This window comes from Electrophorus electricus, chromosome 13 (genome assembly GCF_041902795.1).
Source record: "Electrophorus electricus isolate QZ-2024a chromosome 13, ASM4190279v1, whole genome shotgun sequence".
NCBI lineage: Eukaryota > Metazoa > Chordata > Actinopteri > Gymnotiformes > Gymnotidae > Electrophorus > Electrophorus electricus.
The window spans coordinates 10,456,835-10,525,309 of NC_137509.1; the positions used below are offsets into that span (position 1 = coordinate 10,456,835).

Here is a 68,475-nt window from a genome sequence, read left to right on the forward strand (position 1 = left end):
CTTGTACTCTTATGGAAAGCCATTGGAGACAGTGGTTGTAAGTGTATATGGTGGAGGAGGGTGTATATGCATAAGAGCATCCACAGCAAATTACAATTAATGCAAAAATGCACAACCCATACTATGTTTTATTATATGATGCATTATAAGGACAGTTCCTTAAGTGATGAAAATGCTGCATGGCATTAATTGTTTGGTTTTTTTCATATTTTATTTGTGGAAAGATCAGTTACCCAATGAAAATAGGGATTTTGTGTTCTGTGCCTCAGTAAATGACCAGTGAAAATATGGTGGTGCCAAAGCACACCGTTTCCATTGGATATGATCTCTGAAGCCCCCACAGCATTTCATAGTCAAAAAGCTTTTTCCTGTCTACCATTCACTGTTTTAATTTGTTTCATAAATCCTTGATTAACTCCAGTGCTTACTCTTACAGAGGTATTTGGCTCATGGAAGTGGCCATCATAACCACTGAACACCCCCTTCTCCGTCAAGTTTCTCACAAGATCGCACAGAGGCCTCGATGTTTATTGTTATTTTGCTCTTGAGGTTGAAGCTACAAGTCTCTGCCAGGAAATATGAATAAAACTCAGTGGAACTCATAAAATAACAAGGTTAAAGAGGTTTCCATGGAATTTAATGTGGAAGATTGCTTTGATATGAAGTGGAACTATTTTCATGGCTAATACTGTCGGCGTTTAATGGGAGTGGTAAATCAGACACCTTTTGCCCACTTTTCTCAGTGCAGCTGGATGGCTGTGGTGCAGCCACCTCTGTCTAGTCAGACAGGATTTGCAGCCCAATGCAACAGCACCCTGCTGATTATTTATGTGATTCATATAAGTAATACAAGAGCCCATATAAGACACAAACCCAGCCTAAAAGCTAGGCCAAGGGATTGTCAGACAAGCCAGTCAATCCTTTGCTTTCTTAGAGTACCACTTTTATTTAAAGGTCCAGTGAGAGATGTTCTGTTACATCACAACTGCTAAATAGCAGATTAAAGTCATTATTATTGGAATAGTAAAGCATAAACCCTATAACAGGTTGTAATTCATAATTTAATATTTTCTGACTTGATCCTTTTAAATAGATGCTGTAACATCCTTTACAATACTGGAAGACTATAACATTATACATCATGTACCTACCGAGTACGGCAGATATACTGCTGTACTACAACATAACCAAGTTTTACATAAACGAGAACACTGTAAAACACGATTCATCTTGAATTTCCCAATCAGCATACTGTATTAAATAGATGTCTCAAAACATACAAAACACAGACACGCGCACACACACACACACACACACACACACACACACACACACACACACACACAAAGATGCATAAACAATGAGAGATACCCAGGCACAGCTTTTGCCTGTTGTAATGAACCAAGTGCAAGACCGTAAAAGACGTTTTGTACTCGCGTACACAGAAAAAGATGAGCCTTCCAGTAAGCAGTGGTACTCACGCTTGCGCCTCCACGCATGATTTGAAAGATGCTCTCTCTTTTTCTTTGGCTCATGGCCACACCATCAGGGACAGAAAGGCCTACCTCCTGGAGCTCATCTTTCCAGACATTGCTAAATACTTGCACTATCTGCTCTCTCAGCCTGGTAAGCCAAGAACGTAGCTATCTCTGCACTTACATTGTTCTAAGTGCAAGGAATATTCACTTTGGGGAGAATTTGAGGCCTGAATAATTGACTGTGTGAGTGTGTGAGAAGCATGAACCACCAAGTGTGTATGTGGGTCTACATAGCTACATATGACAATGCATAGAGCAATGGGCGACGAGAACATGAAGACACGCGGTTTTACTTTGCAAAAATGAAGAAACGGAACCAATACATTCTCCGTAGATGAAGCTATTCATGCTTTATCCACGGCCTAACTTCATCAGAAAAAATGGCAACAACTTAAATCCAATTCTCAGTATTTTAGCGAAAACTAGTTCTTTGGAAGCACAGCATTCACCATCACTACTTGTTATAGTTCTCCCTCAAACATCCCAGTGCCCACATCTACTGTGTTTTGCTCTTCCTGTTCTCATCTAATTTGACAACTCTGGTCATGTCTGGAGGCTGCTTGCGCATTTATTCTTCTTTTCCTCCGTGGAAATCTTTTGTCATTTCTCAGTTGCTTTGGCATGTTCGCCCATCTCTAGTCCCTTAGCTGACTCAACCTCTGACAATAAGAAGAGCTAAAAACACAAAACCATCGTCTATCTGTCAGCAGTAACAAGATGTTCACGGAAAATTGACATAGCTTGTGAAGTAGCCCAGACAGACCTCAGCAGATCGCTTCTATTTTTTGTACTACCAAGTTTCACCACTCAGGGCGTACTTGTAATTGAAAGCCTTTGAGGTGCTTATTACAAGCTAACTGTGGAAGAACTTTGGGCTGCACCCTCATTCTTCTCCTTGATGTGCCTCTTTTATACTATCCCCTTGACAGTTCCAGGCCAAGTCCCCAAGTGTCGTCGTTTCAGTCCAGAAAACACCCTGCAAGGAATGACAGGAATTCTGCAGTCTTTTTCCCCGCTCTACGCTCTGAAAGGCCTTCGCACGGCCGGCCGGTCCATGGAATTTTTCTTTTGTTTTTGAACAGTGACCAACAATAACAACGTCTCATAAACAATGGGGTTTGTTGATTGGCGAGGGAGAAAGAGAGAGAGGAGAGAGTTGGGGGTGGGGGGGTGTTGAGTGTTATTGCGTTTGGCAGCTGCCGCGCTGGCAGGCTCTCCGCTGAGGGTTAGCGATGTGTTCTTTGTGGTAGTGCGGAGATATTATGTCAGTTCTTGGCTATGCAGCGGCTCTCGCGGGAGACAGGACCCTGCTTCCCCTCATAAGCCCTCTCATTTTTCCCCCTCTCTCTGTCATTCGGATACTTTTAGCAGACACAATACTGCGCAAAAGCCCCAAAGTACTTCAAATGGAACGCAGGAAAAAATATCCCAAAACTTTAGAGCGGTGTTTAAAACACACGCTTCTTTAGCAAACCACACTTTAAAGACATATAACGGCCTTCTGCGAGACTTTAGACAGCTATAGAAAATTGGACCCCACTTAATAGTAGCTCTGCCTAACAACAGTGCATCTCCACTCATGTAAATGGAGCAATTGTTCCGTTATTTTTAGTTCCATGACAGGAAGTTTGTAGTTAACATTAGGCACACACTACTTTAACTACTACAACTTTGTAAGTTAATAAAGAGAAGGCTTACGTTTAAAAATGAAAGAGATCTAGACGCAGTCATAAAATTGATCACAGTCACTCAATACGCATTTAACTTCTCTCACGCATATGCGCGTATATAAGCACATGCAGTGCGCATGCGCAGACACACCACACTTCTCCTAACATGAGCAGGGCCTTGGGCTGTACAGCACACAGGTGTGGGCGCAGTCCAGTTCCTATGACAACGGGACTTGCCTGGGGCAGCACTTCAACCCTCGTGTGCTTCTCTCAGGTTACAGATTTTGTTTCGCAACTTCTCTGTGCCAAAGGACCCTTCCAAGTCTTCCTGCCAATATAATACAAGAGATGTAATCAAGGTGAAGCAGAAGGAAAGCTAAAACTATTTCAAAATAAGCCTGAAGTTTACCTTTTACTGAGAAAAGCAAATATATATAATATTTATTTATTAATTGAAATTTCATTTAACCAGGTTTCACTTAAGATCTTATTGTTTACACGTGTGAGAAAGTTTAAAAGATAGCAAACCAGAATCAAAAGCACCTTTTCAGGCAGGCAAATATGTAACCTGTTATTTAAGAAGGACATTAATGAAAGAGAGCAATACCGAACCTGTGGTTCCCTCTGAGGCTCTTCAGTGGTATTAGTGATTGACGAAGGGGATGTATTAGGACTGATTCTGCATGCGTCCACCTGGCTCAGTAGTCCCAGAAATAATTCAAGGGCTGATTCTTAACTGCAAAATATCAATGTTTCAAATCTGTTAAAGCAAGTTCCTAAATGTGCACTAAAGTTGAGCACTGAAAGAAGAGGATGGAGTCGTTTCCACCAGAAAAGGTGGTGCCTGAACTTTAAATGGCAGAAACAAAAGTACAAGTGAAAGATGTTTATTTTCATTTTTTTTTTAAACAAAACACAAATCGCTTCACAAATCTCTGGCTGTACTTTACAGGGCATGCTGTTGAAAAGGCTTTTTGCTCCCCCTAGAGTCTATCTTGTACAATAACAAAGAACAGTGTGGTGATTTTACACACTAACTCGAGACTGGAATACATCACTTCACACCTTAAAATGCATCATAATAAATGGCATAATAATACGTATTTTAATTTGAAAGATGCAAACAATTAAATACTGGATGTAATTTTCATGTAAATCTTGTGCTTTGGTTTTTCTCGTTGGATTAACCTCTAGTTTGTTATGGTAGGCTCTGAGTTTACTTACTTTTGCCTTAGATTCTGTGAAATTCAAGGCTTGTTGTCTGAACATATATGTCTGTAGTGGTAATCAACATCTGGAGAAGGCTTTGTTTGCTCTCAGTCAGTTCATCTACAGCTCATCTACCGGACTTCACAAACTCATCTCAGTGTCTTCTCATATTATTTCAATCTTTCATCTCATACATCCACAAATCAAGCATCTGAAATGTGTTTCACAATTCCTGTCCACATATCCCATAGATCTCCTCGACACTATCATCATAGACGTCGCAATCTCAGCAATATCACTTACACCCAACGTTCGGCACCATCACAGATCATGGTGGCAGGAGGGCTCTGGAATTGCCAATCAGCTGTCCAGAAGGCTGACTTCCTCTCAGCACTGGCATCCCTCCACTCCCTACACTTCCTGGCTCTAACAGAAACATGGATCACCCCTGAGAACTCGGCGACTCCGGATGCCCTGTCCTCTGCCTTTTCATTTACCCATTCTCCGAGGTGTCTCAGCAGGGGTGGTGGCACAGGCTTACTATTGTCTCTAGAGTGGCATTTCACTCCACTTTCCTTCTCTACTTTATTCTTTCCATCTCTTTTGAATTTCATGCCATTACAGTGTCTTTCCCCACCAAACTTCTTATCATTGTCATCTACCGCCCTCCAGGTTCCCTAGATCACTTCATCCTCCTGAGTCAATTCCCCACTGAAGGAAATCCACTCATTCTCCTTGGAGACTTCAACCTTCTATCAGACAAGCTGCATTCCTCCTGCATCCTTCTGCTGTTGACAGCATTTGACCTCACCCTCAACCACTTTCCTTTGACTCACAAAGTGGACAATGTTCTAGACCTGATCTTCACCCATACCACCACAACATCGGACATTGCAGTCTCCCCCCTCCACCTCTCGGACCATCACTTTCTATCCTTCTCTCTCTCCCTTCCTTCTCTTTCCATCCAGTCCTCCCCAACGTGTTCTTCCTCCTTCCGTCACAATTTGCACTCCATAACTCCCTCTTCCCATACTTGTACTATTTTGTCCACCCTTCCTCACCCTGACTCTCTGTCTTCTCTCTCGTGGATACAGTTACTAATTCTTTCATTTCTACACTCTCCTCATCAATTAATCTTCTGTGCCCTCTCTTCTCTAAACCTGCAAATACTCACCACCTCACGCTTCGCTGCCACAGGAGAGAACTAAGGACTGCAGAGAGGTGGTGGAGGAAATCTCACCTAGATTCAGACCTCAGTTCATACCAGTCTCTCCTTTCCAAGTTCTCACTGGAAGTAACATCCGCAAAGTTATCCTACTGCAGAGAAAAATTCGAATCATCAGCATCCAAACCAGGCAAGCTCTTCATTATTTTTTCTTCTCTCCTTTAAGGACAGACAGTCTAATCAGGTGACATGGAGAGGATCCACATCCAAACCATGTAGACTCTCCACTGGTGTTCCACAAGGCTCAGTATTAGGCCCCCTTCTCTTCTCTTTGTATACTCATTCTCTTGGTGATGTAATATCTTCTCATGGTTTCTCCTACCACTGCTATGCTGATGACACTCAGCATGCTTGACTGACATCACATCATGGATGACAGCCCACCACTTGAAGCTCAACCCGAGTAAAAACAGTTTCCTTTGAGAACTCCCTGGTATCACCATCTGAAGCTGCTTGTAGTCTGGGCATAACTTTGGCCAACCAGTTGTCATTCTCAGCTCATTTCTAATCTAACCCGGTCTTGCAGATTCCTCCTTTGTAACATACGAAGGATTCGACCCTTTCTCTCGCAGGAAGCTACCCAAGTGCTCGTGCAGTCTCTTGTGACCTCAAAGCTAGACTACTGCAACTCGCTACTTGCTGGTCTTTGTCTAAGAGCCATCAAACCTCTACAACTTGTCCAGAATGCAGCAGCATGACTGGTCTTCAATCTTCTGATGTTCACACGTTACTCCACTGCTGCGCTCCCTTCATTGGCTCCCTGTAGCTGCACGCATCAGATTTAAAACCTTGATGCTTGCCTACAAATCCAAAAATGGACCAGCCTCTTCATACATGAGGTCAATGGTCAAAGTCCGATCTTTACCTCGAGTACTTCGAACCTCAAGTACGGCTTGGCTTGAAATACCTTGCTTCAGGTCTCATGGATGACAAGCATCGAGACTATTTTCTGTCCTGGCTCCAAGATGGTGGAATGAACTCCCGCTTCCTGTCCGGACAGCAGAGTCCCTTGCAGTCTTCAAACGCAGACTGAAGACCCATCTATTTGCAGAATATTTAAAGGACAACTGACCCTGCTCCCATATTGACTGACTAAATTAGTACTTATTGTAGGGTATTGTTTGTTTAACAAACTCTAGCACTTATTATTTATTACACTTATCATTGTTTAAGATATACCTTGTGTATTTGGCACTTCTAGGTATCAGCATTCATCCCTGTATTCTACAGCATTCTAGTTCATTGGTATGTTGGACTCTAACCTACTGTACTGTACTAGGATATATTCTATGAGTAAATGACAAAGCACTTTTTTAAGTCGCTCTGGATAAGAGCGTCTGCTAAATGCCATAAACGTAAATGTAAATCTTAGGTTACTAAATTTCACAATCCTGCTTTGTGTCCACTCTAACCCAACTAGGTACACTGCTATTTAGTCTTCATTGTAGGGCACATTTACTACATTTCACTCATAGGATAAAAGTAGCTGTCGAAGAATTACAACAGCACCATTTTCCCTGCTGTACCACACCTGCATCTCCTCCTTATACTCAAGTCCTGAAGGAGACAAACTAGGTGCCTTACACTACAGAAACAAGCAATGCACCAGGTCCCACAGCAAAAGGTTTATTTCACATGCACATGCATTTCATCACTCACTCAAGCAAGGAAAAAAGTGGCTGTAGAGCATTTTTGTTTGAGAGTCCAGCATGTACCTATACCACACATTTACAATAGCATATTCATTCTCATGAATCTCTTCTCTGGTCTGCTTTAATCACTGGAGTTGCATCATGACTTTGGTTTGAATGGATCTGACCATATCTTCATACCTAATTTAAAAAAAAAGAGACATTGTAAACAAAGAAACACTTGACCAAATGAATTATACGTGAATTTAACATTTACAGATATATTTAAACGCCACTGTTGGGCCCCTGAGCAAGGCCCTTAACCCTCAATTGCTCAAGGTGTACTCAGTCATAATTGTAAGTCGCTTCGGATAAAAGCGTCAGCTAAATGCCGTAAATGTAAATATTAGGTTCAAGCCCCACTACTGCCAAGTTAGCACTGTTGGAACCCTGAGGAAGATCCTTAACGCTCAAAATGTGTTTCAGAATTGTAACTCGTTTTGGATGAAAGCGTCAGCTAAATGCCGTATATGTACTTCTTTCTTATAAATGTTGCTTTGTCAGCTACTAGTTATTGATCCAGTTTTTGGATACAGGAACTCGGCAACCACAAGCAAGCAACTTAACATACCAACAGGCTGAACATCTGCTTGATTGATTCCAGCTCGATTAACTTTCTGGATTTGCTCTGCAAAGGTTTTAAGATTAGAAATGTGGGTTATCATTTACCATCTTAAGTGATACCCATTGTGGCGTAGACGCTAGGTTAAGCATAATAATTAGTTAACAAACCTAACCTAGCGATCTTGATGAAAACAACCAGGTTGGTGTTCCAATAGTAGCACAGTAGCTAGCCAATAAACAACTTTTTAATCGATTTTGTCTTCTACTGTAATATACTATTCTAGCTAGTGTTCTAGGTTAGCTAGCTAGGTTATGTGTAACGTAACTACATTAGCAGGCTAACTAGCTAGACAGCTAATGTATTAGCTATCGTTAGCGCTAAGATAAAGCAAAAACAACATGGAGTGTTAATCTATAAATGACTTACTGTATTCATCCGTATGAGTAAGAGGATGGAAATATATAGGATAAAAAGCTGCTACTACGGCAGCAAAGAAGCCTCCAAATATTAGCGTTATTCTCCCGTTACTAGACATATTTCCAGTTCTGTTGACACTTTCTACAGAAGGAAGCGAAGCTATTTGTTTCCGGGGTTATAGTTCATCTCATAAAACAAGTATCTAAATAAAGAAAAAACACATACAATATAACTCCGCAAAATTTTATAACACCCCAAACAAACGTGGAATAAACGCAAACATTACACTTTACATTATGTATTTTTTTCTTCAGATCTTCGGATATATTAACAAATGTCAAAGCTGACACTTGTGGAGCGTTTTACCCACAAAGCTTCGCCGGCGGCCGTTGCTGTGCCAGTTCCTGGGTCGACTGCTTCCTGTTAGCTAGCTTAGCTCCGCGCTTCTGTCACTCCTCACAATGGCATCCCCTAACACATACAGGCTTAGCTGCTCAATTGCGGGCCATGACTTGGACATCAGAGGCCTAGCAACTGCATTTTTCCCCGAAGGAGCATTTGTTTCTGTATCGCGGGACAGAACTGCCAAAGTCTGGGTCCCAGATTCAAGGTAACCGGCTAAGTAGCTAACAGCTAACCCAAGTGACTGTAACCAGCGGACTGGCCAAAATATACAGCCAGCAAGCTAAACTATCTAGCCAGCTAAGTAGCCAATTGTTAGTATTAAGTTAGTATTAAGTTAGCTGATGCGCTATAACATTAGCTGTTTCGAGTATCCCGCAGTGGCTAATCAATCTGTTGGTAACTGAAGCTGCATTTTAGACTAGGTTATATGTAGAGCAAAACATGTCTTTTGAGTCTTTCTTTGCGATTTCTCTTTTACTAGTGAAAATAGAGGCTACAAGGAGATGCAATGTATGACCGGCCATACGAACTTTGTTTCTTGTGTCTGCATCATCGCCCCCAATGAAACATACCCCCGTGGACTCATAGCGACCGGTGGCAACGACAACAACATCTGCGTTTTCTCAATGGACCGACCGGACCCTCTGTTCACTCTAAAAGGACACAAAAACACCGGTACTGTCATTCTGACTTACTGTCCTCTTACACGATGTGATTGTCATGTGAGACTGTCATGGCGAGAGTTTGGTTTGACATTTGGGGTGATTCCCCTGATACCGCAAGATAAAACTAAATATTAGGCATACCTAACCTAAAACTATTTGACAAATTATTCCAACTTTCACAGTGTGTGCACTCTCAGCTGGGAAGTTTGGGACATTATTGAGTGGATCATGGGACACCACAGCCAAAGTCTGGCTCAGTGACAAGTGTATGATGACTTTACAGGTAATTTTGCATTGGGATCAGAATGACAACTGATGTTACATGGGACTTGCTTTGTTCTGTTCCTTCAAATGATGGAAATGTCAATTACATCTAATGTCTACAGTGTATGTACATTTGTATAAAACACACATATATGTTTTTTGTTCATTTTTTATTTCACTGTAAGGGACACACAGCAGCTGTCTGGGCTGTAGTAATTTTGCCAGAGCAGGGTCTCATGCTCACAGGATCTGCTGACAAGACGATTAAGCTCTGGAAAGCTGGCCGCTGTGAAAAAACATATTCAGGTCAGTCTTGCATTTCTATTTTTATAAGAAGGCGTTTAATTGTGGCATGCTCACCGCTTATCTGGTACAGATACACAAAGTAGATTTAAAGTGTGGATCATTTTGACAGGTTACCACTAGAGCTCAATGTTGACACATCTCTGTTTGTGTTGCAGGTCATGAGGACTGTGTCAGAGGACTAGCAGTGGTGAACGATGTCGAGTTTTTCTCCTGCAGCAATGATGCCAGCATCAGACGATGGATGGTGACGGGCGAATGTGTTCAAGTGTACTACAGCCATACTAACTATATCTATAGTCTGGCTGTCTGCCCCAATGGACAAGGTTCAGATGGCAGTCTTCTCTTTTTTTGGTCAATGTAGGATTTGTAAAGTAAATTAAACAAACAAAGAAGAATGGAGTTTGATGATCATGGCTGTGTATGCTTTATAAGTAATTTTTACGCAATGGCAATGCAGCCTTGATGTCAAGACAATAGTATCACCTGGACTAGACACACTACAATGTTGCTATCAGACTTTGAGTAATTAATGAAAAAAGTCATATAACGAAGTATGGCTAGTTCCTTTTTATGTGGAGGTACTAATCTACTAATATCATAGGATGTATATAAAAGAGTGACAATTTTTTTCTCTCTCTCTCTCTCTCTCTCTCTCTTTCTCTCTCAGACTTCATAAGCACAGGAGAGGACAGGACAGTAAGGATCTGGAAGAAAGGGGAATGCACTCAGACCATTCGTCTGCCAGCCCAATCGGTTTGGTGCTGCTGTGTGCTGCCCAATGGAGATATCGCCATAGGGGCTAGGTACATGCCTCATCTGCTCTGTCAAAGTTAAATTAGTTCTTGTCTTTAAAAGAATGTTCAGGCATTCTTCAAACTAATCTCTATTGTATCCTTATCCATAGTGTATAGACATTATTTTAAATGCCTATGGAAGACTAAGCGCATTTTCTTAAATACAAGTGTACACAGAACCCATACCTGTACATCAGAAATACATTTTTAATGGAATGTAATCAATTACTATCTATTACTATATAGATAATATAGACTTGCAAAATATTGGTGACACGTAAATGCCAAGGCTTTGTGTATTGTCCACAGCGATGGCATTATCCGTGTTTTTACTGAGAGCGAGGAGCGTGTAGCAAGTGCTCAGGACCTGAAGGCATTTGAAGATGAGCTCTCCAAGGCCACCATTGACCCAAAGACTGGAGACCTTGGAGACATCAAGATTGAGGATTTACCTGGCAGGGAACACTTAAATGAGCCAGGTAAACAGGACTTGTTATAAAGCTGTTATTGTAATCCTTATTTGATTGGTCTCATTTGTAACTGTCATGAGCCAAGAAATGACTCAAAAGTATTTCAACAGTACAGTAACTTAGAATGTGTGTAGGGAATCGAGATGGACAAACCCGACTCATAAAAGAAAACACTAACGTGGAGGCCTACCAGTGGAGCATGAGTGAAAGCCGCTGGATGAAGATTGGAGATGTGGTGGGAGGGTCTTCCCAGCAGAACTCAAAGAGAGTAATGTTTGAGGGCAAGGTAAGAAGTCAAACATCAGTAGGACTCCTCATAGGTTATTAGATGGTCTATGCATTCTTGAAAGAATTCAGAATATAGCTAATCATTACCTGTTTGATCGATTCTGAAGCAAGATTCTGGGGGTAAATCTGTTTTCTTGTTCACATTAAAGGCTAATATGTCAGAAAATTTCAAAATAAAGTGTGAAACTGAGCAAGAATCTTTTCCAAGGCTAGATTTCTTTTACCTTTCAGGAGTACGATTTTGTGTTTACCATTGATGTGAATGAGGGCGGGCCCTCCTTGAAGCTGCCCTATAACTTGAATGATGACCCTTGGCTGGCGGCGCACAACTTTCTGCAAAGGAACGACCTAAATCCCATGTTCCTTGACCAGGTTGCTAACTTCATCATCGAAAACACCAAGGGCCACACCCTGGGGCCAGCACCAGCTACTGCAGTAGACCCCTTCACAGGCAAGCCCTCTGGCGTTTTTTCCGCACTCACAATGTTACTGCTCAGAGTGGCCAATGCGACTTCAGTGTTAAAGTTCACACGGGCTGTTAGGTCTTCAAATGGTACCTGTTAGCATGTGTATGTATAAGCTTAGGTTGTATCTGAGCATACTACAACTTTCCCCTGTGGTTCAGGTTCAGGTCGTTATATCCCTGGGATGGGGGGAGGAACAGAAGGCTTTGGTGCAGACCCCTTCACCGGTAAGCCTGTTTGCAGCCATCATAGTCTCTGTTCCATTTAGATGCAGAAGAGTGTAGTTAAGTGTTTATATGTTTTTGCAGGTGCTGGGCGATACATACCTGGAGCAGGCTCTCCTGGCTCTGCCACCTCAGGTGCAGCCGACCCCTTCACAGGTAGAATAACATTCCACGCCGCATATGCAAACCTCCTCATACATGGGATGCTCATACCTCTTGTGCCTCCTCAGGTGGTAGTGCCTACTCTCTTGCTGTTCTCCAGAAAGCTGCCACAAATATTTACTTCCCCAAAACGGACGGAGTTATGTTTGAACAGGCCAATGCAACTCAGATCCTTGGTAAGTCCGACACCCAAAAGTAAGGCATAATTAGCTAAATAGCTTGTAAAGTATCTGAGTTATCCATATCATTTATATACTAAATAAACTTTGTGAAATTTGTTCCAAAGTCAGCACATTTTATTAGGTTTACCAGTTATAGCCATAAAATTTAAATCATTATGCTTGGCTTACTAAAGCATTTGTTTAAACCTAATTTTCTAAACGAACTAACCACTCTTTGTTTCCAATCAACATGTGCATTAGCAAAGCTACGGGAGCTAAATGGCAATGCTCCTCAGGATCACAGGCTGAGTGAGGTGGCATTGGACAGTCTGGAGAAGCTTCTGCTCAATGTCTCAGACCCTAAGAGCCCAGATCAGCCCACAGCAGAGCAGATCAGCATCCTCTGGAGGACCAGCCACTGGCCTGAGGGTATGGCTCACATTTGCATTTGTTCAGTTCATGATGGTTCATAACAATAACATGCATCACAGCTACAGCAGTGATTGCCATGCAACACTGGTGGGATACTGAGTTATGATGTAACCACTCCACAGACATTGTCTTCCCTGTACTGGACATCCTGCGCCTGGCCGTGCGCCACCCGGAGATTAACGCCCAGCTCTGTGGAGGCACGGAGGGCTCCAGTCTCTGCAACCACCTGCTGGGCCTCATGTCGCCACAGGGCCGGCCGGCCAACCAAATGCTGGCTCTGCGCACCTTCTGCAACTGCTTCGCTGGCTCCCGAGGCCGCACCCTCCTCCTGGGCCAGCGTGAGGCCGTGCTCTCACGGGCTGCCGACCTCCGTGCTGTCTGCAACAAGAACATCCACGTCGCATTGGCCACTCTGGTGCTCAACTATGCAGGCATGCTGCATGGGCAGCCGTCCGAGCTGGAAGCCAAGGCCCAGTGCCTGTCGGTCGCCAGCAGTGCGCTGGAGGTAGTGCAGGACAAAGAGGCTGTTTTCAGGCTGCTGGTAGCCCTGGGGACTACAGTGGCTGGAGATAGCACGGCCAAAGACCTTGCACGCTCGTTGGGCGTCGCTTCACAGATCACAAAGTATGCCAGCGTGTCAGATCCAGCTAAAGTGGGGGAATGCTGTCGGCTGGTGCTGGATGAACTGCAGTGATGTCACAGAGGGCTTGTGTGATGTCACAGACGGCCCTCATGCTCCTCTGACTACTTATATTGTTCTGTCCTGGTGGCACCACCCAACACTTCCCAATCCATAGTTTCTATTTAACTTGGCCTGTTTACTGAATGACTGCATGAATAAAATTATTGATGTAAAAAAAATGTTTCCTAAAGCAGGGTCATGTGTATTATCATGTTTGTTATATCTACCTGGATTAATAAAGAAAAAAACAAAATGAGGTCAGTATCAACAAAAGCTGACTAAAAGATCAAGTTACTACATTGATCAGGTCCTGTCACATTTTTGGACTGGTCAAAGATATGTCTTCAAAAATAACACTATGATCAATGGTTTTTCTCCTTTATTTCTCAAACACTTTGCATATGCAGTTAACCCTAGGGTTAGTCATAGTTGTCATACTTCATTTTCATGTGCATACATGATCTAAATGTAATATTTAGCTAAAGAAAACTCAGCCATTCTACTAAACCAATGTTAAGGAATTAGCGCTAAGTATATTATGTTACTGCTGTCACATTTTTGCTAAACCCCACAGATTACAAGCAGCCTGTTTAAATAATAAAAAAAAAATAGTGGCAAAATCCAAGTTCTCCAATTTAACATATGGAACCTTCATACATTTATGGAAGAACGGGAATGCTTCACTAGTTTTGTAAACAACTTGTCTATTTAACTCCCTTGAGCCTGGTCATGTAAACTTTGTTCCCAGTGAAAAGATTCATGGCCTTGTCAGAGGTCAAAAATAATTGTTTGTTTATGACTTAAGTTAACCATACAGAATGGTAAAGCAGAAGCATTTATTGATTGGCAAACTTAAATTACTGGTCAGCTAGCATCAAACTAGTCAGCTAGCATCAAACATCCCTGTCATTAAATTTAAATAGTCTGTTTAAATACATTTTTCAAATTGTAACATAAATGTAATAAGCATATCACATGACAGCCAAGCTTGGCAAAGGTGCTTTGTCCTTTGTTGTCCTTAGATCACTTCCCAGACTTGTTGGACAAAGCTTGCTTTGATTAGATAGACCCTCACATTGTTTATTACATGCTTAGAGCAAATCTCAAAGTTGGGGTCTCTGTCAAGAAGATAGAAAATCTAAAGATAGCCTGCAAATATAATAGGAGCACTGGTTCAGCTGGAGTAGTTTACATAAAGTTACTCTTTATGATGACATGTAGTAGTGAAACTGAGTCTCTTCTTCCCCATGTCCAAGTCAAAAGAAAACGGTGTGTCCAGATAGAGCACACACAAAAAACATCCCAGAACAAATAACCTGTAACTAAGGTTGCTATGCTGCTTTGGTGAGATCATCTGCAAACTCAGCCATGAGGTCATGGACCCAGATGTCTCTGTCCTCCTGGGAAGTGTCCACCAAGTACACAGTGACCCTGCGGTACCAGGGCTGTTCTGCCTCCTGCACTGAGTCCAGTTGGGCCACCAGAGGCTTTTTCTCAATGTGGTTCCTGAACACAATGGAAGCCTCTTCAGACCACTTCCTGGGTTTCACACCTATAAGAGGATTATAAGTGGTTAGGGATGATTGTTAGATGTGAGACTCAGAATAATATTGTAGGTGTCCAACCTGGTATAGAACAAACCAAAATTTTAAAATGGAGTTCTTTTGGGGGTTCTTTTAGCTGGTCCTTGACAGAAAGTTAAAAATCATAACGATTATACCTGGAACAAAAAATGTGGAACATGTCTAAACTCTAAGCAAAAGGTGAGACCTTTAATGTTATATGATCTTTCAGTTTACCTCACAAACGTTTGTTGCCGTGAAAGATCCTGTAGCTCTCATTCAATCTTGTGTTCCATGCTATTCCATAAAAGGTTTGTATCCTAGGCAGCCAAACCACCACTACACCACAACCTGTGACTCACTAGTATGTATGAATGTATTTTAATTTCCCAAAGAATTCAAGAAAGCATTCAGGAAGCAATAAGTGGTCTTATGTTCAAATAGTTATGTTAAGGGCCCTATCACCATCACTTGTAACCACCTAGTGGTGATGTAGAGTACAGTGCTAGTGTGAGTATTTATTATGAAACTAATATTTGAGACAAAATTAGCCTTGGTACAGAGACTTTCAAGTTTGTCAAGGTGGAAATAATGTTCATACCGTACACCAAAAAGCATTTTCCTTCAAATTCTTTCTCCTATCTGATTACAACTTCCAAATGCTTTCCAGAACAGTAAAATCCATTTCACTTTCCACTGACCACTGACCTATTTTAGAATGATGGACAGAGCAGAACCTTCTGGAAAGTGAGTTCAGTAAGTGAGTTTACCTGCGAGCTGAGCAGTGATGCCCTGGAATGGGAGCTGGCGAAACTCCTGAATGAGGGGCCTCAGCAGAGTGCAGCTCACCAGCTCATGCTTGCCGTAGTCCAGCTCATAAACTGACACCAGGCCACTGGACAGTACTCCTTTCACAAGCACTCGATGCCAACTAAGGACAAACATACATCATGTCTTGGTTGTTATGAGATAATGTGTAACATGCTTTTATTGAACTGAATTGTAATTTCTTTTTTAGCTGAAGAGCTGCTGAGGACCAACTAAGATGATGAAAGTCATGATGAATGATGAAAAGCATAAAAACCTTTAATTAAGCAATAAATGGCAAGACAGCAGCCATCAAGCATAAAGCCTTAGTGAGAATAAAGCATTTATTCATATAGAAATCTACAGCACTTCTTTCAGCTGTATTCACACTTACTTATTTTCTACTTTGGCAGCATACACCTGGTTCTTCTCCACTGTGATCAGATTATCATCTCTCCTGTTATAGTACAGAATCATCTCTTCCATCAGGACCATCAGCTTGTACATATCTTGCCATGGCTGTAGCACAAAATGCCCTGGGTGGCATGCTACTGACACATAAATGTCCATATTCTGCCCCAGTGGGGGCAGCTCCAGAACAGGTGGCAGAGGCAGACTCCCAGATGGGCTACCTGGAAGCCTTCTACCAGAATCCAACTGGGGAGATGCCCTCTTGGGCATGTAATGAGGCTTGTCTGCTCCATTGTCACTGGGGCTGGAAAGGCCAGTGGAGGCAGACGTGGGGATGGAGGTTATAGGGCCACTGGGAGCTTTTAGATGCTCCTGGCTGCTGAGGAAGATGTCTGCATGTTGCTTCCAGAGATCCAAGTCAGCAAGGTGGCAGCTAAGGCTGCTGCTAGGGTCATTTATGTTCTTGCTGGTAAACAAGTAGACATGGTACAGGTGTTTGCTCTCCTCTACTTTAACAATCTGAAGGAGAATGATAAAGGTTTATGAGAGTTTACATAGGGTTTTTTTGCATTTCTCTAGTGACAATAATCAGAACAACATTGAATTTGAATGTAGAACTAAATTCTTTCATAGCATCATTTAATAGGAGCAGAAAGTACAAACAGATTCCAAAAAAATTGCTGCATGTAATGTTGATAATGGGATCTAGAATAAAGCACTGGCCTTCAAGCTGCAGTCACTGCAGTGGAGAATTGTATCTTTGAGCCTCTGTACGGCATCTGGAGTCCAAGAGCCCACACTCACAGACAAATCAGCTAAACAGCACCGGACTGCCTGTGAGGCACAGAGGATTACAAACACATGTATATAGAATGACAGTCTTTACAGTGAGCCTGCAAAATGGCCAGTGTTAACTTACCACTACATTGTTCTTGGGAGTCCAGCTGGACACAAATTAAAATGAAAGAGTGACCCCTCAGGGTCTTGCTTTGCTCAGTATTTGACATTTTGTGTCTTTTGCAATCTTATGTTCAAATAAACATACATATAAACACTAATACACACAAACACTACACTTTTCCATATAGCTCTCTGACCTGGGGTGGGATTGAGACAAAGTCACATAGGAAAGGTGGTGGGATTTCCCTTAGCTCGATGACTTCAACAGATGCCTTGACCGCCAGATCCACAAATAGGATGTCCAGCACACGACTGCCATGCAGGTTAGTTATCTGAATACAGCATGTATTTTCCAATTAGATGTAATTATTTACCTGACCAAATACAACTTTAAGTGCCATTTTCCCAGAGCCAGATTAAGTTTAATTGAAAAAGAAAATCAAGTGATTACCACAATTTAATCCAAACCTTAATAATAGCACATTGACAATAGACAATTATTTTCTAGGTGTCATTTTTTATATGCTACCCATTGGAGGTAATGAATCAATGCAAATTGTGGGGAACCACCCTGTCGTCGCCCCCCCCCCCCCCAAATAAATCAGTGTTTATGATTTATAGCAAGAGAAGGTGTTTATATTAAACTTGATCTTATCTTCCTATAAGTTGACAATGACTGAATTAAACTTTAAACACACAGGGTATCTTAATGTATACAGTAGTACCAACTTTTATTTAAAATGTAGTAGATTTTATAATGTAAAAATGTAACTATACTGACCTATTTTGCCTTTGAAAGAAAATTTGTTCTGCTTTATTCCCATCTGATTCTGCCTTACCTCAACCCGAGACCATCTGCCTTTGTAGCGAGCCAGACAGCTTTTTCCACAGAAAGGTCTAGAAACCAATGACTCTGATGTGACCTTTCACACAAGAAAACATATGGAACTATTTCCACTTTCTGACATGGAGATTATAAAGTTTGTAAAATCTGTAGATTTATATTATTATATGCATAACTGTCGAAATAATTTTTTTCAGTATTTCACTTATGTTCTACAACATCCATATGTAGTATTCTGCACTATAAGTATTAGGTCAATTTTACAGTGTAAAATTAATTTCAGTTTTTAAAATAATGAAGGCTATTTGAAGTGCAACATAGAGAACTTATGACAGCAGGTCACTGTTTACTAGCGATTATGTGTCTCAGATCTTCTAATCTGATTATATCCTTTAATCACAGTCTGTATCTGTTTCCATACTTCTGCAAAGAAACATTCTAGTAACACCACATACACACACTATGGCCTTTGTACCTGGGAGTGGAAATAGGTCTCTGTTTTCTCCAGGATCTCGTTGAGTTTGGTCAGGCCTTGAGAAGGAATCTGGCAGCAAAATGTCCCATCTGAACACACAGTGGTCACACTCACATTTATGCAGATATTGTTCACCTATAGGAGAAAATACATTACCAATTGTCAATCAACACAGAACCTGTTACTGACCATGAAATGTGATATGAGTGAAAAAAATGGATTAGTTCAGATGAGCAAAGGTGAAAGGTTTAAGATTTGCCTAGGTGATATGATGACTTTTGAGTAGAATTCTGATCGGTCAGGTACCTGCAAAGGGATATCTAAAGACTTCTCTTGTAGGGTTCTCAGGCAAGCAGCATTTATATTAACGTCATCATCCTGGGACATGTCATATAACACCATCAAAGGAATCTCATCTTGCTCTAGGAGCTCAGCCAGTAAGATTTTACCTCTTGCCATGGAGTCAAACTTTTTCAGCACAGCTGGCTCCTGAGAAAAGGACTCAAGGCCTAACATACACAAACACATAAATCCACTGGCATGAAAACCACATAAGCATAGACACTACAGAGTTCCACATTTGTGAAGGATAATCTTAAGAATAGAGTTGCGAATCTGTAAATATGAATCCCTAAGATCAATACTAAATTTCAACTCACCAGCCAATTTGCATTTGGTGGCTTGGAAAGGCAGTCTTAAAAACTTCTCATGCATCTCCAGCAACCTGCTTTTACTGATGACCTCAGAAAAGCCATGATCCACATAATTAACCTGTAACATCACAAATGAGCAATGGCTCATTTATTTGCTTAACCAATTACATGATGAGATTAAATAGTTCATAAATAGACAGAAACAGACACAATTTATTTTACTCTGTACCACAATGACCCATCATTAACTATTCCTGCTCACTGTGAACTTTGAGCTTTATGTACTGGCCTTCAGTGAACATACCTTAACCTTGTCAGACATGACCTCACACACGTGTGCTCGGAGGATCTCCTCCTCTTCTTCAGCATAAACTGCAGTTAGTTGGCCTGATGAAAGTGAGGCCAGGGGCTTCTTGGTGTTGTCTTGTTTGTAGTATTCCTTCATATCATCTTCCAGCTTCTCCAGGGCTTTGGAGTACCCCTCACCTATGTATCTGTTAACCCATATGCAAACAAACACATAGACCCCCAAATATCAAATTTTACAGTATTTTATCAAGGAGGTTTTTTTTTTGTTTTGTTTTTTAAAACAGGGTTCAAATAAGAAATGGGACCATGATCTTCCTTTCACCTCAGAACAACACTATTGGTGCTCCTTGCTTCCACGACCAGCACTGAGGGGTATTCTTCGGTGGGAATAAGGAGTGGGGGTGTGGTCTGAGAACTGAAACATCTGCCCACCTCCTCTCTCACCTTCAGGTCTGCCAATTCTGCCTGGTTGCAGTTTTCATCCTCTGCTACTTTCCCATACAGAATCGCCCTTTTGGGGTTGTCCGGCATGGGGTAGTCAATGGTACATATTTCTGACAGCAGAAGCAGGTTGTCAAGAACATACTCGGGCAGCTTAGTCTTGTAAGTGTCCTGGTAGAGTTTAGGGAGGGCATGAGCCCACAGACCACTGCTATATTTGAGGAGCAGCACTCCTAGCTTTTGCTTGAGGTCTTCGGATAGAGCCTTGGGGGACTCCAGAAGGCTAGATGTAGAAGAGGACGGTGTTGTGGACAACTGCTGCGCCTGGAAGGGGGAGGAAGGCTGTCTGTCTGCTGTAGGCCTCATGGCAGAGCTAGGTGGGGTACTGGTTTGTCTAATATCTTTAGCAGGGTACAATAGCAGCTCATTAGGTTTGCTACTGCATGGTTTCTCAACCTGCACATTAAAGAAAAACAAATTCAGATTCAAACTCATGTTCCTTGTAGCTGAAGATGTCGTTTTGAAAGACAAATCTATAGTTGAGCACATTGTTGCACAACACTAACCTCTGAACCTTCTTTGATCACAATCAAAATATGATTACAAGGCCAGCAGTTTATCTGGCATTGCACAATTTTTCAGGTGTAAACTGTATTCTCGCAAACTGCCAATGCTTAATGAGCACAAATCGTACATTGATAATTTTGTTCATGAATGATAAGCACAATGTAACAGTATGACTACTTTATACCAATCAGAAGTTCATGAAAACAGATACACTTTATTTTCAGATACAGTCAGATTAGGACAGCACTCACTATGCATATATGCGTCCATTGTTCCAGATCTTTCATTGCTTCGCTTGGCAGGTCTTGTTTATACAGCTCTCTATACAACTGTGGAAGCTTAGATACCCAGAAACCATTACTGTGCTTGATCAGAATTTCCTTGAGGCGAGACTGTATCAGTTTGGGGATGTAGGAGCTTGAATGGGATGTCCTGGGTTTTGGTTGGGGGATGTTTTCATTCAAGTTGGCAGGAGCTGTAAATGCATCATATTTAGTCAGAGAAAAAAAAAATAGATGAAGTAAATTAGTAGCCAGGTCTTGTCATTACTGCAGGCATGCACAAACTCATACTTATTTCAGATGAAGCTATTGATAATAGCTAGTGCAAACATATGGACAAAGCCTCGCTCAGCAACAAGACGGTATGCTTGTCAGAGCCTGCAGTGTTTTGGCAAGAGAAGAGCCTGGCTTGGGCTCAGTACCACTGAGGATCCTCTGTATGGTATGGTATTTTTTTGGACAGTACATTAAAGGAGGAAAGCCATGGAGAAGAAGTTCTGTTTCACACCAACTGCATAGTTCAAAGGTTCTGCTTCAGTGGTTCAGGGTCTTAGTTTCCTGCCTAGTCACAATTAACTTAAACGAAAAAAGGATATTTTCCAAAAAATATTTCTGCTTGAGACTGAAGAGCAATGACTAACTCACCAGTGCTCTGTTGAGGATTACTAGAGAGGGCTTCTTTTTGGAACCTGGATGGCAAGGTCATCTTCTTGTCCAATCTTTAAAAAAAAAAGTAAAGTAAAGGAATGATTCTGAGCTTCAGCGTCAATATTTAGAGTGTTTTGTGTGATTTTGTGAGGAAATCAATTTATTGAGCAGCAGGCAGAATCTTGTTTACCATGAAAAGGATCATCGAAAAGTGAAGGGCCAAAAGCAGAATCATTACTTCCCAGCTGGAGGCACCCAACATTTTCAGAGGTTACAAAAATACCAGCAACAAAAGCAGTAATATGGTCTCAAGTGGCTTCATTTTCTTCAGATCCATGTCTTTCAGACTGATTACAGTCAGGCACAAGTTCACGCCATGTAGTGCATTAAAGCCATGTTTGTATTTCATCCCTGTTTTGCTTGCCCTCTTCAGCCCAACATGAATTTGAACAATGAGTCACAGAACACGTGCTGCTTTGTATCTGGGTTGCTAGACATAAAAACTGACACAAGACATTTTACTGACACAAAAGTGGAGGAGGACGTGTTTGTGTTTCTTCATCCGTTTCCCTGCCTGTCCCTCAGACATTTTTATTACCACACACCATCAATAAATTCTATATGGCTCAGTCAGACTCAACAAACCATGAAAAACGTTCTGAAGAGGGGCACAAAACTAACCAAAGTTACTATACAAATAATCTCACAATGGATTGGAAAAAGTTTAGCTTTATTTATATAAACTACTGCATACTGGAGGACAAACCTTAGTAATAAGAGCAATAAGAGCAATAAGTAAATATTATTATTAACTTGTGTTAGCATTAATTGTTATACATTTGGTGAATGAATGGAAATGTTATGGTTCTTAACTTTAAGGCTGCTGCATCCTATTTTGACAAACTTCACAACTGAGAACAAGACTGCTTGATAAAGCATAGAGGTTCTTATTTCATCTTATTCTAGGTATCAGATGGCCTGAGCTAAAACCAAAACCTGGACTAAAGAAAAACTGCCGAATCATTGTGGATTCATGTAGACCAGATAAACTAGCAGAGAATGGATTAGTGACCTTGGGGTGAACTGTTTAGCTTTGCCACTGCCTGCTCTCCACACTGCATTGTGTGTATGACACAGTATATGGCACAGAAAGCAGCCTAAAGGGTGAGGTCAGTTGTTTGTTCAGAAAAGCACTGGCTGTTGGCTTGAGTGATATACCACACACACACACACACACACACACACACACACACAGACACACACACACACACCAGTAGAAGCAGCAGCATTCATTCCATCAAATGAATAAGCACCAGACTCACTCAACACGTAAATGACCTCTACTGTACAATTCTGATTCATGTCCAGAGAGGGGAGAGCAGCAGGGAGCAGAGAGCAAAATAGACAACAGGGAAATCTCCTTATCTATCAGTAGCTCACTGTCTGACTCTCAACTCTCTTTGTCTATTATAAACCATGTGTTCTTGTCAAGACTATAATTATGAGACTAGTTACATTCTAACAATCATCTGAACAGCATTGACCCTTTCTTAGAGACTGCTGTGCTTCAGTACTTAGCTCTCTATCCTACCTGTCAGAGGGTAGGGCAGGTCTTCTGGTGGGTGTGCTGGGTGGTGTACTGCAAGGTTTACAGCCTCTCCCGTCAGGATGGGGGCCCCTCATATTCCGAGGCCGAGAGTCACCATGGCCCCCCGGGTGACCCCCAACTCGCCTCTGGTGACCCTGGTGATCAGGTTGCCTCAGAGATGTCCTGGGATTGGCTGCAGAAGAGGAGATATTAAATTAGGAAATCATGACATTATAAGATTAAAAGCCAGTATGCATGGGGGAGAGGAGTTATTACTGTACCAATATGCTGTTGAATGACTTAAAAAAAAAATAAATAAATAAAAGATCAGAAATAATACTATCGAAATGCTATAAAAAAGCAAGAAAAATACAAAACTACAACAAAAAACCCAATGATTATTTAAATGTTTATTAAGTTCACCAGTAGATTTTCCCTTTCATTCAGAGACAGGGATTCGGTTTAAGATGCCTACATTCAAAGCACAAAACATGACTGGTGCTTTCATAGCTGTGAACCATTCTAAAGGTTGGTACATGTGCTTCACAAGCTTCCTTCAAAACAAGACATTAAGCTTTCTCAAACAGCAATCTTCAAAGTCTGCCTTACGTTTCCCAATGAACAGTCACACAAGTATATTTTGTGACATGCAGTATCATCACAGTACAGCATTAAACCTTTTAACCATTTCATGAATATTTCATTAACTCTAACAGTCTTTACCAAAGTAAGCGTACCCTTTTTCTTTCAGTAACCATAACTTCATACCTCTCGTGTTGACTGTAACATGATGACATCATACCTTCTGATCTGGCACACACAAGAGCTGTCTGATGTGCAGAGCAGTGCTCTAGAAGCAGCACAGTGATAAAGTGCATTAAAGTCCTCTTTCCAATCTTGCTTGAGGGAGCAGAGAAACATAAAATGCATCGCTGGCTGGCGAGTTCGTACTGTAAATGCTTCGCAGGTTAGCAGCCTCTCCAAAGAAAGAGAGCAGGAAAAAGAGGAAAGAACAGAAGACCACAGAAGTGGATAGAAAAGGAGGCAAGTCACCACAGCAGCAAATTCACTGAGTCATAGAATTTGAAAAGAGAGAAAGGATTTCTCTGAAGAGACACAAAAGCAGTGCCACCCTGATGTACCACTTCTTTCAGCTCTCTCCTTTGCCTTTCTCTCTCTCTCTCTCTCTCTCTCTCTCTCTCTCTCTCTCTCTCTCTCTCTCTCTCTCTCTCTCTCTCTCTCTCCCTCCCTCCTTGTCTCAACATGTCTCTGAACTGAGCAAGACTACAGCTGCTGGATTTCTGCTGTATCACTGCACAGATCCAGTGCTGCGCTCTGATGCATGATCAGTCTGTGAACTGAAGGTACTGTTGGAGGCGGTAGGCTCGAAACACTGGGAACTGGCTGCTGGGTAGCCTCATAGAGAGCTTTATTCTTAGCATTTCCAGAACCGTCCGCACTGACTCAGAGGAGTTTAACTAGGACATGTTCACCATAGAGACGCACCCCAAAAAAACTCAGGGTACACAAAAACTCAGGGCCTTTTTGACAAACTATTGGAGAAAAAACAAACATTCTTGCTCCATAAGGACAAATGGTCAAGCTGTCATCAGGAAAAATTGTTTTCCTGACAGTAAATTGCTACACAGAGAATGAATTGCTACCAATAGTAATGTCCATGTTCTAAAGCTTGCAATTCAAAGTGTCCTGTATCATTTGCCAAGGAACTGAATTTTCAACAGACTAAAGCTGTGCACTTCATGTTTACAACCAGCTATTGATGATACATTTGTGAAAGCACATTGTCAGTCTTACCATTTAACACAAAAGGGGCAGAGGGCTTGACTCTCATCTGGCAGTTGACCATTTGAGGCCGGCCAGTCTTTTCAGCTGTATGCTGTCGAGCTGCCAGTTTTGTCAAGTGAGCCATTTCTTTCCCTGCTGTAGCATAACACATTACCTGCAGATAAGGGAGAAGGTCTAAGGTGATTGCACCAACATACACTAAGGCCACTTGTCTAAGCAACCTGAAGTCCTAGTTCTAGTTCAGGACTTCATTAGAATTAAAGTCTCTTAACATAACATGGAGTCCACTTCATAACACAGCAGCAAACCATTCCAAATTACTATTAGAGCCACCGCACACGTAACATCAAACACTGCTCAGAGACAACACTAACTGGCATACAGCGACATGGCATATGAGAATTTCCAGGCATTCTCTTGCAGTCCTCTAGCATTCAACCCCTGGTCCATTCTAAACTGGAATTTCATTACAAACCACTAAAGTATTATGGTAAAGCCCCCAGCTCACCTCTCCAGAGAGGGCCCGGTCCACACGCACCACAGAGGGCATGGCGCGCAGCATGGTGTCCAGCGTCGCGTGGCCCAGCTCTCTGTGGGGTACGGCTTCGCCCGTAAGCTCCTTATATTCTGCCTGCAGCCGCGACAGGGGCAGCCCACCCTTCCCAGAGCGGAGCACTGCTCGCAGCGTTTTCTTCACAAGCTCCTCGTCCACCATCTAAAAATAAGGAACAGCTATTTGGACTTGCTTGTTATTTTCCCAGTTACAAATAGCAAAATACAACAGCAGGTGTTTCCAAGCACACTTAAAGTTTACTTACTCAGGGAAAATATATTTTGCTTTTAGCCCTTTAGGTCATTGGAATGAAACCCTTCAAATATAAAATTACTTACATATGTATATGTTTACTGGTTTCACTGTGGTGAACCCATGTAATTCAAACTGCTGATTAGGTATAAGATAAAATGATGTATACCAGATCAATTACTTGCCAGAGGCTTGATCTTGCATGCCTTAAATACATAGACTGAATTAATCATTTATCTAGACAGCTTGTACTACTCTAATTATCTACAGCTTGTGGACTGATAGATTTGAACTGACCCTTCTCAGAGATACATATTAAATCACAAACTTCCTCTACATTGCTTTATCGCAATTGGCTAAAAGACCTTGTAAAACTTATTTCCCATCTGCAAACAGCCTCTCACATAAAGTGATGGCTTTTCTACACATAATTCAGCCTCTTTAGGACTAAGCGAACCTTATCTAAACCAGCCAGCATTTTGGATACACTTTGTCATTTTAAAGTTTTATAGTGGTTTAATTTCCTGCTGGAGAGGCTCAGAGGTGCCGCTTGCCCCCAGGCAAGACAAGCAACTGATTAGGGCCCCAAGCCAGTGGCGGGCTCCCAAGGGCTGACAAACTTTAACTACAGCAGTGGCAATGACATCTGAATTTCCTAAGTGGTGCATGCCTGACTCCACTCACAAGCATGCATGATTGCTTAATAATGACAACATAATTTCTAACATAATCGCAATTAATTGTGGTTGGAGAGACCCCTGTGAATTTTTGCCTAGGGCCCCGACAGACTCTAGAGTCCCCACTGAAGAGGCTCAAATGTGCACCTATATCACACCACCTTCACTAATGCTGGGTTGTTTACATTGCCAGCGAGACGCCATTGTAAATAATTATGCGATCTGACACACCCTCAGTTTTTTAAAGCATTTAACTACTTTTAAAATTGTTTGTGTGTGTGTGTGTGTGTGTGTGTGTGTGTGTGTGTGTGTGTGTGTGTACATGCTTATTCCAATTTATATCTGTAGTATTAAAACGATTTTTTACACACGTGAAAACCTAGTTGACGGGGCTTTGAACCTTGTTAAGTATGAAAGGAAAGTGAAAGTGAATTATTAGGAACAGTGACCTGTTTTGCATAAGGACAGATGGCAAGAAACCCCCTGGAAAGAAATTCAACTAGCATATTAAAAATTAAATTCTGCGCCATGGATTAAAATGTAAAACTAAATCACGTCTAGATGTTTTACTGGGCTGCTCAAGACACGTTTGACGGAGTCCAGGAATTTAGCCAGAACTGGTGACGTAAGTGTCATCCGCACCCACTAGGCTAAAGCCGGAGAATTATAAATCTATTTTAGTAGATTTATATTCGTTGCTACGCCGAAATTAGGTCGTATTTTGTCACCAAGCTAACTAACCTAAATGGACGGTTTTTAGAACTACATTTCATTTGCGGAACACTACAATAAAGTGAGTTCCTAACACTTGTCACAACTGACACGTTTCGAAGCCATATCTTTCAACGAGACAGTCGATAATAACGACAATAAAAGAGGGGGAAAAACAACTGGTCCATTCCACAAAACTCTCCTTCGTCAATCCACTTACCGCGCTGTGGATTTGTGTGTGAAAACTCTGTTTCTTTTAAGCGACTTGTCCTGTCACACTCGTTCCGGTCCGCTGTCAGCCAACGTCGCGTCTCCACAGCTTCCTCACGACGCCCGCTGAGCCGGCCTGGAGGAATGTGATTGGCCAGTTTGCAGCATCCCTTGTTAATCAACCATCAAAGCGCAGGCGCGGTTAAAATATAGTCTGCCTGCGATCCTGCATTTGCAGTCACAAACATCTCTGTCACTTTTGACCATTTTCTTTTCTTAATTGTTAGAAGATGTATGATAAAGCATTGCCAAGCACATTTAAACGCTACCATGATTAAACTACGCGGAGACAGGCGTCCCTAATCTTATTAACTTATTTCATGTTTTGCTTCGGGGGACAATGGTCTATTGACGACTTATGATAATAAATAAATCATCAAATACATATGCATCCAAACAAACAAAATGCAACCTAACCGAATGGAACTAGCTATACATTGTAAGAACCAATTTAGAAATATAAGCTTCAGGCCTGCAAGCCTGAAAAAAAAAGACTTTTCTTTACCCAGAGCAAATTGCAGTCATAGGTTTAAACACCTCTGTTATGTTTCTGCATACTCCTCAAAAGGTTTCAATAACAAGACAGCGTGGGTACAAATATGTAGGTTTATCCAACGGTCTAAGCAAAGCTTCACTGCCTCCCAGTGGTAGAAGGGTATCATTACTACGTTAAAGAGTTGGGCTTGGCCGACAGTTTCTAGTCAACTATTGCTATTGCTTAACTCGTGTGGAAATCTAACCAGTGAACAAAGATGTGTGGAGGGATTGCCTCATCTCCAAAGCTCCTTTGTATTTACAAACATACACGTATTTTTTTTCAGGCAGGAAATGATGGCTCTAAGACGTTGATCCCCTGATCTTGTTTCATAAAAGTCCTGCAGTGGTCAGTCCATGCCAACTGACCTACACCTCCCAGATCATGTCATGGATTTTCTTTAAAAATAATAATGTGCGATCTTGAATTAAACCCATGAGACCTTGTGAAATCCTATAGCTCCTAACATTGTTTTAATGATGAATTTTTGAGGTTTGGCCTTCTGAGCTAAAATAATCACTTTTGCTGTTATTTGTATGCGTATTCTTAGCCTCACCAATTATCTATTTTTCTGTCCATCAGTGAGTCAGTGAGATCAAGGAGCCCTGCTCTATTTGGGGGGGAAAAAACATCAAGAAGATGGAAACAAGACAGCCTACACTAATTGAAAAGTTCATCTATCAAATTCGGCTGAGTTGGGAACTGACCAGTAATTACTGAAGTCAAGAAGTGAATGTTCTGACTTGACAGAAGATGCTACAGTTTGTTTACTTCACCAGAAGTATTTTTGTTGAAATATAGCTTTCTTCAGACACAGTGTTGTGATCCCTTCAACTAGCATCCCACTTGTGTTTCTCAGCTTTAATAACATTTAAATTTTTAATATTTTATGTTCCTCTGACTTTGTTCACTAGTGTAAGAAATTATTGTTTGTTCAAAACTATTTAATGATGTAGTAAAATATTTACTTTTTATATATCAATAATGAATATTAATACTTTCCCATAAAAGAAGTGCCTAGGAAATTAGAATAATCCTTTTGGAAAAATACCATCAAAATATCTTTAAAAGTGTTTGTATACTTTAGAAGCTATATTCAGCAAGATCTGGGAAGTTTTTATGCAGCACTAAATAACTTCTAGAAGTGATAGAACTATATTAATACTACACAGAAACAGCATTTGATTGGAAGAAAGTATATATTAGTTTTTGAAAATTAAAGATTCTTTTTTGGGGGGGGGGTAAAAATCGTTTATGTTTTTTAATATGAGTAATGTAAATCATTCACCATCAAATATTTACATGCATACATGCTGCACATTATCCTTAGGGTTTCTATGATGTTCGTGCAAATTTCAACCAAATCCAATGAAAACAGGCAATGGGTGAGGCTTCGAATACATATACACAGAATCGCAAAAGGAATTTAGCTCAGAGGGCCAAATTTCAGAAAAAGCATAAAAGTATTTGGAGTATAGCTATAGGATTTTGCAAGGTCTCGTGAATTTAAAAACGTTTGCACATTAGTATTTTTAAAGAAAATCCATGACATGCTCTGTGAAGTGTAGCTGAGCTGGAATGACCCACTGGAAATGATGCTGAATGGACTGCCAACCAAGTAATATGAAAGGTATCGTTCAATACCTTGAACCACAGCGACGTGATAAGCAAGATTCCGCTGACTTTCTTAGTGTTAACTAAAGTGTTTATTTTATTCTTTGTTATATTCATAGACAATAAGCAAATTATGACGATGACAAAAGAGACACAATTTATTTAAGATTAGATTGCAGTAGGCTATTCCAATGCTTGTAATTACAATATGCAAATCAATCTATTTTATTTTGCATTACAAAAATAGCCTGTCTAGTATCTCAAAAAAACAAACAAACAAACAAAAAAAACATTGTCCGCTATCTCTGAGTTGCGGGGTGTCATCTGAATATTAAATGTATTGGTTTAAGTCCGAGGACAGCCGGAAAGGGAAGCGCTGATATTCTTCTTTGTGAAAAGTAGAGCAGGCGTTTAACCGAGAGCACTTACACGAAATCATTAACGTACTTTCGGCACTTTCGGCACGTTAATGAGTTCGTGTAAGTTAACGTCGTCAGAGAAGTTGTTTTAAAAACCATCAGTCATCACAGTGCTTGTTTACTCACCGAACACGATTTGTGTCTTTAAAGCCGTTGTTTGCACAGTTAGTGATTATTAACTTTCCAATAAACTATGCCAGGGTCGTATCTATTCAAATGGGACGTTTACTAATGCCAGAATAATTTCTGTTAAGCAAATTACAAGTGTTTCCTTGAAAGTAAGATAAAAAATTCACTCTCAGATTTGTGAGTGAACTCCAACTATCCTGGTTTAAATATTTTATTATTTGTTCTTGGCTAATTAATTAAGAGGAAAATAAACCATTTCCCAATAGCTTTTTAAAAGTGGTCATTATCAGAATAGCTCTACTACCTGTACGCTTTTATTACAGCATGCAGGGGCAGGAGGCAGAGCGCGTGACACGGAGGCACGGTCATGCTGCTCTCCGCGGAAAGTAACTGTGTTAAGATGTCAACTGCTGGTCGCCAAAACGTCGTGAATATAGCAAACGGACCGGACTCCGACTCGCAAAGGTCTCGGCCGTTACGTCGAGAGCTCTCGGCAGAGTACTCACGTAATGATCTGGATATGAATAAAGACTCGAAAATCATGGGTAAGTCACCTAGACATTCAATGTGTTAAGGAAGATCGCGATGTAAACTTTCTGATAGGTTATATCTCTACAATAACGATATATTATCTGACATTATGTACACTAAATTAGTTTAAATACGAAAGTACTCTGCAAAATTATATTAAGAAAATATATTGTATAATAAGCACTACAAATCTTAAATTATTAAGTCGTAAATTCGTAAATCGACTGTTTTGTGTGCCTTGTAGCTGGCTAACCATAGTATTTGAAGAACGTAATTGACCACAGAGTCTGTTCAGATGGCTACAGTGGAAATGTATATGCTGCATAGATGTTTTCTTCTTAGAACATAAACACCTGAGAGGAACAAAAAGTGATAAGGAGACCTCGGCAGCTTCTGAAGACACTGTCCCCACAGGTAATAAATGCCAACCTCACAAGACTGACGAAACGTCACTGGTGAAATTGGGCTCATAAAATACAGTTCTACACAAGCTTCCTGTACCCCTTACTGCAGACTACTGATGTAGAATGTACTGAAGACATAAGCCTTAAGCCAAGAAGCTATAGGACAATGTTAACTATGGGCTTGGGGCAGTGGAGTGACTAAGCAGATTCGCTGCCTCAGCATGTTGTGCACAAAACCGTTTAACGATTCAACGTTTTCTGATCCAATTGCAGTAAATATATGGGTATGGAGAGGAATTACTATTAATAATGTTAAACGTTTCTCCTCTTCCCAGTTAAAATACACACCTCACTGTTAATGTCTGTACTTGACTGGATGCCAGCAAAAGTCACAGTGACCGTCTCTGTGATGTGTTGATAATGACATGATGGGGTCTTTCCTCAGGCCCAAAGCAAGGGGTGCAAAAGTAGTACTTAACAGTTATTTAAATCGCAAGAAAGGGATTATATGAAATTATACCTTGAACCATACACTTCTCTTCAGATGTCACTTATTAATCCCATCTGTCAGCTCAGTACCATGATGTCACATGACCAGAGTAAGGCTTTGCTCCAAATAAGTCATGAATTAAGAGTTTATGCAGCCCATATAAACTGGCCTATTTTATCAGGCTGTGTTTTAGAGGGCCATCAACCAGTTTTTAAATGTAGATACTGTGCACATAACCAAAACTAAACCTATTTGTGTTATACATAAAGGCAGCTTGGTGGGTGCTGGATGCAGAGACAGAGAGCATGATGTTAACTGTTAGGCTTTTCCTGTTGGAGTGTTGGCTTTACAGCTGGCTATGGTGGAAGGACCGGACCGACTTCCTGCTGACAAGGGCACACAGGAAGTACTCTCTGGGAAGCTGCGTGTACTGGAAACTGACCTCATGAAGGTCACAACCCTGATTGCTGTACGGTTTACAGTACCAAGAACACATACATTTTAATCAACATATGTACAGTCTGGCAAAATGAATTTCAGAATTTGCAGCTATAGAATTATTTTATACACTGAACAATCACTTTATTATGTAACACCTATTCTACAGCTCTACATGGAGGCTAACAAACCCTTTTGCATTACTTATGTGTACTCAGTAGATAGCTGTTTGTATATATATAAATGCCTGTCAGTTTGTGTTGTATTCATGGGTGTTTCAATAAACAGTAATTACAAGGGTAAGTATAAATGTATAAATGTATATTAAATGCATCAAGCTAATACCTGACACTCATAAAATAATCCAAAAAAAGGTATACACCAGGTTACAGGACTCTGCTACTGGGAGTCAACTGACTTAATTGTAAAATAATTATGTGGTACAGCTGTATAGTAGGTGTACCTGAAAAAGTGATTTGTCAGAATTAGTCAATTGAGTTATTCAGTGTTATAAAGAAAGAATGAAATAACTACTTACTGTTGAATGCTGATTAAATTACTGAATAGGAAGTGTATGGTTTCGTGTAGATTTACAGTCTCTTTTTTGTCTTAAGGAATTCTCTGCCCACCTCGTATACATCAGTAGTGAGGAAAGGACAATTTTTATCATTTTTAAAACATTTGAAGAAATATGGAAGTTCACCACCTACTACAAAATGGGTTTGCTTTTTTAAAACCTTGAGTGTCAACAAGCATTTTGATCATGCCAGAATTAAAATACAGTGAGTATTCTGGTACTTATAGACTATTGTCAACTTTTACATGAAATGTTTTCTAGGTTTTCTGGGTCAGTGCTTGGAGAACCTTCTTTTGGACCAGGAGTTCTGGCTGAACACTTTAGACCAGAAGGACTCAGGGATTGAGGTCTCCATTAAAGAGGAGATGCTTAACCTAATGTACAAACGCTTTTTAATGCAAGAAGGTAACACATTATACTCTCACAGTGAAGTCATCAGAAAGAAGTATATGTACTTGCTGCTTAAAATAAATTCAAGCAACTAGAAAGGGAAGGATAAACAATATATCAATAACCAAGGACCACCTTTCAATGAAGTGATCTTTGATCAAACTGAACTATGATAGTCTTCACTATCATACAAAAAGGTTTATTATTTAAAACTGAACAGTGGGTGCTGGATTCTATTTCAGGCTCATTTTTTGGGAGTTGTACAATGAATCAGATGTTTGATAGTTCCACATCAGGCAGTGACCTTTATCTGGAGAAGGGGGAAATTGTGTTGTTTGAGCCCCCATTCCTAGGGTCAGGATGGACTGTGCTGTCCTTGACAGATGGATCCAGGGGAACTAAAACCAGGCCGGCACTGGAACCAGTTATTCCCTTTCATCAGTAAGTGTGGTAAGGTGTTGCTGTGTAAATATTGACACAATGCACCCTGAGTCATTTAGTGATCTCATTTTATTTGCCATAGGTGGTTTCTTAAGTCCTGTCCTGAGAATGTTTTGGTTGGCAGTCAAAAGACGTGCTGTGATCTTCCATTCCAACTTGGTAAGGAAAGATGATAGTTAGAAAAGCCAGTCCATAACCATTTGCCTTTATACTGCTCAAAAAGGGTAACTGTGAGGCACCTCCTTTCAGCTGTAGGTGTCTGTGAGGCAACAGAAGTGTATGATGGGAATAGGTATGATGAGCTGAGTTTCGAGGCTGGTGATCGCATCATCATCCTTGGCCTACTGGTGACCTGCTTTGAGTGGTTCATGGGAAGGCTGGAGCGAACTGGTAATACAGGACTTGTCAAGACAAGCCTGGTCAAAGCAACCAGTTCTCTTTGTGAGTAAGTGTCTCTGTGCATATAAGACCACTATACTGCATTTACATCATTTGCCAGATGCTCTTACCCAGTAAGCTTAGATATATTTATCAGTATGACAATATTTGTGTTCCCTGGGAATCAAAAACATGACCATGGTGCTGCTAGAACCTACCCCTGCTAGCTGCTCTACCAATTTTGTTCAGATTCATTGCATTATTCCCCTGAAATGGATCTCTCACAAAACAACTGCACTAAAAGGTTAAAGGAGAAAATTACAAAACTTGGTCACTTACCATCAAAGTTTGCTTGTTTAGTACCTACCAAACAGTAACAATTATAAAGCCTTTATATTGAGTAGTACAGCATGCCAAGGCAAAGATTACGCCTCAATTTGCATTGCAGAGAAACAGTAATTGAAGAGCAGTGGGTCAGGACAATTTTTTTTCAGAACAATTAGTTTCAATAGCAATAAACCAATACAGCCTTGAAGGACATGTAATAAACTAGCAATATTTGCAGGCCTGTCACCATTCAAAATCACTATGCTAGATTTTTATCTTTTGGTTCTACATTTGGTTTTATACATAAAAGAGCACACCCACATCAATGTATGCCCCCCAAAATTTCATAAGTTCATATTTATTTAACAATTTATGCTTATATGAACACATTTTAAAAGTTTTTGAATCTAAAAACAGAGGGGCACACACATATGTTCAAATGTTTGCTATAAGGATTTTATCCATTCTTTCTCTGTCAGTATAGATTGGGCCAAATAGGTAGTGGACACAATACAAGAAATCCTAAAAGACATGTATACTACATTAAGCCAATTTTAATGTGTGAACTGGGGCCTAAGGGTAGATGTTTTTTTACAATAGATCAGATGAAATCTTTCTGAAAGAAGAAGACAGAAAGATCTTTACCTTGGAACAAGAGAAGATTAAAGAGGAAACAATTGTCCTGCTGAAGAAAACATTCCAAAGTGATGTGGCTACAGTCTACAAACTTGGTAATCTGTTATGCTCTGCCTTGTGAACTAACGTCAATTAAGCTTCAGTTATATGAATGTAAGAACACCACAATTTCTTAACCACTGAATATCAATAACAAGAATACTCAGAGGCTGCAGGTAGATGAGTCCAAAAGGGACTAACAGTTTTTATTCTGTGTAAACTGAAAACAGAGATCAGATAGACTGAGTGACTCAACAAAGATATTCATTACATTAAACACAGAGAACATGTTATACAAACCTCCAAAACCATGAACTAAAAGAGGGATTTCCCCAAAATCAATGCAGTTTTTTTAGAGCTCATTCTTCACTTGCCCAGTACCCAGGGAAGAACTCTCGGTGCTCTGAGACTGGCTGTCACACTGTTGGTTTGCTCAGGCCTGATCAACAACAGAGTATGGATCAGCACTTACACATAAATCAACTTTCAAATGTCACGTTACAGTGGCATGGTAACAGCAAACATGTACATTTTGACCATTAGATTCACAGCCTAACACACTAGTCGCACAGTAAAAAAGTCTGACCTTTCAGGGTCGAGTTGGGTAGTTGACACTCGCAAGGCCAAGTGTGCTGGTGGTGCTGTTGGCTCTTCTACCTCTGCAAGAGGCCCAAGAACTCAGTAGTCAGTAAGCACATGCTTTTATAAAAGCTATTAACTGGCTGGGAAAAGCTGTCAACAGAAGTCAGTTTTTTTCATTTAAAAAAAATGTATAACAGAAGAATATTGTTAAAACAACTCCAGTCCAAATAGAACTACACAGCTCATGAAAGAATGACACCAACACAACACAATAACACTTTAATAAATCTAAAACCACTCTGTTTAGTGGAAAACCTAGGAAAACTCTTTTAGTAATATGACCCTATCTATGAGAAACTAGTAGTATTACAAGGATAGAAGGTCACCTTGGTCCCAGTCTTCATCACAGGTAGGCATAGTCCAGGTGTTGATAGGAATCTCAAATTTGCGCTTGCTCTCAACAGTTTCCACTAAAATATGCAATAAAATCTGCTGAAACAATGCATTATTACCATAGTTAATATAGATTATATAAATATACAATAATAAATATAAAATAATAAATATAAAATAACATATTTTAGAGATCTATGTTAATTTTTACATGTAAAACTACAATCTATTTAATATTTCCACTAGAAAACTGCTAGCAGAATGATCATTTTATTATAATAAGTCATATTATAACTGTTTGGTTTTTTTTATTAAAAGTTAATTTACGGAAAAGATTTGAGCATAGCAGAAATGCATTTGTCCTATACAGGCAGCCTTATAATTATAAATTTTTGGGGTTGACTATTTAAAACACTGTTTACAAGTCTTCACACCAATTCCAAGGAACCTATTGTGTCAAGCAACTACAAAAAGGTTAAGCTTGTTTTGGCGGTCAGTCAACAATAGAGAACACCAGTATCAGGAGCAAGAGTAAACAATCAAACAGCCCGTGTTTTGCAGTTACAGCTGCGGTATATCTTTTTGTGTGCTGAGGGAAAAAAAGGAGAACTGTTCATGGTATTAGTGGGCTGCCCACTGAGACTACTAGGCAGCCCTTGCACCTATGATGGGGGAAACAGTGCTATGAAAAATCTTCTCAGGTCTTACCATAGTCATTACTGATGGAGCATCTGTCCACGCAGTTGACCATGTGATGGGAGAGCTCATGCTTGTGCATGAGGTGTCGGGCATTAAACGGGCATGTCCACAGTGCACTGGCCAGCTGAGGATGGTTCTGGCAACAACCAGTTATATCATTCCCATTTTATACTTGTAACATTACAAACAGATGACTGTTTTCACCTACTGTTAATGAAAAGGTTAGGTATACATTTCTACTCCCAAGTTTACATGCCACTAGCCCTTATTAAAAGGAAATAACTCCAAAGAAATGTCAGTGTTGTTAGGTATAAACTATCTACAATAGATAAATCTACAATACACATCCTCATAATAGGAACGGCAGTGTTTAATAAACAAACTGTCTAACAAAAGAAGGTGACTTACACACCCTTTCATGTTAGGCCTGTTATTGCAGACTCAAGTAAATTGAGATAACTGCCAAGGTCAAGATAATAATCTACTTTTCTTCTAAGAATCTGCAGTGGTGTCTCTTTAAACACTCTCATTTGCTTGCACAGCTGATGAAGGACCTGTCTGAAACATTGTGTTTTGTTCTGGAAACATTGTATACTTCACTACATTGTGTATACAAACACTCAGACTAAAACTTAACAAGCATAACAATAAAAGAAAAACATGCTGTAACAATAAAATATGCCTATTGCTTTTGCCATATGGGGCAAACGTCCTAATGAAGAGTGTGATTTGTTTTTGAGGATATAAATTAGGATGAGCTAGTTGAGAGTAGTTTCACACAGTACAGCACAGTTACTTTATCTAAATAATACTGACAGTACAAAAACACAACTACTGGATTATACCAACCTTCTTGCACTTGATAAGATGATATGGAAACCGACATGCCCGGATTTGGTGGCTTGGATCGTAAGGGCACAGAAGCAGTTTGTCGGGGTCGCAGTAATCTTCATCTGTAACCGAAGGCGTGTGGTAAATTCATCAATGAAACCAGTGCAGGCCATTTCAAGTAGTCAAGTGGCAAACGCTGTTAGGCACCTTCATTAACCTATCTTTTACCTTGACCATCCTCCCAACGACGAAGTGGTTTTACTGCTTCCCTGGTAGCGTTACTTGATCTTCTGGACGCCATTCTTCTATATTATGCACACAGCTTGCAAACCTAAAATCTGTAGAACAAGTGCTTATATTTTAAATGGTTTTCATAAACTTTTTGCCCATATATTTTCAACATGTTAACCTAGCTAATTAGCTAGCTAGCTAACTAGGTTAGCTGGTTAGCAAAATGTAACCACATTCCGTATATCTAGATGTTATCGGCTCGACTTTAAGCTACAAATTACATTTGAAACCATTATCAATTATTGTTTAAACGTGGTATTAAGATCAAAGCTCACAAATGTTCTGAATTTACAAGGCGATAGACAGCTAAGACGAGTAGCCAAATTTTGCTTGTTTAAAGGTATATCGATTAACGCGGTGACTTGCTGCATAATCTGATTGGTCGCCTTTTTTTGTAGATCGACTACTGGTAAATATATGGGTGTACAACCAACAATAAACACAAGAATGCAGTATTTTAAATTAGGGATAATGCGCATTTTATTAATGACGGATATTTGTTTGTTTACGACAGATTTGGCAAAGTCAAGATCACTTCAACGTAGGTAACATATGTGTGTGGCACCTAATGAATTATAATTACTTAATTATTTGTGATAATACATAATATTTTAGTGTAAAAAATACAGATTAATACCTTTATCTGTATTTTCTCTTGGTTTTTTAGATAGTCCCACTACTGCCAGTGCTGATTACATTGAAGTATATGTGGATTTGAAAAGAAAAATCAACAGTATTTTGAGTGAAATGAATGAGCTACATAGAAAAGAGATTCCATTGGATAGGACCGAGCTCCAAACAGATGAACCCAATGAGACACCCCAAAGAATCCCACATTTTCCAGTGTGCTCAGAGATGGATTGTACCAGCCCAGATGGACAGCATTCCTTGCTCTCATTCCTAGGCAGCCGTGACCACCAACCAGAGTTCCACCTCCTGTACAGCGCATATCCAGAATTCCTCCTTTCACACTTCCATGGCTATTCAGACGAGGAGGAGCTTGTGGCATATTTAGGTGTTGCACGGGAGAATGCAAAAAAGAAGCATATGTCATGGGCCCAGAGCAGAATCTGTTTTCTCCTGGGGCAGCTGTGTGCAAGCAGGTCGAAGTTCTCCCAGGCGCGGGTCTACTATGAGGAGGCCTTAAGTGTGCCCAGAGACTATTTCACAGACCTGCACCTCCTCTCTGCCATCTACTCTAACCTGGCTCTGATCTATCTCACACAGAAAAATGCAGAGAAGTATTTTTCTATGTCTGAACGCTTTGCAGCCTTACTGATGGCCATCTATAACTGTTTGTCTGGGTCTGAAGACCCTGAGGTGCTGAAGTATGCTTTGAAAAAAGCCATTCTGTCCCACAACAAGCCTACAGAGGCCCGAATCTGCCTCCTTCTAGCAAAGTTACATCTGATGCTTGGAGACGGCATCAGTGCTGTGCCTTTCGTCGAACGGCTGCAGAGTCTGGCTGATGAGATGCCTGGAGCCTGCAACAAGATGCGGAGTCATGGTTTCTTATTGCTCTCAAGGCTTTACAGTGACCATCATCTTCCTCACCTAGCTGAGAGTTCTGCATGGCAAGCGTGTCTTCAGGTACGTTCTGCACAATGTTTCAGGAGCCTGTAGTCATAGGACCCTTTGGGGTGTACACAGTGTTTATACATGTATTTAAAAAAACAATAGTTCACACATTCAGTAATTTAGTTACTACTTGATTAATTTTTCCATTTATGCAGGTGTCTTCCTCAGTCAATGACTGCTTCTGCAGTATCTCTTTGCTGCTGGAGAACGCGCGTGAGTTGCATGGTGTTGACATCCCGACCCAGGTAGCTCCATATTTGAGCCGAGCTGCCATGTTAGCGTCTGCTGGCATGGAGCCCAGCCTGGCGCATGCTCATGCCCTCTGCTTGTCCTGGCTGTTCCATCAGCACGGCATGCCTGACAGGGCTGTCCGCTACATGCGTGGCCTCCTTGACCACGCGTGCCTTTCCTGCCTCAGCCAGCCGGATGCCACGGCCGCACTCATGTGGCTGGCTTGGCTGTACATTTGCGACCAGCAGCACCATGCCGCGTTGGATGTGCTGGACGCCGTCCTGTCCACCTTGCCCGAGTACCGCACCACGCAACTGGAGGGTGTCATCTACAACATGCGTGCCATCGCCCAGAGGCGTGCCGGCGATGTGAAGCAGGCAGCCGAGAGCTTCCGGGCAGCGGCCGAGGTCTGCCAGGAGTTTGAGGACACGCGCAACTGGGCCATAGCACTGGCCAATTTTGGCTTCTTATGTCTGCGAGTGAAGGCGAAGAGGACTGCTGAGGAATACCTCAGCCAGGCCGTGCAGCTGTTCTCAGGGCTGGAGGACAGAGGCCCGGAGCTCTGCTTTGTTGCTGTGCTCTTGGAACTGGGCAAGTTCTACATCTCCCAGGGTTCCTGTGAGAGGGGGAAGATCTGCTTCGAGTGGGCCCTGTTGATTGCCATGCTCCATGATAACTCCGATAGTAAGAATTGTTATCAGTAGTGCTCTACAACAGCATAAAAAGTTCTGACTTTCTAGGTAAAAATGTAAAAACACTTAAAAAATAAATGGTGAATATAGAATTTGGATATAAATCTATAAAGTCAGAAAATCTTTAATAACGGCAAAGTCATTCAGTGCCTCTTTTCCTTGGACTAATTGTGACTGGGCCATTATAGTCTTCATATTCATTTCTAAACACAGTGATCTCATTGTGGGGTTTAGAGTGCTGCTGAAATAACAGACTGACAAGTATGCAGCCCTGAGGGATGGGTGTGAAGGGATTAGACCCATAGGAAAAGCAGTGCTGCAATGGTAGGGCATTGTTAACAGCACTGTGACACTTACTGACTCAAAGAGGAAAAAGGCACATGGAAAAAGAAAGATTCCTTCCTATGAGCAGCTGAAATGTGTATTTCAGCTTGGTACTAAAATCCTGAGAGCAGCAAAGAGTAAAGGTAGTAAATATTCCAAACAGAAGCAACCAACACTGGGCATATTGTTGAATATACCTATTTGTGAATGATAATAAAATTGTATTGAATATCATATAGAAAAAATGCATGTAATCTCATAGATTTTGGATAAAATGACCATGCCTAAAAAAAATTCAGTTAAAGTAATTAAAAAAAAAAAAAAAAGTAGCTTCATTTTAAGCATATTGCATTCACAGTCAGTAATTGTGATGTAACAGAAAATTGTGATGATTTACAAAATTCAAACAACCTGAATAAACTTTTAGAGATAATATAGTCTGGGTGCCACATTTATAAGTACTTACCAGAGAAATACCTGATGGTTGCTGCAGGTAATTTTCCTATTACATGTCTGAGTTTACACCTGGTCTACAGATGGGATTTAGTCTATTAACATGTCCCTCTTCAGGCCAGCTGCAAGCCTCTCGTCACCTGTGTCACCTGTATAATGAAGTTTGCCCCGATGAGGTGCAGTGTATCATCTATAACGAGCACCAGCTTAAGCTGCTGCGTCGAACAGGTGACAGGACGCTCGAGGGTGAGATACTGGAGAAGATCAGCCAGCTGTACTTGTGCCTGAGCACAGAGACGTGAGTCCAAATGATGGATCAATCATTTGAATGGTGGAACATCATAAACCCGTAGTTATTTTTGTTTTTGAGCTTTACTAAATTGGAATGTAGATGAGAGGTCCAGGTCTAGTAGAGTGTTTTTAACAGTTTGATGTGACTGCATTTTTGGTCTTATTTTGTTGCAGAGCAAATAGATCTGCATTGGAATGTACCAAAAGAAGTCTGGGAATCTTCATCGATCTGGGGAGGAAGAGGAAGGAAGCCCATGGCTGGCTCCAGGCAGGAAAGATTTACCACATCCTCAAACAGACAGAGCTGGTAGATCTCTATGTGCAGGTAATGTTGGGCTGGTAACATATATCACTGCCTAGCCAAGTTTTTTCTCCTAAATTTAAATGGCTTACTTTATCTTATTACGCACAACAGAAGCATGCACACCTATGCAGAGCTATGCAGTACTAAGGCCCAGCTGAGTGTCCTGGTAAATATCCTAAGAAGAACATTTAATCTGGCATTAAAAAAACCCATTTAATAAGCATATGAAATGGAGAAGGTAAACTTTCTATGCTGCCATGGTCATTTCAGCAATTGATCATAAGAATCTGTCCAGGTAAAATTCTCCTGTATTAACAATAAGGTTTATTCAGCAGATGGTTTTATTCAAAGTGAGACTCGGGCTCATACGAGACAACCACGAGGCTGGTACAGAATGCCACCTCTTACCTGGGGCTATAAGCCTGCACAAGCTTATTTTCTGCTTTTGCCATGTTCTGCATGCAAAGTCTAAACATCAAAAACATTTTCACTAACCCATTATCAAACTATTCTGTTAACATCTTCCTTCCATTTGAATTTTAAGATAGGTAAAATCCTGAATGGTGCTAAATTAATACAAAAAGCTGTGTCCGAATACCCATGGCTAACTATGTTGTCAGGAATGTTCTGTTATAGCACTTTTAGATGAGGTGATGTGATATTATTGCAATGTTGTTAATAAATCCTTTGATAATATTAGGCTGAATTCCTCTGTAATAGTTTCCCTCTGTCTTTGGGTGATAGGTGGCACAGGACATTGCCTTGAGCACAGGAGACACACTCTTCATTCTGGAGCTGCTGGAGGCATCGGGGGACGTGTTCTTCAACAGTACCCAGGACCGGGAGAAAGCCATCTGCTTCTACAAGGTAGAGCTTTTCCTTTTTGTGCAGAAAGGGTGATCAGTGTTCACATCTGGCCTAACTGCTCTTGAGGTAAATACTTCAGGGCTATTTGTGTCACGTAACGTATTGAAAATACTGCGTCACAGGTATGTCGGCTTCTTCAAACTACAGACAGTCCTAGAGAATCACATACATGGATTAAGATTAATCTTGAGACTAAATTTCATAGTGATTTTTCTTAATCTTGGAAACTGGCCATATATGATTAAAAGATTGTACCCTTTTTAACTGAATATCTATTGTGACTTTCACCTTTATGCAGTTTGGATATACACTGCTCAATGCTTGAAGAAACAGTGTGTGTGTGTGTGTGTGTGTGTGTCTGTCTGTCTGTCTGTGTGTCTGCGTGTGTGTGTGTGTGTGTGTGTGTGTGTGTGTGTGTGTGTGTGTGTGTGTGTGTGTTGTGTTAGGACCGAGCCCTCCCTATTGCAGTGAAAACAAGCAGTGTGCATTCCCAGCTCAGGCTGTGCAATAAGATAGCGGAGTTGCTGCTACAGCTGGGACACTATGGGGAGGCTCTGGAGTATTCACAGACTGCATTAAACATCAGCATCAATCTGGGTATGGTTCACACAAGATATTTATCTGTTTTGTCCACCAGGTGTCACTATATTTCAGTTTGTTTTTACAACATAATTACCTGCTAATTATTAACGTTATAATGGCAGATTGGATTTGTATCTTTTGTATCTTTTTCTCATAACCTTTTCAAGTAAGGGTGTCAATGTTTTTTCCTATCTGCTGAATGGGCTGTACTGGTTATTCCTGATTTATATTGCTTTTGAGTCATCATTTCGGGCAATAGTCCAGTCTGTCAGGCTATGTAATCTGTTCAGAAGAGTTCAATTCAAATCTTAATCAAACACACCCAAGGGAGCTAATCAAATATAATTTGCAGGGAATAGATCTGAAGCAGGGTTGAGGACCACTGGATAAATATGCACAAATATGATGAATATGCATAAATGTGCAGATACTGTTTATGTGAATACTGATAGTTGTATGTATGTATGTACGTATATGTCTAGTGGTATGTTCATTTGGACATGTACCGGATTACCTCATACTTTACTTGCTTCTACACTTTTAGCCGACCGTTTAAATGAGCGAGTAGCCTTCCATCGGCTGGCTACGCTCTACCACTGCCTGAGTCAGTTTGAGATGGCTGAACACCACTTCCTGAAGGCCCTCTCCTTGTGTCCCTCACCTCTGCAGTTTGACGAGGAAGCCCTCTACTATGTCAGGGTGTACCTAACCCTAGGAGACATTATTTTCTATGACCTGAAGGTAATAGAGCGATGCTAATGAATTGCGAGCTATCTTGAAGGCTTGCTGCTCAAAGCTCCGCCAGAAGAGAGCAGACTAGGTGCCCTGATTTCTGGGTAGCTGTTATGGAACTTGTGATCCCACTAATTAATATTAATGCCAAAATTATTAAACTCGCATTACAGTTAAGAGGACATGTCTCATATTTATACTAAGTTAATAATATTACTTCTGCTTAAGATCTAGCCCCCAGACCTCAAGTACACTGTCTCCTTATCTCAGGACCCGTTTGATGCCGCAGGCTACTACCACCTAGCTCTGGCGGCTGCCATGGACCTGGGCAATAAGAAGTCTCAGCTCGAGCTGTGCACTCGCCTGGCCACCATCTACCACAACTTCCTCATGGACCGCGATCTCTCCCTACACTTCTACCAGCGGGCACGCGCCTTCGCCGCTGATCTCAACATCCGCCGCATCAACCTGGCACCAGACCAGAGCTTCCGTACCACCTCTCAGTACAAGCTCGCAGCCTTGCCGGCGCCGAGATGGAGGCCTCAGCCATAGCTACGTCTGGCACCGTGTCCTCAGGGGCTTCTTCAATTCGATGCATATGTTTACTCTCCTCTGACTAGATGCTTTGTGTACTGTGTGAATTCCTCCCGTTTGTATTGATGTAGCTCACAGGAGTGGCAACCCAGGAGACTGGAAGCCTGGTTGACTTAACAGGTCATTTTTGCACAGGGATTAGCAACAGTCATTGTGCTGGTGAGGACAACAATAAACCTCAAACTGCTGCAGTAGTCAGGAGTTAAAGATCAGTGCCAAAATGTGAATGTATGTAACAGCTGACTGATATTTCTAAAAGTCTAAATTGGAATCAATTTTTAAAAAGATTTAATCAATGTACATAGGACCGCTATCCATGTTTGATTTATGAACAAGACCATGGGCCAAGCACTATATTTGGCCTTAGCAGAGTTCTATTTTTCATTTATTTAATTTATAGACAACTGAAGTGAGGATTTATGGGGCAACAGTCACAGTTCTTTCAGTAATGTGTGGAGCCGTTTCTGTTGTCTTGAATAATTGTCTTGTATATTTTAAACCCAGACTGCAAGCTCAATTTTGCCTTGGAATGAAGTGGAAACATTTTAGAACAAGGAAGCACTGTTTTCACAAAGTGCTGAAGATTATTTATGATTGACCATAAGGTTTCAAAATAAAAATATTCATGTATACTGAAATGCTACGATTTGACAAAACAATCGTACGATTTGACAAAACAGCTTTTGAATAGACCATAAAAGGTGTTTTGGCACCCTTAAAAGCGAATTACTTAACAGCAAAAACCTTTACCGGTGCTGAACTGCCAAAGACAACGGACCCACCCCGGTGTCTTAGTTGAAACACCATTTGGTATATATTTGTCTGCACTTTTCAGCTCATCGGAGTATCATTTTATTGTAGAAAACTGGGCAGAGCGACGGATTTCTATCCCCGCCTTCATGAAAAAAAAACCTTTCAGTGGATGATGCTCATTTTAGAAAGACCGGCCGGGACGTCTGCTTGTGGTAAAAGCAAACACAGTCATAATACTGAACAGTTACCTTTTTTTAGGGCTCTAACGGATATGTGATGAGCGGACCGAACATCACACGGCAGGAAATTATATGTGATACATTTCGGTTTTTTTGCAAGAGGAATTATTTCACACTTCGAGATTTGAGAAGAGAACACAAATCTTAAAAGTTAACCTATTCGCGTACAGTCCATTTTTTTTTTTACAATAAGAATATGAGTTTTATCTAAGTTTCTTCTTTTGCTCGTTTTTTTTTTCAACAATGCGGGTTATTCTAGCTTCAGTGATTTTGCTCTACGTTCATGCTTTTGTTGGGGCAGAGCCCAAATCCAAGTGTCCAGCTCGTTGTGATGTGAGCAAATGTCCAAGCCCGAGTTGTCCCAGCGGCTACGTTCCTGACCGCTGCAACTGCTGTCTTGTATGCGCCCAAGCAGAAGGTGATCCTTGCGGGCGCAAAGACGATCTGCCATGCGGAGACGGACTCGAGTGCAAGCATCCAGCTGGAAAGCGACTTTCTAAAGGCGTGTGCAAGTGCAGATATAGCAGTAAAGTCTGCGGTAGTGACGGGAACACGTACGGCAACATCTGTCAGCTAAAGGCTGTTAGTCGAAAAGCACTGCAGCAAGGTCTACCGGGCGTAACTAATGTACACAAAGGACCGTGTGAAACCAATAAAGGTAAGATAGTTGTTCATCACACTTCAGAGATAGAGGCCAGAAATTACGGGTATGCGTCAGCTTCAAGCTAGTTTAGTTGTGTCCATGCCGAAATGTGTTTAGAGTATTGTGATTTTTTAAATTGACTTTGGGGTTAGACGGATAAGCTGTGTCTCCGTTCAGTCTGGCTTCGTAAGGACCTCACAACCTCTCAAGCATACCAAACACCACGACCTACATCTTACTCCCCTCCACACACACACACACACACACACACACACACACACCATTAGTGACTTATACCAAAACTACAAGCAGTAAATAAACATCTTAATATATCATTCTGAATGTATATACTGTGTCTAGCTGTTGGTCGTTACCCCATTATTTTGTTGACCCCACCCATTCGTCAGAAGCCATCTACATAGCATGATTCCAGAAATAATAGCCTCCAAGGAGTCGTGCAACAGCAGAACGCTGACATTAATTTTGACACACAGGTGGCAGCTGCAGATTCATCATATGCAGAGGCCATAAGGAAACAGAGCTGCATTGTAGTCTCTAAACCAGACGTGAATTCCCCCTGTGCCACTGAGTGGAAGTTACCCTTTGGGTCTGATCTGAGGCCAGTTTCCCACCAAATCCTTAACTATCTGGTGACTAACCATTACACTGCGTTCAGGTCAAAAGCAAAAGGCAATTGTGGGCAGAAGGGAAGTGGAAGGCATTAGCAGGATTTATTGCCACGGTCTGTTATTCTGAATCTAAACAATGGCCTAGAAGCAGCTTCCATAACTACTGATGGAAATCTGAAGAATGACCTGCTTTATTGGGAGTCACATTTCTCCTTTCATATTTTACTGAAAATACTTATATCGACTGAAGGGAACTGAACTACTCTGTAATTTTGTGTGTGACATTTTATACATATCACCTAGCTCCATATATATTAAAGGCCTAATGGCAAGACTGTTGACCCAGGATTCACTCTCTGTTTATATTAGTATTAGGATATGAAATGGAAAAGAAAATGGTCCTAAATCAGGGCTTTTACTTTGAAAGCTTTGATTCATAAACAGCTCTGGGAAAAGTGAACATCAGCCAAGCTAAACAGTAGAAAAGAGCCTGCAGAGTATCCTTTTGTCATGCTTAGAATGTCTCATGGCTTATAAAGTCTCCTCAGACTCAATTTACTGTAAATCTAATCCACTACATCTTCAATGTTAAACCCTGAACATTACCATTAGTGATTCAAATATCACATCAGCAAGCATCTTTCCACCATGGTGGCCAGCTGTGGGTTATCAGCTGGTCCACTAATGTTTCGTCTGACCTCCACACCAGTCTGGAAAATGGAGAGTTTGCTGGGACAATTTGTAGTTTGTGGAATATTTATACTTCCACAAATAGCTAGCACTTTGATGACTGGGCAAGGGTTTGGATCCTTTTTGCCTTTTTCAGTCTGTAATGGAGTGACTTGAAAGAGGGCACAAATTGCACTTGGAATGGAAGGCGGACTGACTTGGCAACCAATACAAAAAGTTTTTAACTCTGGAGTTCCCTTTAGGCCTTTATATCTAAGTGATATAGCCATCCTGCAATGTGGTTGCTGTGCTTTCTGATGAATAACTAATTGCGATTTACTTTCATTTTTAATGAATTACCCATCATTTGTCCTTAGCCAGAGTGTGTGGGCTCCATTTCTAATGTGATCCTTTTCTGTAAAGTAAGGACATCTTAAAAGAATCTTTTTGTCTGGCCAGTGTTAGCTAAACCTTATGAATCTTAAAAGCACCACAGCTCTGGGGGACGTTATAGTTACACGGTATTAAGTGATTGTAAACTTGTTCTATAAATATTATACTGCTGGATATATTGCTTTGGAACACAATAATTGTTTTGAGGCTTTCAGGACATAGGTGTGTCAGTCACTAAGTCCTTGAAGTTAAATGTGAGCAATGTGTGTGTATGTATATATATATATATATATATATATATATATATATATATATATATATATATATATATATATATGTATGTGTGTGTGTAAGTGTGTGTGTAAGTGTGTAAGAGATAGAGGGGGAGAGAGAGACATGATGGCTATTTGTGCCAGGGCGTTCACAGGAAACATCAGTCAATTTATGGGAAAAAACATCCAGCAATGTGCAGAAAATTACATGGCCTAATTACTATATGTTTACACACCCAGGAGATACACACAAACACACACAACAAAGACAAGAACTGAAAACCACCTGCTGGTTTTAGATGCAATTACAGACAAGTAGTTCCTGTCTTTGAAAAACACTTTGCCACAAATTTACCAGCTGGTCCAATCCTCAGTTTATAAATAGTAAATGCTTTCAATAGTTGGTCTTCTATTAGCATTATAGATGAAGCAAACCTATTAGGGGCTACAAATAATCAGGAAAACAGTTTGCAATAATTGCTGATTCAACAAACAAGGAAAACAACTAAACTGGTCTCTGTTCAGCAGTGAGAGGCATCTTCACTTACACTGTAAAAACCCTCACATTAAAACCTAAACTTGAACTTGACTTAAACACAGAGTATGCTTAATAACATGAAGAATTCTTCCTGCCAGTATAGGTCCCACACACCCCAACAGTCCCAGGTTCAAATTCAACTTCATTGCTGATGTGGTAGAGAAGATTGCTCCAGCAGTGGTTCATGTTGAGCTTTTTCTCAGGTAAGACCTAAATCTGATTCATAAACCAGATTTATTCTGGACCAAATTACAGAGATTAAGCAACCAATTGTTCATCACAAATTACATTTTTGATACATATGTGTTGTAAAACAATAAACAGCTTAAGAAAAGAACAATTAAGAAAAGAACAATTAAGAAAAGAATAACCAAAATGTCCCTAAAAAGGCCTTTGATGAGCATTGTGTTTCTAGACAGAGAAACAAGCATGTGTACAACCAAACAAACATGGCTAGTCTGATATTGTGATATTGGTTTATCAGAAGAAATCAGTTTGACCTGCTTTCTGTGTAAACATTCAGATAATTGTCAAAAAACAACAGGCTTTCATTCTTGAAGGATGGTTAATTTTAATCAAAAATAGAAGCAAAGGTGTTGGAACAGTCGAGCTGTTGAGTTTCTCGAACAGCTGTGCAAGGTCAGCTTTTTGTGGGTTGCTGGGTGGGATGTGCTTTGACAGTTCCTCCCTTTTGACTTGTGGATGTCTGGAAGAGGAGATTTTAAGATGACACAGAGAAGCTGGGAGAAAGCCAGGTTCCATTCACCAAAAATCATCTGGTTCAAATATTAAGTAACTGTCTCCAATAATCACAAATTTCCAGTGAGTCACTGAATTTGGACGGTAGTGTATATATGTGTATTTTTGTATTTTAAATTGTATTTGTGATTTAAATTTCAACTCTAGAGAAACAATACTGCATTTTGGGAAATTATTTTAGCTCTCAGTCTGCAATTTTGTACTGTGCCCACCCTTTTGCATGTTTAACAGTTGAGTTACATGGTTGAGTTACACACATTGCTGACCTTTGATCCCTAGTCACCCCTTGTTTGGCCGGACCGTACCACTGTCAAGTGGATCAGGGTTTGTGATATTGGACACTGGGCTGATCGTGACCAACGCCCATGTAGTATCCAGCACCACATCTGTTTCGGGTCAACAGCAGCTCAAAGTGCAGATGCATGACGGAAACGTTTATGAAGCTACCATCAAAGACATTGACAAGAAGTCTGACATTGCCACTATCAAAATCAACCCACAGGTGAATGCTAGTCACATGCATGGTTTACTGATGCCATTCCTGAATGGAAAAAGAGCAAGGTTTTTAAAAAATGGCATATGTTAGATATACTCATTTATAACTTTGTGCATATTTTGCACACAGTTTGAACATATTTATGAAACCTCATGCCTCATGTTCTCTGTCCCTGTCCCTGCTCATTTCCCTTTTTGTCTCTTCAGAAAAAACTGCCGGTCCTGCTGCTGGGTCATTCCACAGACCTGCGGCCTGGGGAGTTTGTGGTGGCCATTGGCAGTCCGTTTGCCCTGCAGAACACTGTGACGACAGGCATCGTGAGTACGGCACAAAGAGATGGCAAGGAACTGGGACTCCGTGACTCAGACATGGATTACATCCAAACTGACGCCATCATCAATGTGAGACAGTCAACACTGGTCTTTACACAATAACGCTATGATGATTTATAGATGGTGTAAATGTTTTCTTCTTCTTCTTCTTCTTCAGTATGGCAATTCAGGTGGTCCACTTGTCAACTTAGTAAGTATTTACTAATAATATCATAAAACTATAAATTTGATTATTTTAATTTAACTGATATAATAGAAAAATAATTCTTGAGCAAAAATGTTGTGATTAACAAGTGTGGTGTTACTAGACTACCCTTAAGAGTATGATCCACACTGGAAAAGGTTTTGCTATTAAACCACCTTTAATGCTGATTTTTATGTGTGCTGTTAGGATGGAGAGGTAATTGGAATCAACACCCTAAAAGTGGCAGCGGGGATCTCCTTTGCCATACCTTCAGACAGGATAACCCGCTTCCTCAATGACTCCATGGGGAGGCAAAGCAAAGGTGCAGCAGTGTAAACATTTTCAGTGTTTCATGTACACGAATATGGATCCTAGCTGCATGGCAATTGCAGGCCATTCCTGTTATTCCAATTATGTTTTGTTTCTTTCATTGTTTCAGAAGCAAGATCAGTGAAGAAGCGGTTCATTGGAATTCGTATGCTCACCATTACTGAAACGTAAGTTGATTTTAGATCAGTAGTATCTGGATTTAACTGTATAACTATACTATATTAAAAAGGTTGTCATTTAGCCCCAGGTTATTCAACAATTCTAGTCTAACTTGGGCTTGGAAATTCTTTAAATACATGTACCAATTCTACAGGTTTTTTTTTTTTTTTTTTTTTTTTAATGGTAACTTGGTCCCACAGACCACAGGCTACTGCAGCATTACTCTGCTAATCTGAAGTGCTCAGTATCTTCACAGATATCCATATAGAAAGTGAGAGCATCTGTAGGGTGTTTCTTGTCAGCATTCCAGCATGGGCACGTGCATGTACTTCTGTAGCCTAATTCAACCGTGGGCATATGTCTGTGTTTCTATAGCCTTGTGGAGGAGCTGAAGGAGCAGAACCCCGACTTTCCTGATGTCAGCAGTGGGATTTATGTCCATGAGGTCGTTCCTCACTCTCCTGCTCAAAAGTAAGATACCAAAGCACCAGAATGCATGCATTCAGGTTCAGGCAGTGCAGGACTGGACAACCTGAACCTTACTCATACATCTTCAGTTATGAATCTTAACTAAAATTTACATGAATTGATTCTGGACAATCTGTTTTGAGATGCATGTTCATTGATGTGAAAGTGTAACAGCACCAAATGGCAACAAACACAAAGATGCGATGCTCAATCTGAAAGCTGACATAATTTTCTATATACATTAGTATGTTTAGCCATGTTTAATAGTCCAGCCAAAACTGACAAGTAACAGGCATCCACAGGTATGCATATCACATTATAGTGATATAGATGAAGGCTCTAACCTGTAGGTACCAATTTGACACAGTCTGCTCAGTTTAAAATTAACCAAAAAGGCTAACAAAAAAGTTAACATATCTCCATACCTGTGAACTTCAGAGGGGGTATAAAGGATGGAGACATCATTGTGAAACTGAATGGCCAGCCACTAGTGAGCACCATTGACCTGAAAGAGGCACTAACGGAGGACACTGCCTTCCTTCTGGAGGTCCGCCGTGGCAACGATGACCTGCTCTTCAACATTGAGCCCGATGTCATCATGCAGTGAAGGAAAAACACGCTGCATAGCTTTGAATCTGATGTCATAATGCAGGGACAGCTCATAGTAACGGAATAAGAAATGGCAGTCACACCTAACGCCCAAAGCATTAGATGGATAGGCTTTGTTATCTATCGGCTTACCATGAAACCGTATGGAACCTGTCAGGAACTGTTTTTTGGGCACTACATCTACAAAAGGAGGATACAACAGGCCGTTTTGTGACAAAATATTGTTCATCTTTGGACATGGATATTTGTTGTTATTTAGTTTAGGGTGAATATGTGAGGTTTTGTAAAGTACTGTATTGCTTTTTAATGACAATGCTAGTGATATGGAAAAGCAGCTAAACCATTCCAAAGGCTAGAGAGAACATGAGAGAAAGTGAAAGTACATATGGTTAATCATCATGACATGTAATTGCAAAGCAATTTATGTAAAGACATGACACCTTGGACAGGTATTGTCTGTATTACTATGACTAAAAAGATTGGAAAAAAGAAAATGAATGTCCTGAATTATCACGCTGTATAAAATGTGACTCACACATCCTGTTGCTGTTTAGTTTATACTTATTTTGACCCTTTATATCTTCTTTTATAGCAAGTGTAAGCATACATGTTTGTTTAGAGTCAGAATGTTTACAGTCATGTCTGTTGGCTCACGCCAATAAAGGCAGAATTTCTAATCATGGTGCTCAGTGTGTCGGTGCCTTTCATTTGCAAAGGATCTGTATGGTTTTCAGTTTAACCAACTTCTCCCTCTCGCTATATCACAGTCAAACATCACAGAGACGTTAGTAGCAGAGCAACAGAGATGATAGACTTCACACCAGGCACCTCAAGCAATAAAAACCATATGAAATTCTTAGTAATGCATCTGTAATGCAAAAATATATAAACTATCAAGTGATGGACTTATTCCAATATACTTCACTGGTATATTCAAGAGAGCTGGACAATATATAGAACTTAAAACAATACACGACTGATATCTGATGAGAAATGTAAGATGCTTTCAAGCCATATACACCCATTTTATACCTGTTTTTACTAATTACTTTTACTGCCCTTTTATTCATCATCTTGCCTGATTCAAGATTAACTAATTTGTCTTTTTTTTTTTTTTTTAATGATCAGCATTCTCATGAAATTATATAAACATTTAAAATATGATGTGCAATTGTTGGGGGGGGGGGGAATAGGCTGGCTCATCAAAAGCTACGGAAGTTTGTTTTCTTGCTAAAACATTTTAGATGCATTACAAACCTATGGAAAAAGAAAGCATGCCGGAACTCAAAAACTGGCCACAGTACCTTTTCCGAAATAGAAATGCCAAAAGAACATACCTACATTAAGCTCCTGCTCCTACAGTGCCGACCGACTTAGTCCTACACTAGATGACCAATTCTCGTGGAAATTCAAGAAAACCTACAATTTGTGCATTTTTGTAATGATGGGGTCTGAGAGCAGTTCTAAAAGTGAAGACATGGTCTTGTTTAGGAATGAGACCCTATCCCTTGTGATAATTTTTTTTTCACCTTTTTAATCAAGCACAATACAGCAATGATTATATAAATTAACTGGCACAACTCATTCAGTAAAATGAAAAATGTACAAAAACATTAGTGGAACGAAAGCCAGAAATGAATGAAACCAGAGAGAAATTGGTTTCTTACTGTAACACACTTGAAAGACAGGGAAGAACAGTAATAACATATATAATTAACTTATTTTGGGTGGTTTCTGGACATTAAGAGCTACAGTAAGCACGCTCTTGGTGCAAGAAAGCATATGCTGACTGAACAAATCAGATCTACTTAGCACAGCTCTTTCTGACTTCAAGAAAATAACTGCGCAGAGGAAAACAGGACACACTGGTAAAAATGCCTCATTAAATCCAGATGTCCTAAAACACATGTGAACTGAATGCCACATGATAAGGTTAACTGTCTTATAACCCAACTGTAAAAGTAAAGGTCTTTCCAAATTTGCCAAGTACATGTCTGTTTGTGTGTCTTGTGTCTGTATCTGTGTAGGGAGGAGTGTTAATTCAAGAAGTGAACTCTGACTGAAACAAAAATACAGACTTGGCCATGAAACACATGCTGTTGTCCAAGGCCATCTCTAGAGTCCCCGGACAAATGTGTGGAATGCAGATGCACCTAGAGGAGGGGGCATGCCACAGGATAATGGAGGAAAAAATTGGAAAATGGGTGGAGATACACAAAAACTAGTAACAGACTGGTTTTGGCACTAGCAGAGGAAATACCAAAAGGTGATTGCATAGAAAACTAGCTCTGCTGTATAGATGCATAATTTTTTTTTTTAAATCAAATAAAAGCAGATCTGGAGCACAGGAACTCTGACCTACATCAGCCTCAGCACATCTGTTGCCTTGGGAATGCACCACCTGTATCTTGTTTTAAGGCCACTGAGCAGAACTATGAAAGGTAAAGTCGCTGATGACAAGTGTAGTCCACTGCTTTTATTATTGGAAATATGACAAACTGAAGCAAAAGCAAGCAATGCTTTTTAGGTCACACATATACCCAGAAACATACATTCTGTGAAGATGTCACAATTGTAAACGGAGTATTCTAAACACCTCTTCAAGGTAGGATGTTCACCTTAAAGCTGAGATTCTAACATACTGAAAATTAAAGGCTAAAAACTGGGATATTATTCTTGAGGTTTCATAAGGTTTATGTTGGTTTAATTTGGTTAGAAGTCATAATTGAAACAAAAATAAAGTTGCAATACATCATATTACACACACACACACAATGTGCAGAATTTTCATGTCCAGAAGTAAACAAAGTTTTTTTTGTAAATGATCTTCAAAAAAAGTTTTTACTTCAATCTGATTGTAATATAGCATATGTATAGCAACAATGCTATATCCATAGTTATAATTATTACAAAACTGCACACAGTTCAACAGTTATGATCTCAGTGAAACTAATATAATTACTTTAATTAATTAAATGAGACATCGTAAGAAATCACAGTATGGTCCAGAAGGTGACTGGCTTACCTCACTGCATGCAAGGACAAGCATCACAATAAAAGATCCCAATCGGGGCTTATTTCTCATATGAAAAAGCAAATCAAGAAGGGCTGCAACAGTTCTCGTGGGGCCAGAAGATATAAACAACTTAAGGGTATATTGAGAGTGAGTGATCAGCAACACTTAGACAAAGGGAACCGGCCTAGACATGAAGGTGTCAGGACTCCATCTCCACTAAGCCATCAAAACTTGGTGCAGTGAGTCTGAAAATGCCACCCATTGGCAATACACAGTTGATGTCACATTCCAACAGGAGGAGCGGCAATTTCAAACATACATAAGGTGCATTTATTACTTGGTGTTTAGCCCAGATCCGCTGAATCAGTGGTATACTCGTGTACATCACTACTGCTCATTACATTAAATAGTAATCATGAAAACCCGCTCTAATGCCATTAGTTGATGACCAAGTTAGCCAATATTAAAACAGCAGATTCACACATGGTGAATTGGAGTATTAGAGTACAGTGAATTTGCAAGTCAGTACATACAGCTCATTAAATCATTTGCATGAAAACTGAAGCTAGCAAATGTGGCTAGAATTTGCGTTTTAATCATACTTTTAAAACACCAACATTGTGCAGGTAGGCCCAGTCAAAATAAATTATCATTTAAATGATGAATTCCAGAAATTCTGAACTAGATCACTGAAAATACCACTACATCCATTTGATTAGTTTTTCCAATCTAACTGATTAGCATAATACCAAAGTTCAGATTAAAAGGTAAAACTTTCAGGAAGGCGGGGCTTGTTGCCGACAGGCGACGTCATCCGGCCCAGCATATCACAGCTTGGCTCGGAGGGATCCCACTTGAGGCTTTTCGTAACAGAACTCAGCCCACCAAGACGGACGATCCAGAACATTCTTGCCCTGCATGACTGTAGTCCACAAATTCTTATACAGCTAAAAACACACAGAAAAAAAAGGGATATGGGAGGAGCACTTGAATTTTTTTTCCATCTGAAAATGATCTAAACCTACTTAACCACGATATGTTTATTAAAATACCATTTTAGCTCCACCCTGAGAAAGCAACTTAAACAGTCCTTGTGTTGGAGGACTTAAAACACCAGGTCTCAATCAAACAATCCGTCACAAATCCTCATTACAGGAATTTGAGGAGTGGAATCCACGAAAGGAACCAGTGCCAAAACAAAGAGCATTTTTCCTGTAAATACTGACGACTATAAACAAAGCAGTAAATGTGTGACTTACCAGCAGTTACTAAAATGGTTGTGTGCACATGCACGCATCCTACTGTTTTGTTAAATGTCTGGGCCTCTCTCAGACTTTAAATTTGAGTGGGATGCCCTTTTAATTAACACTCTGACAACATCAACATTGTTGAGAAAGCATGCTAAAGTCAGTATCCAACACCTCAGGAAATGAGACTTCTGTAGGGGGTAAGACATTATATTGCCAAACAAGCTTCCAATTGGGAACAGTTGAATAATAAATAAAGTTTGAGCTGTAACAGTGTTTCAGGTTACAATACTGCTAAACAAACCAAGCAGAGCTTTAATTAGCATTTTAAAACCTATAAGTCACTAAAGGTAATGCTGTTAGGTATTTCTGCAAACAGTGTGTAACTGAAGGCAATGCATCAACTCCTGTCTTAAACACATTCAAAAAGACAGCTCATTTTTCACTTCTGTCACAGTGCATTGATTTTCACCACTCCCTTTCGACCAAGTAAAACAAACAAGCTTTTCACAGTGACATTTATCTTTTCATTAACATTTCTGCATTTTTGTTTAAAAAGCAGCATTCTACAGCCTCTGATCAACAATAACTGCAGGGTGAGAGAGCGTGTGCGCGAGAGAGAGAGAGACCGTTTTCCCAGCTGAGTGTTGAGTAATAGCAGGTCTCCCTTACCTCACCATCTGCTTTGGCAATGGGTGAGTTCAGAATAAAGTCAGGAGGAGCAACCACATCAATCAGTGCCACAGCATCGTCTTTCAGCTGGGGAGAGTGTATGACTTATTCACCTTAACATCACAGAAGCCTTTACGTACCTGTTGTTTTGATCTGTTTATATATGAACATGTAGATTTCAAGCAGACAGAATACTGACCTGGCTACAAAGAGTGAGAACAGCACTCTGGATGAAGTCTGCTGGCTCCTTACCAGTGAAATACCCACCTTAAACATAAGTCTTGTTCAATTTTAATAAAATATTTGAAAATTATTCATTTATTATATTTACTATCATTTTAAATGCATTGGTATCAAATGGTGATATGAAAAGGGGAAAGTCCTACCCTGATAAAGAATAGCCATGTGGTTGAAGAGGGACCAGAGGCCGTACAGAGCACAGAGCTTCCTCAGAACTGGTCTAAGACCTGCTGGAGTTTGCTCATCGCACGTCAGATCATGGAATCGTTGGAGAACTGTGTGCTCAATGTAGACTATTGCCAAAGAATGACAGTAATATACCTAAACATGTATAGTTAAATAGAAAGAGAGAAAGAAATACAAATCTAAAATGGCTTTGTACAGTGCTTTGATCGAATAAAACATCAATTTAAAATGTGGACACAAATGTGTGGACATGCTCACACAGTCAGTGTAGACAGTTTAATGCAATGAAGTTGGGGTCAGTCAGCTGGTCATCGCATCACAACACCAGATTAAAACACACAGGGGGAGGAAGGGGACCGATTCACTGGCAGGGCGAGTTGGGCATTAATGATGTCACACAAACTTGGTTGGGTTGGGCATTTGGTCATTTTATTAGTTAATTTTTTCCCCCCCCCCCCTTCTTAACCAGACGCTTCCCCCCCCCCCTCCCCTCCCCCTTCACATAATCCTCGTTTGAGGTCACTTGGCGAGACATGCACCGTTTTGCAGGGAGGGAGTCTGACACATGAAAACAAACTAAAGCAGAGTTTAGGACAAACCATGTGGAGTTATGCACTTTCTGGGTGGAGCTGGATGGCCTACTGCTCTCTGAAACTCCTGCCATTACATCATTAGTCCTGCAGTCCTTTTAAAAAGCCAGACCCTCAAAACACAGGGTACACATTTGTTTTGCCTCACATGCATATATGCCATTACATCAGCCACTTCTAGGTATTCTGTTAAACTTTAATTCAGCCTTCACACGTGTGACTGTATCTGTGAACACCCCTCAGTAGGGGCCCATTATACATATGTGTTGGTGACTAATGACCTGGAGCTAATAGACCCTGCACAAAGGGTAGATCTCTCTAGGACTCCTTCATTTGAAACATCTAATTTCAAAAAGACTTCAAAACCCACGATGAAAATAGTTTTTAGAATACTGGATCTGATCCAAGACAAATTGTCTGTACAGCGTTATGCATCTTTGAGGATTCATTTTTAGCAAAGTTTCTTTATGAGAGAGGGAAACGTCAATGTAATATAGATCATTCAAATGAAACGCTTTGCCTACACTTTGGACTACAACTGGTCTGCATACACATGAACCATTTGATTTATTGCTGTAATGAAAGAGCAATGTGATGCAATGTCACAACCTGAAGGGAGGGGTCACTCAGCAAAGAAGAATGGGTGTTTTGGCATCCATGCCAGGAAGCTGACTCTTTGATGTGGTAGTCTGAACACATTCATCACTTGGATGACCCCAGTATGAAGCCAGGTATGGATACTGCCCTCTGCCTTCGCTACATTTGCAGATTTAAGAGCAAAACACCAAATCTAACTCCTATCCCTCAGTATTGCAGTGATGAAGGTTGTCAAACTGTACACACTGCACAATTCCACATTCATAAGTGCAACACAGGGCCTTACGCCCCATATCTCAAATGAACAGACCTTTCTAGAACATTCTGCACTGACCAATGGTGAGAACCCATGATGCTTGCATCAGCAACAGGCAGGTCATTACATATATGTCATCAAACCACATGCACAAGCAAAAAATACTAGTGAAAGGAGGAACACACCCACCCACACACCCCTCTCATTTACCAAGAAAATGATTTTACACAAGGGAGAGAGAGAAGAAAAAAAAAATAATAATAAAAAAAAAAATAAAAAAATAAAAAAAATAAAAAAAATAAACTGTGCTAGAAGAACCTCCAACACAAGGAAAACCACTCTTGGCTAATTTTTCACACATGGGCACTTGCCCTTTCTCTCAACTGTTCTTTCTACTCATCATTAGGAATCTACTCCTGCAATATTTAATTTGACAGTTAATGCTGCCTTTCAGTACCTTTGTAGAATTATACTCAACCTAAAGAGACGGTTACAAAGTCATGTAGCCATTTGCATTCCACCAAAAACAATTGTACATAAAATGTGAATAAGTTGGTAATTACTATTAAAATATTGAACTAAGCGCTTATTTTGGGGGGAGTTGCAAAAATGTTGGCTAGATGTGGAAGTCATTGTGGCTACAAAAATACTGAACTACACTACAATGTTATTATTAATACTAGACTGCTGTCTAGTGATGTGTCAGTTATAGCATTAATACTATAATAGAAAAGTTCTTTAACATGTCCTTGTGTGTACTTAGCCTATGTTGCACAGGCACCACATTTCCAACAATAAAAGGTTGTGATCCTAGATTGCCACAAAAAATTCAGGATAAGATTCACATCTGGTGCTTCCACTTCAGATTGGCAGTAACTTTAGATGGGTATAAAGTCCTCAAAATTCGGTCAGTTTACGGGTTAACAGGCTTGATAACTTGCTAGCTACTGCTCATCCATACGCATTTCAACAAAATGACCAGTCAGTGAGCAGAGACATTGACTACCATGTGAAGAAATACAACATATTAAAAAGAAATGACATAACAGAGCATCACACTTCAAGCAATGCTACACTGATTCATGAAATGACACCATTTTAGCAACAGGTACGTAGGTGCCACTCATGTCAGCAACAGTAAGTGACATGCATTTGTTCTCAATTCATGACCCAGACATGGACTAGCAGAAGCCACCATGGTAGACATGGTATTGATCACTGTTCGCTAGATACTGTTAGCTAAAGTTTAAAATATGAGTCACTAGATTCCTCACACATGAGCATTTCACAATTGGGACTTGGTTGGTCAGTAACCAAAAACAGTCCAGACGGTTAGGTGGTCCAGCAAAACAAAACAAGCAAAAAAAACAAAACAAAACCCTGAGCTTGCTCCAAGACAAGCAATAACATGCCACTTGATTTCCACTCATTTCTAGAAAATCATCACTAAGCAATCTACATCATCAAACCTCGATCCCACCCACAACCTTCATAAACAAACTAAACTTCTGAATGAACAGTCAGAATATTAGCCCACCACAGATATTCACGCAACAGTTTAACAGATTAAAATTGTTGCTCTCATACATATAAATTCTCTTAAATGTGCAAGAGTACTTTTGCTTGTACCATGAATAAATTTCTCACGAACAAGAAGTTTTTCCTGCACAAAAAGGTCTTGTATGCGAGTGGTGAGTTGCTTGTGTGAGGAACCATTTTGCTCTGGTGCAAATTCGGAATTTTTTTTCGATGCCAGAATGGCACATGAGCAGTCCCTCTGTGACCGGACCGAGAGCAGAATGCAGATATACCTGGCTGTTGTTGCGGGCCTCAAAGTCTCCAAGCCCCAGAGCCTTCTGCTTGGCCAGTTTCTGCTGACTTTCCCCAAGGAGGAAACACACAAGCCACTTATATGCTGCCAGAGGCACTGCCAAACAAAATACAGAATATGAATAAAATATTAGACGTTACATTTATTTCTGTATTGTAGCATGCACACAGCAAGAAAAAGCACTGTTAAACCCAATATACATGTTTAGTAAACATGTTGATGTGGTCAGACATTTATTAACTTAATCTGTGTCAAAATGTAGTTTTAGGAGACTAGCTTTAATTAAGCAAAGCCAAATGGACTGAGATTCATGAAAGACTTCACACATTCAGACAGATAAATGATAATGCTGGAAACGGATAGGGTGACTACAGCCAACACTGATCCAGTTACCAGGTAATGGAAGTTTAACTACACATACACTCACCACATACACTCACACAGACTCAAAAGTTAGGTTAGGGACCATGACAACAGGCCAATTGCTTCACCAGACAATTCAGAATATTCTCTCTCTCTTTTTTTAAGCAACTTCTCTGCACAGCAAGAAGATACAAACAAGCCACTTCTGGTCAATTCTATAGATCAAGCAAGCATTTGCATGGTTTCATTTGAACACCAGGCTGCAGCACAAGTGGCTAAAAGCTCACTTGAAAGACATTACCTTATCCTACAAAAGCAATAGAACGGTCAAAGCCAAAGTTTCGCTTTGATATATGGAAGTTAACAAGTCGCCAAGGCTTCCATTTTTGCCAAAAAGTTGCATTCTGCCTCATTTGTTGGTACTTTTACCGGTCAGTCTACATTTAAAGACTAAACCAAGGAATTAGGTGATGTCAGTTCAGTTTGGGTACAGAACATTTAGTGTTGAGAGACTTTAATCTGTTGCGTGTCAGTCATCACAAATTGCTAGTATCAAATTTAATGCATTGGAATAAGGCTCGAGTAAAAATTGTGTGCAAACCGAGCAGCCCTGGCTCAACCAGTTTAAAAAATAGCTACCTTAGTATACATTGTTCCACATGGTAAACGGTGGCATTCTTAAATCCATCACTGCATTTAAAACATTCCTTTGGCACCTTGTTCAAATGATACTCATCATCAGCTAGCATGACGCACAGCAAGTGCTCCTCCCTTGCCAATTAAAACGCAGTCACCCTGACCCCAGTCGCCCAGCAACAGCCAGTGGAGTCACAAACTGAAGAATCAAGTCAGAAAAGCAGATGTACAGCAGATGTGCTGCAGAGACTTCGGCTCAGAAGGAGAATAGCTCTCCCTGCACAGGCGTGTCCACCACAGAGGAGCGTTCTTATTACAGTAAAGTGCACAAACACATGCACACACAAACGCGAAGAGACAGTCAGTCAACCTAGGAGACTTTTGCTTTTGTGTTTTAGGAGAGAACAGCCGTCACACCACCCATTCTGGTATGAGTCACTCTGGAAGAGTTCAAATCAGTACAAGCTGGGGGGGGGGGTTGGCTAAACAAGTAGATAGGCTTATTGTGGCCATCTCTGTAAATATTTCATGAAGCTCATCTTGTACATGAGAAATGTCTTGGAATAAAATCATTCCGAAGTGTCCCAATGATGTATTTTACCCCTTAGTGTGATCTTTGTATCTAGTGTGATCAGTTTCAAATGGTAACTCCTTGAATAAATGAACTCCTTGAATAAATAGAACAAATGTGTGTGAGGACTTTAGTGGGGTGTCATCGCTTCAGAAGTATTTCCTCTCATTAGAGGCTAATTACATACCTGCTGAATCCATGCACTCCTCCACAGAGGCAGCTGTGAACCTACTCTCAAGAATCCTGCTCCAGTTATCTAAGAAGTTCACCGTCTCCAGAGGAGACTCTATCCTCCCTTTGCCTGGATTTGAGAGAGAGAGCTATGCATTATGGCTATATCAGAGTGCAGAGAAATGGGTCAAAGTGCTATACAGATAAACATTAACAAGTCAGCTACAGCAAGTTGGGGAAATCACCTACTAGACGCTGCAATGAGACATAGTACTTAACTAAAGAGCACTGAATGCTCAGTGTGCCTTTGTCTTTTACCATGCTTTGTTAGCATAAGACTCTAAAAGGTCTGCGTGCTGAGGGACAGACCCTGCTGTTGGTACTGGTGCAGGCCAAGTAGGTAGTTGCTGGTCTGCTGCAGGAGGACGCTGTTATCCCCCTCATAAGTGCAGTTCGGGTCGCTGTCATCACGAAGGTCTCCAAGACGGTTCACTGAGAAATTAACATGAGGGAATTTGTACCAGTCACTTTAGCCAGTTAGTCACTGAAGCCGAATATACTGATACTGCCAATGGCAGAATTATTAAAAAACCCATTTAGTGCTGGTTGTGGCTTCTAGACTGGGTGGGGTTAGGGGCTAGACTCACTGGCCAAGTAGCCGTGTCCCCCACAGGCTTCACGGCATTCCTGAATGGCCCGCTGGGCTGTCCAAGAGCCCAGAGGCTTACAGGAACATGACATCGCGTGAATCTCTCTACCCAGCTCTGCCTTAAGGAGCACAATATACAAAACACACACAAACAGGAAAATTAATTACTGCATTATCCTGTGCACACAAATGTTCTTAATTTGGAGTAATGAAGTACCTTTTACTTATACCTGCACACATAGAAGAATTTAGTATAAGCAAGCGTACTGTGGCAGTGGTGTACCTGTCTGGCACTGCTGCTCTTCATAAGGAGGCCAACACGAAATTCAAAAAAGTTCATCAAGAAGGATTTGGTGAAGACCTCCAGTGCATAAACTGCTGCCAAGTAAGGAATAAGACGCCATTGCTGCAATACAGAAGACAACACAAAGGGCTACAAAGTGTAGTGTGTATATATGCGCACACATCACCAGTGGATAATGTACACTGGTTATGCACTCAAGGTCCACTCTTTCACTCTGAAAACAATTATATGGAAATCCATTTTCTTTGGACTTCTTGGTTTCCAGGGATGAGAACTTATTTTCCCAGAAAGTGATTATCCAAATGCCAAGTCCTACATATTTTATCCAAATTATTTATTCATACTATAGAAAAGTGTGATGGCTTTACAAGTATGCTTTATTTCCGTGCAACTCTACAGAGATATGGCCCCAAATCTTCATATTACAAGGTTTTCCTACAAAAGTGCCACTGTAATCACAATTACTTTACATTCTGTGGCTTTCAGCATGAAACATGCCAATATCTGGTTGTATTTTATTGCAATCCAACCTACTTATTCTGTACAGCATTTTACATTTTTAATGGTTTAACAGCAATATTACAATTTCAGTGCATTTAAAATATAGTAAAGAAAAAGGCAATGCATATTTATCTTCCATCAGTGTAATGCTATGATAAAAATACTAACGCTATCAAATTTTAATATTAACACTCTGACGAGCATATTTCCTGATTAAATATTTTCCAATTATTAATTCTGTGATAAGTCAATGATAATGCTGTGATATTTTGCATTACCTAAGAAAAATCTCACTGGTGTAATGAATTGTCACTGACCTCACAGTAGTTGTGACTATAGTCATATGATAAGTGTGTTCTGTGAGAACAGAGTATGAGTGAGTGAGGGAGTTGACATGGCAGTCAGGGAACCTGTAGCTGGTACTCCAGCACTGGGATCTCCTCATCCTCTGTGGGCCCAAACTGGCGCCGCGTGGCTGAGAAACGCACAGCGACCGTCAAGGCCAACTTCATATTCACTACAGACATTCTGGAAATGGACACTCGACCCCCAGACAATGCGCCCAGGGAGGCCCCGAAACGCTTATTAGGGTCCTGACAGACAAACAAAACATTTAGTCAGACATCACCTGTAAAATCCTGTTTCATTTCCTAAAATCGTCTTCACATGTTTCTGTCTGTCACAACTGTCTAGCATCGCAGCACTAAAAAGACATGTGCTTGCTTGAAATGAAAATGGCACATTAGCATGGAGGCTAGAATTAACAGTCTGGTTTGGATTCCCCCCCACCCCTTTATGACTCTTTGAATGGCTAACTGACTGTTGTGCAGAAATCAAAGCAAACCACTATGGCAGTGAGTGATTTCTAACAATTTAAATCAAGGAAGGGAAAAAAGCAACAGTGAAAAGGAAGACGTATGAAATCTAATTTTCTCCATTTACAATTATATTCATTGTTCTGAATCCTTAATTTCATCAACACTAGGGTCTTATAGGAACTATGGCACTATGGTATTCTGTATTGGGCTGACCTTATAAGAAGTCACATAGCACCCACTGGGTGTCACATCTCCAGTTTTGTTGAGTAGATTTTCCCGAGGGATCCTGACATTATGAAAAACTGCAAAACTGGCACACAAATTCATTCAAATATTTAAAAGATGTCAAAGATCTAATTTGAACACAAATCTAAGTACAAACATGAATTCAAACATTCAAAGTACAGGAACATAATTTCTACTTGACTTAATACCACTTAGTGGCATTTTAGTGCAATCAGCCTCTTTACTGCTGAAGACGACTCAATGTTTGAAAACTTGCATGCAGATCAAAACTCTAGTACAAGTTTATTAATCACTCACCCGTTGTCCAGTCCATTTTGGCCCAATTTCTTTCCCATGTCACCTACCAACACTCCTGGCATTGATAGCAATGTCTTGGGGTCCCTGACCTGTTTCAATTCAACAAGCCATCTCAGCAGGTACAAACAGTCAAATGCCTTGTTTGATATCCCTGCCTTCACTCAAACCCATTTAAAAACCATGGTCCATTTCAAAAGCTGTTTCACCAAAGTCATCTTTAGTTAAATGCTTTTCTCGGTCCTAGGCCTAGACATTAACTGTGAAAATTGCACACCAAAAATCTTAGGTTGATTGATTTAATTGTTTACTACTCTGGATGAATGAACAATCTGATACAAATGCTGAGCTGACAAGGAAAATACAGTACCTGAACCACAAAAGAGTGCAGACCATGGCAGTGTCCATCAGGCATGTAGAGACTGGCAAATACCACAGCATGGGTGGCAGTCTTCCCCAGGTTCCCCACCCAGAATTTTGCTGCTTCAAAGTCAGGGGAGTTTATTACAAATTCCTGTTTATGTGAGTTAGTGCGACAGACAGACAGACAGGGGGGGGGGGGGATACAATGGAAATGAGGATTTATGACAGAACTCTTCAAAATGGGGTGAGATATTTATGTAGAAATTCAGGAAACTCGGTGTCAAATCAAAAGATAAAGACAGGGCATGGCCATGTCCAAAGGGGGGGGGGGAAGTTTCCATCAGACAGAAACCTACTGATAATGGATCCCTACCCCATTGCTTTTGCCCTAAGGTTTCTGCTGTATCAGAAAGATCTTTGCATGAAGGTCACTGAAATGAGCACATTCATGAAAGCTTTAGGGCAGTCCAAGGTTTTGACTACCAAAAATACAGTTCTTCACAGCAGAATCTGCTGTTTGATGTAAAAAAAAAAACAAAAAAAAAAAACAACCGTACCAAACAAACGCACCTGGGTGCTGGGATCATATTTGGCAGTTGTCCTTATGGCCCTTGTGTTGCTGCCATGACTCAGTTCAGTCAGTGCAAAGCATCCAAATGTCTAAACACACAACAAATTCATCTTAAATAAGCCAACCAAGAAAGTTTGGTCATGAGGAAGTTGAAGTACCTTAAATGGTTTGGGTACATCAGTATTAGTTTTCTTCCCCTCAAATCCCTGTGAGTGAATTCGAAGCGCCTACAACTTTTCTTAATTAATTTAAATTACTTCAAAGAAATACTGAAATAAATTCCACTATGATGAACTCCGATTGGCCTTAACAGAGTAGTTATGAGGTTATTCGGTCACGGAGAGCTGATTTCAAGGATACAGTGGTGAGTGTCCCCTCTGTCACTCTGCAATCTGATTCTGAGGACCTTTCAACTCAAACAAACCCTGAACCACAGCTGCTTTAACTACTGCAGGGGGAAAAGAGAGCAGCTTTACCATCATGTTATCAGTATCTTGGATAAATTTGAGGTGCCTCTCCGAGCCAGAATTAGCTACTGCAGCACCAAACATCTGAAAGAAGGAAAATAAAGTGAGCAAATACCTCCACTGACAAAGACCTGAAACTTCTGACTGTGTAATCAAGTAATAAGATGCAGGCTGAACACTTTTCCAAGGGAGCTAAGCTAGTGTAATAGAAATTTGCTGGACAACTTAAGTGTTACTCAGTGGACTAGGGACAACAAAAGCTTTTAGAATAAAGCCAGCCTCACCCCTTTGTTGAGGGTGTACTTGGTTGCCAAAGACCAATCATACATGCCCAGACAGTCACTGAGGACAGCCAACTTCAAGGGACTCTGAATCATTTCATCCCGTGTCAGGAAGTCATACTTAAACAACTGTTTGCAGCGACGAAACGTGAGTTCTCTCTTCTGCTCCAGTGAAAAATCCTCACCTGGATGCCTTGCAAACAGTGGGTCATTCTCCAATGTCTGAAAAATGTGCTGCTACTCAATGCATGGGAAAGAGGAAACATAATAATAATCAATTACTGAGGTTAAAGAGGCAAACTGAATGTGATGATAAATAAAACACAACAATTGACCATACACCGTTCAACTAGAATATAGTTTTAGAAATGAGCTCAGACCAACAGCAAATCATATCACACCGTTACCTTGAAAGCAACTTCCTCACCCTCCAGGAACCTTATCATTTCCTTCCAGGAGAAGGACGCCCGATTTCTGTACACATCTAATGGACCATGAGGAAGGTCCGGGATGTCAATTTTCTCACCCATGACGAATCTGGTCTCCGACATGCCAGGGAAAATTATTTCCACAGAATCCTAAAGATATCCCTAATGTCTAAAAGGTAGTTGCCGATATTTCTGGAAAACTCTAAATCCTTAAGACAATAGTTAAATGTCATTGTTCAAATTGAGGTAAAGGTTACCTGACTGTCTGGCTTACCTCGTTAAGATAGCAAGCTAGCTAACGTTAGCTAGGTTTGTTAAAATACAAACCAAGCTCTGTGTGCATTCATAAGAGGCTAGCTAACAAATCAGTGCACTACCTAACATTTCACCATCAGACAACTAGAGGTTAGCTGGGTAGGTTAGTTAGCCTAGTTAACTTAGCTAAAGACAAGACCATAAAACAAAATTCACCTTGACTTAAACTACTTTGGTTGCACCACTTCGACAAAGGCTAGCTTCCCATTTCAGAGTAACCAACCTAGCTTAGCTAGCTAGTTACTTGACTCACATTTGATAGAAAAATATCTGGCATCGTCAGTGTAAATATTCTGTCCATACTGACTGACTAACGCTAGCTAGCTAACAACGTAGCTAGCTACATTTGTTTAATACTAACTTTTATACGGAACTGTGTTTGTGAGAGTTGTATGTTATTTCATATGCATAGCCAGTTAAGTTAACCTAGCTATCTAACAGCATGCATCACAACAGGTAGCGTTAGCTATTGTCACCATGTGATAGGTCACGTTAACGAAACACTGTAACTAGCTACACAGTTACCTCTCAGAACATATTTAACCTACCTTGAGTAGCTAGACAGATAGCTAGTTTGCTACTTTGGAGAGTCGGTGATTGCTACCAAAATACTTTTATACCGTAGACAAATGGGCGAGGAAAGCAGAGAACAAAGTACAAGGACAGCTGTCTACGCACGAAAGTTGGCCTTTACTTTGGCATCACTAAATAGCTGAAAAGAAGATTCATCACACCTGTATATCACTACCCTCTGAGATAATAACGGCTTAGGTTGTATAGTTATACAATAAGGTTTTTTCCCCCAACGTTGGGTCTTTTCCTAATGTTATTTAGGAATTATTTGTTATTTTGCTAGATAAATGCAAACTTTTGTGCTTTGCTGTCTGACCTTGAACTTTGTTCTGCTTTCCATTATATATATATATATATATATATATATATATATATATATATATACACACACACACGTGTGTATGTGTATATATATATATATATATATATATATATATATATATATATATATACACGTGTGTATGTGTATATATATATATATATATATATACACGTGTGTATGTGTATATATATATATATATATATATATATATATATATACGTGTGTATGTGTATATATATATATATATATATATATATATATATATATATATATATATATACGTGTGTATGTGTGTATATATATAGTATATGTATG

At 40.4% G+C, this 68,475-nt stretch overlaps 7 protein-coding genes across 21 annotated transcripts; 3 read left to right on the top strand and 4 right to left on the bottom strand.

The window, feature by feature from the left end:
* Positions 1-7,252: 7,252 nt before the first annotated feature.
* smim20 (small integral membrane protein 20) lies at positions 7,253-8,481 on the bottom strand. Its single transcript, XM_027003797.3, has 3 exons — positions 8,325-8,481; positions 7,905-7,961; positions 7,253-7,474 (listed from the first exon to the last, which is right to left on the bottom strand). Exons 1-3 carry the CDS (start codon positions 8,431-8,433, stop codon positions 7,434-7,436), a joined length of 207 nt encoding a protein of 68 aa, XP_026859598.2. The 5' UTR covers positions 8,434-8,481; the 3' UTR covers positions 7,253-7,433.
* Positions 8,482-8,692: 211 nt separating this feature from the next.
* On the top strand, positions 8,693-13,889 carry plaa (phospholipase A2-activating protein). The gene is made up of 14 exons (XM_027003795.3): positions 8,693-8,925; positions 9,202-9,395; positions 9,568-9,668; positions 9,835-9,955; positions 10,111-10,278; positions 10,623-10,758; positions 11,059-11,228; positions 11,354-11,505; positions 11,739-11,958; positions 12,133-12,198; positions 12,280-12,351; positions 12,426-12,533; positions 12,780-12,947; positions 13,073-13,889. Exons 1-14 carry the CDS (start codon positions 8,777-8,779, stop codon positions 13,642-13,644), a joined length of 2,397 nt encoding a protein of 798 aa, XP_026859596.2. The 5' UTR covers positions 8,693-8,776; the 3' UTR covers positions 13,645-13,889.
* A 105-nt stretch (positions 13,890-13,994) lies between these two features.
* Positions 13,995-27,477, bottom strand: tdrd7b (tudor domain containing 7 b). 5 transcript variants are annotated; one of them, XM_081694732.1, is made up of 18 exons: positions 27,338-27,477; positions 25,433-25,639; positions 24,934-25,078; positions 23,921-23,968; positions 23,122-23,311; positions 21,528-21,601; positions 20,853-21,076; positions 19,916-20,490; positions 19,589-19,778; positions 19,291-19,402; positions 18,938-19,140; positions 18,632-18,766; positions 18,152-18,235; positions 17,510-17,644; positions 17,136-17,246; positions 16,396-16,931; positions 15,965-16,125; positions 13,995-15,184 (listed from the first exon to the last, which is right to left on the bottom strand). In XM_081694732.1, the coding sequence occupies exons 2-18, from the start codon at positions 25,637-25,639 to the stop codon at positions 14,964-14,966; spliced, it is 3,351 nt and encodes a 1,116-aa protein (XP_081550858.1). In that variant the 5' UTR covers positions 27,338-27,477; the 3' UTR covers positions 13,995-14,963. The 5 variants fall into 5 exon arrangements, with proteins under 5 accessions (XP_081550858.1, XP_026859592.2, XP_081550861.1 ...); XM_027003791.3 differs by lacking the exon at positions 23,921-23,968; XM_081694735.1 differs by lacking the exons at positions 19,916-20,490; positions 20,853-21,076; positions 21,528-21,601.
* A 2,548-nt stretch (positions 27,478-30,025) lies between these two features.
* Positions 30,026-44,373, top strand: sh3tc1 (SH3 domain and tetratricopeptide repeats 1). Of its 5 annotated transcripts, none has more exons than XM_035519881.2 (19): positions 30,026-30,233; positions 30,408-30,629; positions 30,943-31,029; positions 31,848-31,978; positions 32,562-32,667; positions 32,786-32,929; positions 33,157-33,355; positions 33,438-33,514; positions 33,605-33,800; positions 34,661-34,791; positions 38,046-38,072; positions 38,199-39,121; positions 39,265-40,024; positions 40,927-41,107; positions 41,275-41,425; positions 42,149-42,271; positions 42,718-42,868; positions 43,398-43,594; positions 43,856-44,373. In XM_035519881.2, exons 2-19 carry the CDS (start codon positions 30,452-30,454, stop codon positions 44,135-44,137), a joined length of 4,044 nt encoding a protein of 1,347 aa, XP_035375774.1. In that variant the 5' UTR covers positions 30,026-30,233; positions 30,408-30,451; the 3' UTR covers positions 44,138-44,373. The 5 variants fall into 5 exon arrangements, with proteins under 5 accessions (XP_035375774.1, XP_081550980.1, XP_026859602.2 ...); XM_081694854.1 differs by having other exon boundaries at positions 31,862-31,978; XM_027003801.3 differs by having other exon boundaries at positions 30,958-31,029.
* Positions 34,827-38,031, bottom strand: LOC113573502 (uncharacterized). 2 transcript variants are annotated; one of them, XR_014115928.1, is made up of 4 exons: positions 37,469-38,031; positions 37,259-37,362; positions 35,322-36,545; positions 34,827-35,174 (listed from the first exon to the last, which is right to left on the bottom strand). XR_014115928.1 is itself a non-coding variant. In XM_081694855.1 (3 exons), the coding sequence occupies exons 1-3, from the start codon at positions 37,539-37,541 to the stop codon at positions 36,408-36,410; spliced, it is 315 nt and encodes a 104-aa protein (XP_081550981.1). In that variant the 5' UTR covers positions 37,542-38,031; the 3' UTR covers positions 34,827-36,407. The 2 variants fall into 2 exon arrangements, 1 of the variants encoding a protein (XP_081550981.1); XM_081694855.1 differs by having other exon boundaries at positions 34,827-36,545.
* A 604-nt stretch (positions 44,374-44,977) lies between the features above and the next one.
* htra3b (HtrA serine peptidase 3b) lies at positions 44,978-52,332 on the top strand. Its single transcript, XM_027003807.3, has 9 exons — positions 44,978-45,829; positions 48,419-48,518; positions 49,354-49,576; positions 49,777-49,971; positions 50,060-50,092; positions 50,294-50,408; positions 50,526-50,583; positions 50,951-51,046; positions 51,482-52,332. The coding sequence occupies exons 1-9, from the start codon at positions 45,415-45,417 to the stop codon at positions 51,648-51,650; spliced, it is 1,404 nt and encodes a 467-aa protein (XP_026859608.2). The 5' UTR covers positions 44,978-45,414; the 3' UTR covers positions 51,651-52,332.
* A 1,774-nt stretch (positions 52,333-54,106) lies between these two features.
* On the bottom strand, positions 54,107-67,976 carry acox3 (acyl-CoA oxidase 3, pristanoyl). 6 transcript variants are annotated; one of them, XM_035519721.2, is made up of 18 exons: positions 67,814-67,975; positions 66,930-67,006; positions 66,526-66,759; positions 66,251-66,325; positions 65,774-65,863; positions 65,211-65,354; positions 64,844-64,932; positions 64,514-64,610; positions 63,893-64,075; positions 62,961-63,083; positions 62,676-62,796; positions 62,398-62,520; positions 62,045-62,158; positions 60,268-60,383; positions 56,974-57,148; positions 56,787-56,854; positions 56,588-56,674; positions 54,107-55,615 (listed from the first exon to the last, which is right to left on the bottom strand). In XM_035519721.2, exons 2-18 carry the CDS (start codon positions 66,966-66,968, stop codon positions 55,496-55,498), a joined length of 1,998 nt encoding a protein of 665 aa, XP_035375614.1. In that variant the 5' UTR covers positions 66,969-67,006; positions 67,814-67,975; the 3' UTR covers positions 54,107-55,495. The 6 variants fall into 6 exon arrangements, with proteins under 6 accessions (XP_035375614.1, XP_035375612.1, XP_081550703.1 ...); XM_035519719.2 differs by having other exon boundaries at positions 66,930-67,059; XM_081694577.1 differs by having other exon boundaries at positions 66,930-67,100.
* Between the last annotated feature and the right edge of the window lie 499 nt (positions 67,977-68,475).

Excerpts from the sequence above, each read along its gene's own strand:
- smim20 (XM_027003797.3), bottom strand. The coding sequence starts at position 8,433 with ATGTCTAGTAACGGGAGAATAACGCTAATATTTGGAGGCTTCTTTGCT. Across the intron at positions 7,962-8,324 it reads TACTCATACGGATGAATACA|AGCAAATCCAGAAAGTTAAT; the intron begins GTAAGTCATTTA and ends AAACCTTTGCAG. Across the intron at positions 7,475-7,904 it reads AGCAGATGTTCAGCCTGTTG|GTATGAAGATATGGTCAGAT; the intron begins GTATGTTAAGTT and ends TTTTTAAATTAG.
- sh3tc1 (XM_035519881.2), top strand. The coding sequence starts at position 30,452 with ATGCTGCTCTCCGCGGAAAGTAACTGTGTTAAGATGTCAACTGCTGGT. Across the intron at positions 32,668-32,785 it reads CACCACCTACTACAAAATGG|GTTTTCTGGGTCAGTGCTTG; the intron begins GTTTGCTTTTTT and ends AATGTTTTCTAG. Across the intron at positions 40,025-40,926 it reads GCTCCATGATAACTCCGATA|GCCAGCTGCAAGCCTCTCGT; the intron begins GTAAGAATTGTT and ends GTCCCTCTTCAG.
- plaa (XM_027003795.3), top strand. The coding sequence starts at position 8,777 with ATGGCATCCCCTAACACATACAGGCTTAGCTGCTCAATTGCGGGCCAT. Across the intron at positions 9,396-9,567 it reads AAAAGGACACAAAAACACCG|TGTGTGCACTCTCAGCTGGG; the intron begins GTACTGTCATTC and ends CAACTTTCACAG. Across the intron at positions 11,506-11,738 it reads GAGTAATGTTTGAGGGCAAG|GAGTACGATTTTGTGTTTAC; the intron begins GTAAGAAGTCAA and ends TTTACCTTTCAG.
- tdrd7b (XM_081694732.1), bottom strand. The coding sequence starts at position 25,639 with ATGGTGGACGAGGAGCTTGTGAAGAAAACGCTGCGAGCAGTGCTCCGC. Across the intron at positions 21,077-21,527 it reads TAATCCTCAACAGAGCACTG|CTCCTGCCAACTTGAATGAA; the intron begins GTGAGTTAGTCA and ends ATGCATTTACAG. Across the intron at positions 19,779-19,915 it reads ACCAATAGTGTTGTTCTGAG|ATACATAGGTGAGGGGTACT; the intron begins GTGAAAGGAAGA and ends ATGGGTTAACAG.
- acox3 (XM_081694577.1), bottom strand. The coding sequence starts at position 67,073 with ATGTCGGAGACCAGATTCGTCATGGGTGAGAAAATTGACATCCCGGAC. Across the intron at positions 66,760-66,929 it reads GTGAGGAAGTTGCTTTCAAG|CAGCACATTTTTCAGACATT; the intron begins GTAACGGTGTGA and ends TGCATTGAGTAG. Across the intron at positions 56,855-56,973 it reads CATGGCTATTCTTTATCAGG|GTGGGTATTTCACTGGTAAG; the intron begins GTAGGACTTTCC and ends CTTATGTTTAAG.
- LOC113573502 (XM_081694855.1), bottom strand. The coding sequence starts at position 37,541 with ATGGCGTCCAGAAGATCAAGTAACGCTACCAGGGAAGCAGTAAAACCA. Across the intron at positions 37,363-37,468 it reads TCGTTGGGAGGATGGTCAAG|ATGAAGATTACTGCGACCCC; the intron begins GTAAAAGATAGG and ends CTTCGGTTACAG. Across the intron at positions 36,546-37,258 it reads ATCTTATCAAGTGCAAGAAG|AACCATCCTCAGCTGGCCAG; the intron begins GTTGGTATAATC and ends GGTTGTTGCCAG.
- htra3b (XM_027003807.3), top strand. The coding sequence starts at position 45,415 with ATGCGGGTTATTCTAGCTTCAGTGATTTTGCTCTACGTTCATGCTTTT. Across the intron at positions 48,519-49,353 it reads CATGTTGAGCTTTTTCTCAG|TCACCCCTTGTTTGGCCGGA; the intron begins GTAAGACCTAAA and ends TTTGATCCCTAG. Across the intron at positions 50,093-50,293 it reads GTGGTCCACTTGTCAACTTA|GATGGAGAGGTAATTGGAAT; the intron begins GTAAGTATTTAC and ends GTGTGCTGTTAG.